This window comes from Diospyros lotus, chromosome 13 (genome assembly GCF_014633365.1).
Source record: "Diospyros lotus cultivar Yz01 chromosome 13, ASM1463336v1, whole genome shotgun sequence".
Taxonomy (NCBI): Eukaryota; Viridiplantae; Streptophyta; class Magnoliopsida; order Ericales; family Ebenaceae; genus Diospyros; species Diospyros lotus.
Window position 1 is genome coordinate 4,110,584 of NC_068350.1, and position 72,089 is coordinate 4,182,672.

The 72,089-nt window shown below is 36.7% G+C and overlaps 4 protein-coding genes across 7 annotated transcripts; 3 read left to right on the forward strand and 1 right to left on the reverse strand.

Moving 5' to 3' along the window:
* Nucleotides 1-1,260: 1,260 nt before the first annotated feature.
* LOC127788787 (CAAX prenyl protease 2) lies at nucleotides 1,261-35,019 on the forward strand. 3 transcript variants are annotated; one of them, XM_052317399.1, is made up of 8 exons: nucleotides 1,261-1,653; nucleotides 16,839-16,898; nucleotides 17,057-17,269; nucleotides 18,373-18,484; nucleotides 20,206-20,277; nucleotides 20,489-20,551; nucleotides 22,521-22,598; nucleotides 34,729-35,019. In XM_052317399.1, the coding sequence occupies exons 1-8, from the start codon at nucleotides 1,381-1,383 to the stop codon at nucleotides 34,839-34,841; spliced, it is 984 nt and encodes a 327-aa protein (XP_052173359.1). In that variant the 5' UTR covers nucleotides 1,261-1,380; the 3' UTR covers nucleotides 34,842-35,019. The 3 variants fall into 3 exon arrangements, with proteins under 3 accessions (XP_052173359.1, XP_052173360.1, XP_052173358.1); XM_052317398.1 differs by lacking the exon at nucleotides 34,729-35,019 and adding an exon at nucleotides 25,445-25,751 and having other exon boundaries at nucleotides 1,266-1,653; XM_052317400.1 differs by lacking the exons at nucleotides 22,521-22,598; nucleotides 34,729-35,019 and adding an exon at nucleotides 22,187-22,495 and having other exon boundaries at nucleotides 1,262-1,653.
* Nucleotides 29,808-31,627, reverse strand: LOC127788789 (protein LITTLE ZIPPER 3). 2 transcript variants are annotated; one of them, XM_052317401.1, is made up of 2 exons: nucleotides 31,041-31,627; nucleotides 29,808-30,333 (listed from the first exon to the last, which is right to left on the reverse strand). In XM_052317401.1, exon 2 carries the CDS (start codon nucleotides 30,321-30,323, stop codon nucleotides 30,090-30,092), a length of 234 nt encoding a protein of 77 aa, XP_052173361.1. In that variant the 5' UTR covers nucleotides 30,324-30,333; nucleotides 31,041-31,627; the 3' UTR covers nucleotides 29,808-30,089. The 2 variants fall into 2 exon arrangements, with proteins under 2 accessions (XP_052173361.1, XP_052173362.1); XM_052317402.1 differs by lacking the exon at nucleotides 31,041-31,627 and adding an exon at nucleotides 30,740-30,983.
* Nucleotides 35,020-59,505: 24,486 nt separating the features above from the next.
* LOC127788786 (purple acid phosphatase 22-like) lies at nucleotides 59,506-63,346 on the forward strand. The gene is made up of 5 exons (XM_052317397.1): nucleotides 59,506-61,233; nucleotides 61,318-61,609; nucleotides 61,705-62,273; nucleotides 62,387-62,475; nucleotides 62,559-63,346. The coding sequence occupies exons 1-5, from the start codon at nucleotides 61,078-61,080 to the stop codon at nucleotides 62,791-62,793; spliced, it is 1,341 nt and encodes a 446-aa protein (XP_052173357.1). The 5' UTR covers nucleotides 59,506-61,077; the 3' UTR covers nucleotides 62,794-63,346.
* A 2,357-nt stretch (nucleotides 63,347-65,703) lies between these two features.
* LOC127789315 (zinc finger A20 and AN1 domain-containing stress-associated protein 4) lies at nucleotides 65,704-66,771 on the forward strand. The gene has a single exon (XM_052318203.1). It carries the CDS (start codon nucleotides 65,973-65,975, stop codon nucleotides 66,450-66,452), a length of 480 nt encoding a protein of 159 aa, XP_052174163.1. The 5' UTR covers nucleotides 65,704-65,972; the 3' UTR covers nucleotides 66,453-66,771.
* Nucleotides 66,772-72,089: the final 5,318 nt, after the last annotated feature.

Here is a 72,089-nt window from a genome sequence, read left to right on the forward strand (position 1 = left end):
GATTGACATGGACCCTTTTGCAAATAGGTTTTTCCAACTTTATCCTTATCATTTAGATGGTAATTTGATTTTTTTTCCCCCTTAATCCATAGTCTGAAGGAAGCTCATCCAAATCAATTTTCAAATGAGTTACTTTAGAAGAACATTTGCTTTTCTCTCACATCAACACCATTGTGAATTGATAGTCCTTCGATGATTGGTTCTCTAACGAGGAATTTTTTCTATAACTACATCACTCTTTCATATAGCTTCCAAAAAAAAAATTGATAAAAGGAGAAAAAGGATGGACAGAAATTGAGAAAGTGAAAGGAGGAAGAAGAAGAAACCCATGCACTATAATTCTAAGATCTCAACTCTTTCCCGTTGAAGTGTTAGAGAAAAATACAAAACTTCTTTTAAAAATTTTCTTAATAGCATATGTGAAATTATATTCACTATCAAGTGCTTTTTTTAATAATGGGGTCAAAGTGGACGTACGTGGTAGGACTAAAATTAAATAAAGTATTATGAGCCTTTTTTAGGGGGCAGTGGAGGCACCATATATCATGGGGACAAATCAATGATATATACGTTTATTTCCTAATAGTCAACATAATATGTTTCTGTTTTAATTATTAAGCTTTGATCTTAAACCACGTGCCCACAAGAGCCTTGATGAAAAAAAATTGGAAAAAAAAAAAATCCTCATCTTAGTACAGTAACGTACCCAACAAGGTGGGGTATTACATGTATGTTTACTGATTGGAGGTCATCAATCAATAGAGGAAAATCTAGAACAAAGAAGGTGGAGTTAAATGGTGGCATTAACGGATGGCCCCATGAAAGTCTCTCTCTCTCTCTTTTCACTTGGGTTAGATATTGAAACTCCAGTGATCGTCAGAGTTTCGATCATTAACTATTGCAACCCCTGGAGCTATGATTATTGGAAGGCTTTATTAACTAGAACTTTGCCAGAGTTCAAGAGATAGGCTGGGGGAGATAGAAAGAAATAAAATATATTCTTGGTGCTTTATGAAATTTAATAGCTGTATAGGTATGACTCAGTCGCTCAGTCCCGATTGAGTTGCATTCGGCAATATGGGCCCAAACCCGGCCTACAATGATTGGGCCATCGTCGAGTAAATTTTAATCATGACCCGATCTTAATATAATCGGCCTGTCTTAGGGCCTTATAGCTGAAATAGGCTCGGCCCTTGTTTGGCGACGAGATTAATTTCATTCTCCTCTCACTGTAACGTGGCAACGACCTATTGGTGAGAGAGTCACTCGAAGAAAATGTGCTTTTCAAGTCAAGCCAAGCCTTCCGCTTCCAGTGAAGCCTCGGCTGAACGCAGAAGGGGAAAAGCTTCACTGAGAGAGTGATCGAGGGACCGTTCTTCTATGTGTAACGATTGTGCGCCGTCCGATCTGAGAGCCTTGGAGTTCGTTTTGCAAGAAGCCATGGAGGTGGAGCAAGGGGTGGGGATTTCAGGATTTGTGGCGGTGATGGCATGTTTGGCGATGGCGGTGTTCTACGTTGCAATTCTGTACACTCCGACTTTGATCCTCCGCCTACCGCCGCCGGCCTCCTTGGAAAGCTTCCTGGTTCGAAGGTTCATATGCGCCGCCGTCTCTTCCGTTCTCTCCCTCATCTTCTGCTCGCTCATTCTCCCTGTATACTCCTTCTCCCTGCTCAATTCGAACGCCTACATGTTTATATCTGAATGCTATGTGGATGATTGTCTGTTTTTACATGGGTATGTGTTATAGTTGCGACCCGAAATTTAAATTTGATTGTGATTATAATTTTGAATTTGACTGTGAGTAGAATGTTGTCAAATTTAATTTTGACTGGAATTTATTTCGTTTAGAAAAATATTCTTGTGAATTATTTTTTGATCATGATAGAATTTTTTGTATATATCTATAGATGATTGCGGTCTATAAATGGGTGGTCAATACCTTGGGATTAATGACAGTTATATCACTATTGAGTAACAATATTATTTTGGTGATATTTTGGTAGTAACTATATCACTATAATTGTACCAATATTAATATAGTGATATTTTGTTTTTTTTGCCCGTAATTTTTTTTAATTTGGATTTTTTACGTTAAATTCTGTGTTCATGTGTGTGATTGATGATTGATCGTGATTTGTTTTTGATCCAAATTTCGTAACAAATTGGTATCAGAGCCGTTGAATTAAACCATCAATTGTTTGCAGATCTCAACCGTTGGATCTGAAATTTCATCATCATCATCATCATCTTCTTCAGTTGGGTTTCAAGTTGCCCAACACTGTTATAGCCGCCATCGCCGTTCAACCACCACCAACCATTGTCGGTGTCGTCGATCGACTGCCTCCGCCAACCATCAACTCACCCCTTTGGCCGCCTTTATGCCAGCAATTGCCTTGTTTTCCTCTTGCAATGCAACCGACAGTAGCCTAGATTAGTTACTATCGATCTATTGTCAATCAACCACTGTTTGTTCGTCTTCCACCTGGTCGACCGTGACCTTTCGACTTCCTCTTGCGAGCAACTGTCGACGATCGTTGTTTTCATCTTCTTTTCTAGTCGTCTTTTCCTTTCTCATGGTCGACCCACACAGTGTTATTAAGGGTGCGCAAGGCGGACCAAGGCACACCTTAGGTGCCAGAAAGCATTCTAGGCGGGTGCAAACCTACAAGACGCGCCTCAGTCGAAGGCGCGCCTTGGGCTTTTTAATTATTTTTTCAAGGTTTTTATTTGACTGTTTGTTACTTTATTTAATTTTTTACTGTTTAGAGTTTAAATTTATTGTTTCAACTACAAATTTGACAATAAGTAAAAAGGCTACTACTTCAAATGCTCTAATTGAATTTGAACTAGATGAAGATGGATAGGGAGAATTGAAAAAATTCAAGGCATGTAATAACAAAACAAAACATTAAGTCACCAAAATAGCACCCCCATACTTGCAACCATATTTCTTAGGCATCTATATATCATCTATGATCTCCAGATGCAAGAAGTGGACAAAAAGGGAAAAAGAAAATTATATTTTCATAGGCCCAAGTTAAATAGTGGCTTTTCCTTAGTTTACCATCTTCCTTGATTGTGTTTTATTTACTTCAACAATGTTTTGTTAAAGCTGTTCAAGTCTTCATTTTCTTTAAGATTATATTATGGATAATACTACACGAACAAAAAGTTAGACAACTTGGTGGACAACTCTTAACAAAATTCATATCTAACTCTTAATGTAAAAGACAACTTCACCCTCACCTCTCACTCTTTCTTTCACTCTCACCTCTCACCTCTCACTCTCTCTTTCACTCTTTATTTTCACTTTCACTCTCTTTCTCTCAAAACCACCATCTCTCAAACCCACTCTATCTCTCCCCCACACTCTCTCTCAAACCCACCCATGCGGATTGCAGTGTCCGCCCCCCACACCGTCGTCGCTGTCGCCCCCGCCACCGTTGCTCGCACTGCCGTTGCCCAAGGATGGCGCCATCGTCGTCGCTTGCCGTCTCCCTCGCCAACGTCGCGAGCACAGCCCTCCGTCAGCCCCCTCGCTCACATAGCCGTCTCCCCCGCCAACACCAATTACACTGCCCGCCATGGCCGTCACCCCCACCACCGGCCACTGAACACCTTCTCCCCCCCCGGCCACTCTGACAACCATCCCCCGGCCACTTTGACAACCATCGCTGGCCCACCCCACCAGCCGCTTGCACAACACCGTCTTCGCCCCCCACATGGTTGGTCGCCCCACTCCCGCTGTCGCCCACCTGCCGACCACAGAAACCCTCCACTGCTGTCACCCGCCCCCCACACCGCTGCTCGGACCACCATCGTCGGCCCCCCATCGTCGCTACACTGCACCATTTATATATACATTTATAAATATTTTGATTTTTTGCATGTACATTTATATATATTTATATATTTTCTTTTTTTCTGCTTTTTTTTTTTTTTTTGCTTATGTTGTTTTTTTATGGTGATTTAACTGTTGAAATGAAAATTAAAAAATATAATTTATTTTGAGTTGTAAAAGAACATGATTTATTTTGATTGTATATTTGACAATCGGGTAAAAAATATTGCTTGTGTTATTTTTGCATGTTTCATGCTCTGTTATTAGTTTTTCTTTAGTTTGAGGGTATTAATCCAATTACTTAATTTAAATCATTTACCTATAAAATTTTAACATTTGTTAAATTGTTTTTTTGGCTTGTGTGTTGACTCTTTGATAGAGTTAAAAATCAATGTAAAATAAGATTGGAGTAAAATTAATATTTCTAAGATCAAATCCAATATAATTAGATATATTTTTTTATTATTTTATGATCAAATATAACAACAATTTTTTTCTTATTATTTTGCAATCAGATGTAACAACAACAATCTTGATGGTTGCCATTAAAAATGTTAATATTAATATATATAATAAGATCACACAAGTAATTAAATGATTTATTTTCTCATTTAAGGTCACTTTAAATATCTACTTATTGCAACAATATCAATTATATCTTAAAATTACATTTCTTAAATAAAAAAACATAACAAAGATCATTCAATCAAGGGTTTATGTGGTCTGTGGGGTGGGTGCAATGACGTTGGCGGGGGAGACGGCGGGCGACGACAGTGGCGGTCCGAGTGGCGGTGTGGGGCGAGCGACAAAGGTGGGTGCGGGCGGCGGTGGAGGGTTTATGTGGCTGGCGGGTGGGCGACGACGGGGGTAGGGCGAGCAACCATGTAGGGTCGAATGCAATGGTGTGCAAACGGCTGGCAGGGTGGGCTGGCGATGGCCGTCGGAGCAGCGGTGTTGGGGGGGGGGGGCAACGGTGGTCAGTGGCCAATGGTGGGGGTGACGGCAACGGCGAGCGGTGCTTGTGGTGTTGGCAAGGGAGACTACTATGCAAGCGGGGGGGTTGACGACGGGCGGTGCTCGAGGTGTTGGTGGGGGAGACAGCGAGCGATGATGGTGGTGCCATCCTTGGGCGACGGCGGTGCGAGCAGCGGTGGCGGGGGTGACGACAACGGCGACGACGACGGTGCGAGAGTGATGTGGGGGGTGGACATTGCAACTCGTGGTGGTGGGGGTGGGTTTGAGAGAGAAAGAGTTGGGGAGAGATAGAGTGAGTTTGAGAGATGGTGGTTTTGAGAGAGAGAGAGAGTGTGGGTTTGAAAATGAGCGGGTAAAGATAAAATTAATTCAAAAACTTTTAGCGCGGGTATTCACAAACATGCCAAGTTCTCGCGATATTTTGGTGTCAAAATATCATGAGAACTTGGAGTTGTTCACCAAGTTGTCCACCAGTTAGTTTGTGTAGCATAATCCTTATATTATTCCAGTAATAAAAAGTCAAACTACTCTCAATATCTGGTGATCAACATTCTATTGGCATGATCAATATTTATAGACACCACAAAGGCCGAGCTTTCATTATTCAAAGAAATATGCAAATTCAAGTCTAGTATATTACCTACTAAAAAAATGTATGAAACTATCATCACACTTCTAAATCATAGAAATCATCCAACAAGAGGAGTAGATGACGTGGAAGAAGATATTAGAGATGATGCTTCTAATGATAAAAATATAGAAATGTTTGATCTTGATGATGAGGATGATTTTTAGATTGTTTAAAATGCATAATTATTTAATTTTGATTTAGATTTAAGACCTATAAGTTTTTTTAAGATTTAATTTAAGTTGACTTAAAACTTTTAGATTACATCTTTTGATATTTTTTGTTGTTCTTTTCATTAGTATATGCTGATTTTTTTAATTTTCTTGATAACATACTTGTAAATATGTTATTAGGAGTTTTGACTTATTTTATACCTTATTTTTTAACTAGGATATATATTTTTCTTTTTTTTTAGTAAGCATGTGCTTAGTTCCATCAGGCACGTGCCTGCCTTGCTCCTCAAGCTCTAATACCCTTTTGCGCCTTAGTGTGCCTTGAGCCTTTAATAACACTGGACCCACATCAACTTACCTCCGACTGCCATTACCTAGCATCAGCCGTGCCATCGCCGGCTTTCTCTCTCACTCTTCAATCGCCTCTTCGAACGTCAACCAACGGCCGACCTTGCTGCTTGCCGTCCGTCAATACAACCGCCATCCCCAATTGGGTTTCTCCATTGCAGAAGGCCATTGTTTCAGCACACCCAGATCTGGGTTGACTTGACCCACGACCCGCTAGACATATCTAGATTTGGTTTTTTGCCCATATTTGGTATTTTGATCCGTTTTTAATTGAGTTTCTTATTTATCAGTTATTTGATATTATTTGGGGCTATTTAATGGCTACGTTGAAGTACGATATTCCTTTGTTGGACCAGAATATTAGATTTTCGCTATGGCATATTAAGTTGCATGGAATTTTGGCACAAATAGATTTAGATGATGCAATTTTGGGCTTTGAAAAAATGTCAAAATCATGGAGTATTGAAGAAAAATAGAATAAGGATCATAAGGCCTTGTCTGAAATATATCTACATTTATCGAGTCAAATTTTGTAGGATGTTTTGAAAGAAAAAACTGTTGTTGCTCTATGATTGAAATTGGAACAACTGTGTATGACGAAAAGCTTGACGAGTAAGTTGCATCTTAAACAAAGGTTGTATTCTCATCAAATGGTAGATGGTACGCCGATTGAAAGTCATTTAACAACTTTTAAGGAAATTATTTCTGATTTGGATAACATAATGAGGATTTGGGTCTAATTTTATTATGTTTTCTACCGACCTCTTATTTAACTTTTAGAGACACCATACTCTATAGTTGTGATACTCTCACCCTATATGAAGTTTATGATATTTTGTTCTCGAAATAGAAAATTGATAAGCAGTTATTGGGCAATTCTGAAATCCAGGGAGAGGGTCTGTTGATTAGAGTGAGAATATAGGATAGAAATTTTGGTGGTAAAGGAAAAAGTAGATCCAAGTCCAGAAACAAAGAAAAAAACTGTAGTTATTGTAAGAAGAAAGGACACATAAAGAAGGAGTGTAATAAGCTGCAGAACAAACTTAAGAGAAATGAATCTAACCAGAAAGAGAAACAACCAGAAACTTCCGGTGAAACTAATGTTGTTGAAGATAACAGTAATGATGGAGAACTTATGGTGGTAACTAATGAAATTACCAAATCTAGGGAAGATTGAATTCTCGACATAGCATGCACATTTCATATGTCTCTTTTAGGGATTGGTTTTTGACATATAAAACTTTGACTTCTGGTGATGTATTGATAGGTAATAATTCTGTTAAAGCCCTTGATTCGTTAAGTTTTACCAAAGGTAGGGGTAGCCAAGGAATAGGACACGAGGCAAAAGGGTCAAATTCGGTTGGGGGAGAATAACAACCCACATGGTTGCAACGGACTAAGGAGGAGTCGAGGAGGTATAAAAACAGGTGAAAAGGAGAGAGAAGTAGCTAGAGAATTCTGAAGAAGTTTTGGGAGAGAAGGCCCTCTCGAATAGGCTTATATTGTTTTCTTTTTTGTTCTTAGCTTGTAATCGGAGATTCTTAACGTTGATTGTGAGATTTTATCAATTACTTTTGAGAATCCTATCAATTTGGTATCAGAGCATCACCGATCCTAATGGTGAACCTGATGGACCGAGTAGGTGAATTGGAAGGGAGGATGGAAGGCATGCAATGGGGAGTTAATGTCTTGAGGGGGTGAGGTTCTATCGGTGGAGAAGAATGTAGCGAGCTTGCTGGAACAGTTCGCTTGGATGAGAACGAGGTGGGAAGAGCAGGAACGGGAGAGGAAGAACACGGAGGAGTTGGGAGACCAGCCTCCAAAATTCATTTAGGATTTCGAGGTGACGCCAGAAATATGAGTGCGGCGAGCTGAAGCAGGGGGTTCCAAGGGGGGTTGGCGGCCGGAGATCCAAGGGTGACGGTTGAAGATGCCTCTCTTTGAAAGCGAAGATCTTGACAACTGGATAATCCGAGCCGATAGATACTTTGCGGTGAATGGACTAACTGACGAGAAGAAGATGGACACAGCAGCACTGTGTTTGGAGGGTGCTGCACTTTCATGGTTCCAGTGGGAGCAATGGAGACGAAAAGTGAGAAGTTGGGAAGAGCTAAGGGTGCTGTTGAGGAATCACTTAGGATCCACGCATGAAGACATGATGGAGAGGTCGGACGAGCTGGTGGACACGATTAAGGAGGGTGAGATGGTGGAATTGTCACTGAATTTCGTGGTAGGCCTAACTCCACCACAGACGATGAAGGTAAAAGGGAAGGATGGTGAGTGGTGAATTTATGTGGATTACAAGGCTTTAAGCAAGGTTGTCCCTAATATTGCTTGGGGAAAACGAACCCATGCTGTATTAGATGTTGGATGTGGAGTTGCTAGCTTTGGAGGCTTTTTGTTTGAAAGAGATGTTCTGACCATGTCATTTGCCCCAAAAGATGAACATGAAGCGCAGGTTCAGTTTGCGCTTGAAAGGGGAATGCTCGCTATATCAGCAGTAATGGGCACTAAGAGACTTCAGTTTTCAGGCAGAATCTTTGATGTTGTCTACTATGCACGATGTATGGTCCCTTGGCATATTGAAGGAGGATTGGCGGTTGAGCAGAACATGGTGTCGCGAGGCAAAATGGCTGCTGACGACGATGGTGTTGGGGAGTTCATCGACGAGGCCAAAGGGCAGCCGAAGATCGGTCCATTTAAAATGCCAGGGACTGCTGATTCGAAGACATCCAAGGAGAGTATCTTACCGATAGTTGGGGCACCATCAATGGTCCATGTTGTCTGGGAAGCTGGTTTGATTCTTAGCCCGATTTCTTAGAGATTTCACATGGGGTTGGTTGATAATGGAGGGCCCCTCATGTATTCTCACCATCATGAGGGGGTGGGTGCCTCATCCAAGTAGGTCATGATGGTGGAAGGGCAGCATGTTTCTAGAAGTCAAGGGCTCAATTTGTATTCTGTTATGGAGCCCAATGGTATAGACCCAAAGATCTTAAATAATGATGGGAATTTGGGTGAACTTCATGATGAGGTTGAGAATAGGCAAGCCATGAAACAACTAACAAAGTCAAGGTGCTAGGAAGTTGTATCAATAACTAGGGATGTAATGATTGGAATGGGAATTACTGTAAATCAAAAACCTACTACGAATGAGTGCTATGAAGAAAGAGCACAAAATGAGCCTCCTGTTTGTCAAGAATCTAATGACCCTAATGCAGCCTGGAATGTGCCATTGCAAGCATGCATGCACATAATTCCTATTGTTGAAACAAAACGAGGATTTAAATGGCCAGAACAGTGGCCAGCACGGGTGGGACAACCACTGTACTGGTTGTTGAGTTCCCAGTTTGGAGTCTATGGCAAAGCATCCCTTGAAGATTTCACTGCATGTTGAAGACATTAAGGCAGCTGATTAGTTGTAGTTGTCTTTGTATTGTTTATCATTCTGTATGTTGTGTTTTGTAATTGGTTGAATGTATTATTAGGCTGTGGTTTCAGTTGTAGAGGATTGCTAGCTACTTATATTTGTAGTTGCGGTAGTCAAGGCTATATATAAGGTAGCTTTTCTATTGTAATTGTATTGAGAATTATTCTGATCTTCTCAATCTAAGATTGGACGAGGTTCTATTTTTCTCTCTTGCATTTTCTCTCAGACTTTCATTCTCATTCTGTTTCATTGCAGACTATTAGCCCCGGAAACGAGTGGTGATTAAATCATATTTGACTGGAATGGGGAGAAATGAGTCATCTATCAAGAATGTTATGGACATGAAAGTTATCTATGGAGGATTGACTGGTGCTCTAAGAAACTTGAAGGTGTGGATTATGATTATGGTGCCTATAAACTCTCCAGATACACTACCTATAGTTTATGAACGAGACCTTCTCTTCTCCAAAGTTAAAAAGAGATGCCATTTGATGGCCGTGGTTGCTGAGGTTGACCAGATTCTCAACCTAGAGGGGAAACTTATTGTTCACGACAGGGTGGAGATCATCAATGAGGTGGAGGAAAGGATTGGGAGGCTGGTGTACAAGCAGTCTCTACCACCCTCCAGTGCAATTCACCCCGTAATTCGCATCTTCCAGCTTTGAAAGGTTGAAGGAGCAGTGTAGGAGGCCACCACTATCCCTAACCAGCTAACTGTATAACTGAAACCAGAATTCCTACTGGGGGTAAAGTTGGGCATGGGAAATAACTTGAGAAGCCTCGACGTTCTTATTCAATGGAAGTGGTTCCACCCCTCCCCCCCCTCCTCGACGGCCACTTGTGAACTGTACAATCCGTTGCTGCATCAATTTCCTAAGTTTCACCTTGAGGACAAGGTGAATCTCGTGGGTGAGAGTAATGTTAGAGCCCCTGATTCGTAAGTTTTACCAGAGGCAGGGGCAGCCAAGGAATAGGACAAGAGGGCAGAAGGGCCAAATTCGGTTGGGGGAGAATAACAACCCACATGGTTGCAACGGATTGAGGAGGAGCCGAGGAGGTATAAAAGCAGGTGAAAAAGGAGAGAGGAGTAGCTAGAGAATTCTAAAGAAGTTTTGGGAGAGAAGGCTCTCTCGAATAGGCTTATATTGTTTTCTTTTTTGTTCTTAGCTTGTAATCAAAGATTCTTAATGTTGATTGTGAGATTTTATCAATTACTTGTGAGGATCCTATCAAATTCTTTTTGTAAAATTACTGGCATTGGAGCAATTAAAATTAAATGTTTGATGGTATTGTTCAAACTTTAACTGATGTTAGACATGTTCTCGATTTCAAAAGAAATCTTATTTCATTGAGTACTCTTGATTTGAATGGGTACAAGTTCATTGGTGAGGGTGGAGTTATTAAGGTCAGTAAAGGTACTCTTATTGTGATGAAAGGTACAAAACAATACAGTCGATTGTATGTTCTGCAGGATTCTACCGTTACAGGTGATGCTTTTGTTTCTTCTTCTTCTTTATTAGATATCGATATCACTCAGTTATGGCATATGCATATTGGACATATGAGTGAAATAGGTATGGCTGAATTGAACAAAAGAGGACTTCTTAAAAGGTAGGGTATTGGAAAATTAGAGTTCTGTGAGCCACTGTGTCTTCGGTAAGCAAAAACTGGTCAGATTTAATAAAGGCATTCACAATATGAAAGGTATATTGGACTATGTCCATTCTAATCTCTAGGGCATAGCCAGAGTATCCTCTAAAGGTGGTGCCAGATACATGTTGACTTTCATTAATGATTTTTTTTAGGAAAGTCTGAGTATTCTTTTTGAAACAGAAGACGGATGTTTTTGCTTCTTTCAAATAGTGGAAGACTATGATTGAGAAACTAACCAATAGATAGATTAAGTGCCTCTGTATTAATAATGGTTTAGAATTTGGTTCACATGAATTTAATGATTTCTATAAGAAAGAAAAAATTCTAAGACATTTAACAGTTTTAGTTACACCACAACAAAATAGTGCAGTCGAGCAGATGAACATAATTTTGATGGAAAAGGTACGATGCATGCTGTCTAATTCTAGTTTATCTAAGTCTTTTTGGGCCGATGCTACTTATATGACATGTTTTCTAGTTAATCGGTCTCTTTCGTTCGCTATTGATAAGAAAACTCTAGAAGAGTTATGGTCAGGTACTCCTGCGAATTATTTTGATTTGAAAATTTTTTAATGTCCTACATTTGTTCATGTTGATAATGGAAAATTAGAACCAAGGTCTAAATGGTGTCTCTTTCTTGGTTATAAATCTGGTGCTAAGGGTTATAAGTTATGGGATTTAGAAACGTCTAAAGTTGTAATTAGCAGAGATGTTATTTTTGATGAAATTCCTATGCTTCGTGGTTTGTCTGCAAAAGAATCTAACCCTACAAGTCACCAGAGTTTTGATATTCAAATGGAGCTTGAAATTGACAAGAATCAAACATTTGAGCCATTGTCATCATCTCAGATTAAGTCAAGCCTCAAGTCAAGTCCAAAAGCAAGTGCTGGTCCATCAGATTATTGTATGGCCAAGGATAGACCCAGAAGAAATATCTGACCTCTTCAAAGATATGTTGAAATTGATCTTATCACCTATGCTTTGAGTGTAGCTGAAGATATCCATTGCAGTGAGCGTTGTGTGGATTTGATTGATATTCTTCATAGTGTGGATTTGGTTGGTATTCGTTAAGGAGATTAATTTTTCGTGATTTTGTTAGAAAAAAAATTATAAATAATTTCATATTTGAATTTCATGTCAAAGTGGAACTTGTTATAATTGTGACTTGGAATTTAAATTTAATTGAGATTGAGGCTTTTAATTTGACTGTGATTATGACTTTGAATTTGACTATAATTAGGATGTTGTCAAATTTGATTTTGACTTAAATTTATCTCATTTAGAAGAATATTCTTGTGAATCATCTTTTGATCAGGATAGAATTTTCTGTGTACATTTATAGATGATTTAGAGTGGGATAAAGGCTGGATATGTTGTTGTTTATCTATAGATGATTTAGGTTTATAAATAGATCCTCAATGTCCTAAAATTAGTGACAGCTATATCACTATTGAGTAGCAATATCATCTTAGTGATATTTTGGTAACAACTATATCACTATTATTGTACCAATATCATCATAATGATATTTTGTTTTTTCTGCCCATGATTTTTTTTTATTTGAGTTTTCCACGTTAAATTATGTGTTCGTGTGTGTGATTGATGGTTTGATCGTGATTTGTTTTCAATCCAAATTTCGTAACAATATGTGTATGTACAATGTGCATGCTTCCAGTTTCCTTCCTTCGGTATCTTACAATTCTCTAGGTATTTTTTGTTCGAATACAGTTTTCTTGCTCTTCTATACCACTTCCAAGGACCAAAAAGAGGCACGTTAAGGGACTGGGATGCTCTACTGTACTCAATTGAGACAGTTAGTTAGGGCCTGCTTGAGTGTGCCAAAACTGTGAATTTGCTAATGTGTTATTTGTATACTTTGTGTGTTTGGTTGTAACAAAAAAACAGCTCAAAAGCTTATAGAACTTCCTTTGTGAAACTTTAGGTTTAGTTATTTTTGTTTTGGCGCATTTATCCACCAACCACAGACAGGGAGATCTTTGACCTATTTTGTTTAACCTAAGTGAAACAAAAGGGCAAGCATATCAGCCCTTATCAATCAGCGAACTCAAACTTCCTTTTGTATTCTTTTTATTTGATAAATATCTGAAATTTTAATTTAGAGATTTTAATAGTAGTCAACATGCAGGAATTTGTGAAGGAAAAGAAAGTAGTAGAAGTGCAGAAAAATTAATATTAGTCAACACAATGAGATTATATCCAATGACGGGATAATCATCAGAAGTGGTAGACATGGATAACAATTAATATTATGTGTGTCCAATCCAAGAGACAAGATGGGTTGGAGAGAAGGCTAAAATATTGGCAGATTCTGGATATAAACTTTGGTACCAAGGGAAGGGTAATGGAGTGGGATTATTATGGATAGGATTTTAAAGGATGGGGTAGTCAATGTAAATAGAATAGGAGTTAATATTATTGTAGCTAAAGTTGTTCTAGGAGAAAAAAACTATGAATATTTTGGATACATATTCACCGCAAGTTAAGTTAAGGGAGGAGATAAAGGAAAAATTTTTGGAAAGATTTAGAGGGGTTGTTATAAGAAATACCTAGAGAGAGTAAAAAATGGTTATAGGAGAACCAAAGGAAAAACTCTCAAATTAATAAGTCTTGGTGGAATAAAGAGGTACAAGAGAAAGTCAAGATTAGGAGAGCTTACTTCAAGACTTCACATAAATATCATGATGAAGAAAACCTAAAGAGGTCTAATTTACCAAAAAAGAAAAAAAAAGAAAAAAAGAAGAAAAAAGGGCTGTTAATGATGCTAAGTTAAAGGCTTATGAAAATTTATACCAACAACTTGATACAAAAAATGGAGGAAGAGATATATGTAAATTGGCTAAAGGGATTAAAATAGGGGATTTGATCTAAGTGAAATAAATAAAAGACAAACCAAAAGGTATTAGTAAAGGAGGGGGCGGCCGAGGAGAGATGAAAGAAGTATTTCTAGAAGTTATTCAATGGTGTAGAGAAACAAGCATTGTATTGGGGCATCTTAATAATTCTGAACAAGATAGAAATTACATGTTGTACATACCTATATTTTTAAATGAAATAAAGCAAGCATTGAAAAGGATGAAGAAATGTGAAGTAGTTGTACTAAGTAATATACTAACAAAGTATGAAAATGCATGAGAAAAGAGAGCATTTTTTGGTTAATGAAATTATTTAATAGAGCATTTTTTAGTTAACAAAATTATTTAATGTAATCCTTAAATCAAAAAGGATGACTGACAAGTGGAATAAAAGCAGTCAAGTGCCTATTTAACAAGAATAAATGAGATGTTCAAAGTTGTGAACATTATGGAGGAATTAAGCTAATGAGCCAACTATGAAACTTTGGGGGGAGAGTAATTGCATAAAGATTAAGAAGAGAAATGAAGGTGTTTGAAAAGCTATTTGGTCTCGTACTTGGTAGGCCAACGATGTAAGCTATATATTTGCTAAGATGGAAAGCTATAAAGATAAATAACAAAATTTACATGAAGTTTTTATAGAATTAAACAAAGTTCCTAAAAAAGACTTTAGGAGGATTTTAGAGAAGAAAGGAGTCCAAGTTGCTTATATATAGGTTATTAAAGATATGTATCATAGAGAATGTGTGTTAGAACATGTGGAGATATTCAGGCTTTTTCGATTACGATTGATTACATAAAAAATCTACATTAAGTCCTTACCTATTTGCCTTAGTAATGAATGTACTGACTAAACTTCTCCAGACAAAGGTATTGTAGTGCATGCTATTTTCATATGATACTTTATTGATGGATGGGACAACAGAAGAATTGAATACTAAGCTTGAGATATGGAGGAATATTTTAGAATCTAAGGGGTTGTTTAGTTGTGGAAAATGATTTCCAGCATTCTATCTCCAATTTCCTATCAAATCTTTGATTTTCATTTTCCATAGGGAATTTGAAAAACCCGTTCGAATGTTAGAAATACTGAAAAACTAATTTCTAGTCCAAAAAATTGAACATATGTTCAAACAAAAGGAAAGATGTGTTAATTCTTTTGTGTAACTAGTGTTAGAGAAGGAGATTGAGATGATTTGTGGAAAATTTTTAGAGAACCGTATTATTCAAATCTCCAAATTAATCAGGAAAACTCAGAAAACTCATTTTTTTAATTCAATTTTGGGAAACCATGTTTTCAAATCTCCATTTTCTATTTGAAATTTTTTTGTAGTTGAACAAGTTTTCTAATTTTTTGTTTTATGTGGAGTAATTTTCTGGAAAACTGGGGCAATTTTCCACAACTAAACAGCCCCTAGACGTTTTAAATTAACTAGAGTGAAAATCCAATATATGGAGTGCAAGTTTAGTAAAAATATAAGAGTTGATGTTGTTATTGTAAAACTAGAAGATCAAGTCATATCATGAAAAGGCCACTTTAGATATCTTGGATTAATCATCCAAAAATATGGGGAGATTATCAAGAATGGTAGTCATAGAATAACTAAAGTTGGATGGTTAAAATGAAAAAGTGAGATTTTATGTGATAGTAAGATTTCATTTAAAGCTAAAAGGAAATTTTTTATAAGAAATTATAAGATCGACTTTGTTGTTTGGCACAAAATGTTGGGCAATAAAATACCAACATGTGCGACCGTATAAGAAAAGATAAATTAAAAATGAGGTTATTCATAATAATGTTGGATTTACCCGTATTGAAGATACTATGGTATGAGACATGATTAAAGATGATTAGATCATGTTAGAAGAAGACCAATAGAGGTTCCTATGAGAAGAGTGGATAGAATATAACAAATATTGCAAAATAGGTAGAAGAAGACCAAGGAAAAACTCGATGGGAGACACTTGGGTGTGATATTAGTTATAAGGAACTTACAGAAGACAAGACTATAGATAGAAATGATTGATAAGCTAGAATTCCTGTAGTCAACCCCGTATAGTGGATAAAAGCCTGGTATGTTGTTGTCATGAGGTCATATTGCAGATGGCAGAGTTTGGGTTGAAGCATCTCTTCTAAAATTATTGTGTATTATACAGTTGGTTGTATTACTAGTTGCGGAATCATTTTCTTTCCCTTTTTTGGTGTCAGTGGGTTTTTCTTTTTTTTGGGGGGGGGGGAATGCTGAGATTTGGCATTTCTGCTGGGAAGGTAATTGAATTGTATACATATATGGTAGCTTTAGACTGAAGTATACATATATGAATTAAATTGTCTGTATTTTCAGGACAAACATTAAATGAGTTCAGTCGAATTAAATTGCAACTTGAGCACCCATGCTCTTGTGACAATTTGCCTAAATATGGGTTGCATTATTATGTTTTCCAACTGGAGGCATAGGTACTTTTTAAGTGGCCTTCAATTCTTGCTCATTGTTGAGCAAAGTTCAGTGCCGTTTAACTGTTAGGGGAACGTCTATTAACATAACACCCTTATGAACATGGATGCCATGTGGTGAAGCAATTGAAGGAGCTAGTTGAACAAATGGTTTGTTCTATCTGGTTTATCACTGGCTGGTATTCTACTATGGATTGCACTCTTATGTTGTATATTTGGTAATTCAAGGATTATTTATTGGGCATTTTATCTTTCTCCGTTATATCCTCAAAGCTGAATTGCTAACTAAAGTTAAATTTTCTTTATGTCAAAATTCATATGCACATAACCTTTGAGCAATTTTCTTTGCTTCTACCAAGAAGCTGGCATCACTGGTGGCATGTACTTTTTTTTACCTTTGCTTTTTGCATATTTCCATCTACCAGTCTGACCTTATTTGCCTTTTCATTAACTATACCAGATAAGAAGCTGGAAAGCATCTTTTTTGTTTGGTGTTTATGGCATTCGACTTGACCACATGGTGAGTATGAGAGTTCTGATGGTATGGTGTATTCTTGGGAATGAGCTATTCCTTTTGTGGTGATATCAGTTTATATGCTTTCATGGTATGCAGATTGGAAAAGGGTGTCTGAGTGCTAAATTTGCCTGCTGAAATGCAATTTTATTATGATTAAACAGTGGCAAGCTGTGGTCTATCCTGTTTTGTTGACTTCTCTAATGTACGCCGGGTCCGTGGTCCTAAAGTTGGCGTCACTGGTGAATTCATGGAAGGAGTACTGGAATGCTGGTCAAGACCACTCATCTAACTTTACAAATAATGTTTTGCAAATATGGATTGGCAGAATGTTCTCAATTGCTTCCAATATTGCGGCATGGCGTAATTATTTTGTGGTCAGTATTTCTATCAGTTTGTTGCTTTTATCTAATCCCCACCTTCCCCCCTTTCTAATTTGAAATGCCTATGTTTGAGGTGGAAACTAAGCATCAGGTTGTCAATTATATGACTGGTGAGGGTTTTTTCACCCTGTGTCTTGTTTTCTTTACATCCATTTTCCTGGCTTTTATATGGCAAGAGCAGAAAATTGAATCTCTCTTCCAATTTTATTTTAGTGTTATTGACAGAGAAATAGTGCTTGTTAATCTCAAAGTAATAATTAGACATTCATACATGGTGAGTGGTGCCGATTTACCATTAAATGCTAATGCATAAACCACACACATATATAACCATGTTCAATTTGCTCATTGGAGTGATTGTATGGTTAATATTTAGAAATTCTTCTGTGGTCCCAGTACAAGGAACATTGCCAAAAGTTCTTCACATGTTTGGTAGTTTCTATGTAAGGTTCTTTGTTTGAATCTGGTCTCCTTTGCCAAGTGGCTGCTCAGTCTGACTGGTTTGGCAATCTTCCCAAAGCATCAATAAGCAATTCAAAGATGAGATGATAAACAATGAATAGTGTCCGACCCTGAAAAAAGGTGATTTCTTTTTGATGTGTTTCAACAGGTAATGCACCCAATGCTTGCAAGCCCAGGGACGTCCACTAGAAAGCAACATGCCACAAGCCACACTGTGCATGATTGAATTCTTGGGCTATGAAGTTAGATTTATTCTGACATTTAGATTTATACTTGCACTTGACACTGGTGCCCAAGCCCTTGTGACATATCACTAAAGAGCTATCTTGAACTAAATTGGCTAGAACTCTTTGTTTTGATTAGTTTTTTCACTTTTTGCTGGGCACTTGATAGGAAGGGAGCTGGAAAACCCCAATGATAAAGAGTTTCTGATGAGTTGTAATGCCAACACACTTAATCCCATCACATGTAAAATTGAGCCTTTGTTGTAAACATGAATTGTTTACTTAGTCCCCTCCCTGACGTGAATGGGAACTTAATACAATTTATCTCACTAGGTAGTCACTTTTTGCTATAAGCTTGAACTTTAGGCATTCTACCTGATATTAATCCTTTATTATTGCTTTATTAATCAGGCACCACTGACAGAAGAGCTGGTATTTAGAGCATGCATGATACCTTTGCTTCTTTGTGGAGGATTTGGAACATACAGTGTCATATTTTTCTGCCCCATTTTATTCAGCTTGGGTAAGTTAATTAGTTTACATTTCAACTGATCAAGTGTGCCAGTTACATGGGTGGTTAGTTGTCATGCCTAATGGCATTTTTGTTTTCAGAATTTCTTTTTACTGTGGTTTTCAGAAATTATTTTCAGTGATACCTTCACTTCTTTTTGTATGGGATAGTTTACAACATCAGTTTTGTTTGCAATGATGGATTCAGATGTTGATGTGTAACTATAAAGAATTTGAGAATCATAGCATGCTATTATATCAATTTATATTGTGTGGATATTGTTGAATTATTGGTATATGAATTATGTACCAAGGTAATGCGCACAGGAATAATATGCGTGAAATAACAAAAACAAGAAGCCTTAATCCTTCTAGGTGGGGACTAATATGTGTGAAAGAGAAGGATATATGATAAAGTAACAAGATTAAAAAAAGGATTGTGCCAAAAAGCTTTTCAATGCTAATTATGATTGATGTTCCATTCCATATAGGATATAATTCTGCCAAGGATAAATGGGAATCCATACCTAAGCCAATTTTGCTGACTTGTCTCTTGGCATGCATTCTCGATAGGATTAAATAGAAACTGTCTCCAAGTCAAGTTGGTCTCTTGGTACTGAAATATTTGTTTAATGCCAAGGTGAACTTCTGTCTTGACCTGTCTAGTCATATAACCCCAGAATTCTGATTATCCTAGTGTCCAATTTTTGCATTTATCTGTGAAGAAATATTTATGTTATTAGTTTTTCATTATATGGATGTGAGATTGTGCAAGGAGGGTATTGAACCAAGTCTGTGTGCTAATTAATTTGCATTTCTAGGGTATCTGAAGTGCTATAGAGGTGTTTGGAGAAACATCAGAATCTATTATATATAGCGATGAATTGAGGACAATTTTTGGTCTAACCTCTATTACAGATTACATCAATAAGAAATTTAAAATAGTAAATAGACCATATTGGTGTCCTTCCTTAAAGGTAGTACGCATGCGGATAGTTCGGTGGTTTGATCTCTGCCAAATGAAGTAGATGTTGCCAGTTTGATCCCTCCTAGAATAGACTAGGAGTGGGTTGGGTATAGAGGTTATTCGTGTTGAAGGTGGGATCATATTGACTTACTGTTTTCTTTATTGGATCCAATGCTAACAAGCTACCAGTTACGGGTAGTGCTTATTTTTCCTTTAAACTAACCGGTCTATCCATGCAGGAGTTAGTACTGAACCTCTAGTGACAGGTTTTAAGAGTTAAACAGGCAGCAGCACCTTCAAACATTGGTAGGATATTTGAGCAATTGACCCTAAAAATTATTATGCATCATGTCCCTTGTTTATGTGGTGTTCAGTTGTCTTTTCAATTTGGCAGTTGTTTAGGCTTTATAGCCAGATAGTGTTTCAAATGCTGACGCATCACTATAATTGATTAAAGTTATCATAAAATATTCTGATATTAGTAATCTTTTATATTGCGTGAATTTGAGATTATTTAATCTGATGTTTACATAAGAAGTAATGCATTTACTAATTTAATCTGTACATTTATATTTCACATGTCTGCTATCATAATTTTACCCTGCTATTGGTGGAATTAATGGACTGTCCACCTACCCCTACAAATTGAAGTATTTCAGTTCAACATTCTAAAATATCTTCTTGTAGATTCTATACAACTTGAGACTATTGATTTTCATTCATTTCCTTTTTTACAAACTAGAGTACATGTTGTCTTTGCTTTGCAGCTCATTTAAATCATTTCTTGGAGTTCTATTTCCAGCAAAATTGTAGCTTAGTCAAAGCTTCCATGGTTGCAGGTATGTGTCCCTTTCTCAATCTTGTGTTTATCTAAGCTACAGTTACCAGGTATAGCCAGGTATTTGTGTGTGTTCTCATGTGTTAGTTTTCTATATTGTAAAATCTTCAACACTTGGAGGAAAAAGTTCAGCTCAGCTCTACATTATTCTTTATGTTGGGAAGCTGTTTTTTCCTAGTCCTTATTTTACAAATTATTTTGGTGTTTTCCAGGTCTCCAGCTAGGTTATACGGTGATCTTCGGATCGTATGCATCATTTCTGTTTGTTCGGACAGGTGGGTGATTCATTTAATTTGTGTGATTTATAATCATGAGGGGATATTTTGTGCCATATGTAACTCTTGTTTAGTCAAGATTTCCGGCAATTCTGCATATCATGGTTTATGGTGGACTAAGAAGCATTGGTACAAATAAAAAATGGATGTAAAATTTTTTATTATCTATACACACATATAATATATAAAGTCTATAAAGAAAAAAGTTAATATAACACAATACATAAATCATCATGAAAGATATTATTCGGTTGAGCAAATTTTCGAATATTACTTAGAATCTCGTTTTGACTAAGAATCCCTATTTGGTTATTCAATGGGATTCTAACAAATCTTTCAATAATTTATAAAAAACTTGTTCTTTATTAAATTCAAATTAGAAGACACGAACAAAAGAAGAAAAGAGGAAGAATAATAAAATCGATTATCATACATATCTTTCATGCCGAAAGATGAATAAGTCCATTTATTTGGTGCTATATTCCTTCTTTTATATATATACTCACTTAGATATCTTTCTCTCCCTTAATTAGAATTACAATTTAATAATTTAAATTTAAAACACAAAAATGACATTATCACATCCACTACATCATTGCAATCCTAAAAAATCAAATAATCAAATGTTCATGAAAAATGTAATAACAAAAAATAAAAAAGAAAGTATCATTTCTAACTTGAACCGGGTCAACAATTGTGGATCACCTTTCACAACAAATTTGAATTCTATTAATCATTCTTGCTATTCGACCATTTCTTTTTTCATTCTCTGTTGGACTGCTATTGACAAGATGGTAAATGTAGCCCCACATGTTATTGTTTAAATGGTAGATTTTCAAAAGGAAAAGCAGTGTATTCTGTCATGTAACAATTCTGCAGCCTTGGAAAGGAATATGGCACAAGGTGTTTCCATTTAATTCTTTTTATTTCCATTTTTAGAAAATGTTAATCACCCAAAAAAAAAAAAAGGAAAACGTTTCTGTGTGTCTAATGTATCTGTTTAATTGTTTGGCAGCATGTTTTGGAGTAGCATTTTTTGGTGACCGTCTTTCTTTCCCCTTCAGTTTTTGTTTTGTTTGATATCCATCATCACTCAAGTTTCAGGAAAATCGATTGATAATGGATATATTTGAAGCATTTCAATTAAAAAATATTGGTGGATGGGGACCTGTGAGTAGGTTGAACCTGGAGCCATTTCTGATGTTTGGGAGTCAATCAGTTATTCTAAGACCATGAAGATGGAAGGGGTTAGTTAGACTAAGACAGACTTAGATGGAGGTAATGCTGGACCAAGCCCTTATTTCTAGGCAACTTGGAAGTAGCAACTGCTATTGATATTGGTCCTGATAAGTAGGTCTTGGAGGCCTCAGGTTGCAACATTGATTGATTGTGCTTTCCAGGAGTGGAAAAACAACAGATTAGATCATCTTTGTTACAACTTGGAGTAGTATTCTCATAGAGATCTCCTTTGGAGTTGTCAAGGTACAAGTTACTTTGGGGGAGAGAAATTTTAATTGTGAAATGAATTTTAAAGTTACTCAAATTATTTTCCTTGAGATTTTACTAGTTTGCCTTGATTTTCTCTTGAGATCCATTTTGATATTGAAAAGTATTCGGAATATTTCACTGAGGCAGATTTAGAAGAAATGCAAACATGGAGAATCTCCTAGAATTGTGAGGATCACTAAGTTGTAGTCAAGCTGCCATGTAGGGAGGAAAGAGATGGGAGACTTGCACAGTATGCTGGGAAGAGGATCAATGACTCTTCATCACAAGGGCATTTTTGTTTTATGGGTTTCTGAATTTCTTAGTGCTTTTTTGTGTTTTAATGGATCCCATTCCATATAAATGTAGAGGTTTATGTCATATTCTTTGTATCTTTTGCATTTTGGCTTTAATCTGGCTGTGCTTATCTGATCTTTGTATTTGAAAATTTACTTATTTAGTGATGAATCTTATATAATTGCAGGGCATCTGATTGCTCCTTTAGTTGCCCATGTGTTCTGCAATTGTATGAACCTGCCTGTGTTGTATTCACAGAGGAATGGTATGTGAATTAATTCTGTTAAACCACTATTTTCTTTGTATGTTTCTGTTATGCCTGTTTATACATACTAGAAGGAAATCTTTATATGACTATTTTTGGTTTGTGAATTTGCAAGTAATGTGGAGATAATTCAAATTTGTCACATGATTAGATTATCTTGAAAACTAAGTTCTTTTACATAAGCAATACCCTTTTGTGTATCAATATGGTGACATTTTTTATGGGCAAAGTGAGCCACTTTCCTAGGAATTTAATAAGTAGTAAAAACAGTGTTTTGAAAAGTGCTAAGTGTATTTAAGCGCAGAATGCCTACGGAGATTAAGTACAAAGTGTAAAGCATAGCGCACGCTTAAGAAAGGGAAAACACAAATAAAATAAAGAGTAGAAACTTTTGTAAGCATAAAAAATATAAACTATTAAAAAAGCAATTATGAACAAAAACTAAATAAGAATGAGGGCTGTAAATTTAACAAAAGATGAGATATCATTTTTCATTTATATTTTATACCATCTTACAAGTTCATGCAACCATAGAAAAAACATATAAGGGACAGATAAAAAGATACAATCTGGTCAGTTGCTGGCCCTAATGGAATTTGGAAGACAAACTGGTTTGAACTCAAAAGATCTGAATATGCTAAGGCTTCTTTTTGTGAAAGTTTGGCAACAAAACCCATTCTATTTCATTAGCACAATTCATATAGAGGATTGGATAGAAGAATAAAGAAAAAAATCATTCCTAAATTACAACAATCCCCAATTAATTAACCTTTAATTTATAGTAATCGCCAATTTAGAGCAATTTGGAATCAACCATCAATCCATAATTTACAGCAATTAGGAATAAATTAACTACCCCTAATTTACACCTAATTACATGTTTCCTTTAATATTTTTTGCTTGGTAATTATAGCTGAGTTTTCTTTAAAAAAAAAACAATTGTATGTATGATTTTATTTAGATCTTTTTAAGATCTGATAATAGCTTTTTTTGGTGTAAGGATTCCATACAAGCAGCCACAATATTGCAAAAATTTAAACAAATCCAACCATTCATATTTGTTTGAATAAAAAAAAACCAAGCCTATTTTTGAAGCACGCTTTATCCCACTTCGAAGCTCAAGTAAAAGCAGAACTTGAGCGCACTTTAATTGCTCGCAACTAAAGTTGCTAAGCTTCACATAGTGTTAACCTTAGGACTCTTAGATTACACCCTTAGGCAAGAAAACCCTCACATAAATCCTCTCAAAACACTCTCGGATGCAATGAAAATATAGGAACAGAAAACATGAATAACAGAAACAGAAAATAATCAAGACACAAACCAAACAATAGGCGCAAGATATATCCTGGTTCGGAATGCCTTTGACAATCCTACATCTAGCTGTCCAAACACCCCTTCAAGCAGTCTTTATTTCCAGACAAAAGATCAGTACATCACAGCCCTCATAGCCCACAAACCCCGAGTACAACACCACCCTGTTTCCTCAAGAAGAACCCAAGACTCGCAAACAGTCTTCCTTTCTTGAACAATGCCTTGCACTCATACTACAAAGGACTAGAGCACTCACAGAATGATCATCTCTCAGCAGGCGCCTTGCCCTCTTATTTATAGAGGAGGCAGACACACTTAGGCAACTAACTAACTTAGGAAAATTACATATTAACCCCAACAAAATGTACTAATTACACATAACCCCTAGCTGCCTAATTTCTTCAGCCGAGACTACTCCTTCATGCTCCTTCCGGTTTTGCTATCTTCTAGGACAAAACTCGAGGCAAACTTCAACACATAGAAAAAGCCCCAAGCATGCTTTGCTTTGCGCTTTTGCTCTTAAAGTGCACTTAAGCACGCTTTTTTAAACACTGTAAAACCATACCCACATTTGGTATGTCACATTCTTAGGAAAGTAACTTTTCCATGGGCAAGTTTCCCATGCTTGTGGAAATGTCCTCTCCACCAAGAGAGATGGGAAAATACTTTCCCAAGTGATGGAAAGTTAACCCTAGTTTTTCAAATGAAAGTCTTTTCAAGTTTGTCCTCCAAAAAACAAAATTGGTATTAACTTTATAAAAGCTTTAAATATGCTACTTTCTTTTGTTATATAATATATATTATAAATATATGTGATCTATAATATAATATTATATCTGTTATGTATAATATAATATAATATAATAACATATTATATATCAATTTTAAGTCATAGGAGTTATTTTTGGAATTTTCAAGTATTTTCCCAGGAAAGTGCATAAAATACCAAAAATGACAATGAGATTCCCTGCAGTATCATTGATAGGAAAGTAAAAGGTGGGAAGGCATCAAACGCCATCAAAAAATTCAGAAAAAGTATCCTTCATGATGACCACCAATGGACAATGGTGCATTTGTCCTGACCCTTTGGCTTTAATTTCCGCAATTAGAATGAGCTTGTTCCATAGATGTGTTAAGAGTTTGATACTTGGTTAACCCGTCATATGTTGCCTCTGTGTGTGTCTGCATGCATATGGACTTCCGGCCAGATTTCTAGGTACTCCGGTGACCTACCTTATTACAAGGTAACATCCAAAACAATGTTTAGGAATGGAATAAATTTATAGTGAAAGAAGTTGGATGAGACAAAAAAAAAAATACTTAGTGAGAAACTTTTAGACATAACATGAGATGGATTATATATATATATATATGAGATGGGTAGCCTTGCCAAAAATAGGCCATAATAGGTGAAGATGATTGGCAAGCTAGAACTCATATAGTTACTCCATTTGATGGAATTAAAATTTGGTGGTGGTGTTAGTTGTCTATCGTTGAAACCGTTCTCACGAGAGAGCTTTCCATTTTTTCAGGTTTTGTAATTTGTGCATCTATTGCTGGTATGGTGGGGTTTCTGTGCCTTCTTTTTCCTGCTACGAGTCCGGATATATACAATGACAGAATGGATAATTGCAGATGTTGGCAAAGATATTGTAGTTGGAATTAAACATGTAAACTCTTTAGGAGAAAAAACTTGTATGAACAGAAACTGCAGAACGGGGAAGCCAGAAGAATAAAAGAAGAAAAAAATGACTACCAAATTTTAAATACAGTTGTAAGGAAATTGTAATTTGGGTGCTTTCTGTGGATGAAACGTTGATGATAACCTTGGATTGAGGTGATTTTTGCTTTCGATTGAGTTTTGTGTTAATGGTTTTAGGTTTGATAGTTTGGGCTGGTAGCTACATATCATTTAGCACAATCTTTACCCATTTTGACAATCTCAAGTGCCTGGGTCCCGTTTAGTATTTTATTTCATTTTGATTAACATTAGAAAGGATGGTTGCTGTATTAGCCCTTTTTTGGGTAATTTGACTAATTTGGTCTATTTAAGGCCATTATGACATAAAATTTTGTCTAGTAAGAAAGGGTATAGACTAGGAGAAAATCGTTGACCGGATATGAGTAGAGTGATAATTCTAGGGCCGTTGATATGTACATGATTCTATATTTACTAAATGTATTTTCTGGGTTAGAGTAGAGGTGTGTTATCATAATTGCATAGAAGAGACTAGGTCCGCCTTCTGCCATGATTTGTGGACATCGAACATAATTTGATTGGGATAAGAATTTAATACGCTAACATTTTCTCACTTTACTGTTAATAGTCATTTTTTTCACACAAATTGAACGGATACAGGCGTATGATGGCTGTTTTGTTGTTCGATGAAGTTAAAAGATGGTTAATATGTTACTTGACGGGTACAAATAGGGACACAATTAGGGTTGTAAATGAGTGATCAATGAATCTTAACTAATCCCATTTAAAGTTAAAATGAGTATAAAGATAAGGATATAGATATAAGAGATATATATAAATTGTCTTTTGAGTTAGATGTAAATGGGGTTCCAGAGACAAATATAAAAAGAGGGCGCTGGGATGATGAGAACTGGGGAATGATTATCAGATTCATATGCGATTCCTGATTTTTTTTTTTTTTTTTTCTCTTTCTATATGTGAGTAGGTAATGGATTCATTCTAAGTTCGGTTGATTGTGTCTATGATCTAGGCCAGTCTTAGGTCTGAAATTTTTTCCCACAGCCTGCCCGCGTCTGAACTAAACCTGCCTTGGCCATTCCTACCACCAAATCGTCCACCCATATATACTTGAAATACTGCTCAGAAATCAAATGTCAACAAGCATTATTACATGAATACATAGATGATGTGCTTAATTATGATGACCCAGATCTTCACAGGATTCTCAAATTTGTTTTACATGAATCATTTTTGCAAGAAACTTTACTCTTATTTTAAGAAAAAATATTTTTACAAAACAAAACTAAACAGATTCAAAGATATGCTAGAGGGTCAACGAGGATGTTTCAGCAAAGTCATCATCATGCCTGTGCCTGTCCATACTCTCCAATTTGTGAGGTTTCAGAGTTTTATGATTTGGGTTTGGTTGGTGTCTGAGTTTAGAATAGATTTGATTTGGTCTTCTGCAGATCTAAAACCGAAATGATATTTTGTTTTTGTTTATTTGATGACTCTGAGAGAGATATGGTCAAGTATGACATGAGATGAGCCCTGGCCTGGCCGTATCAAGATATTGATGACTTCTTCAGACCCATCGGTTTATCAAAATCTAAACTTCATCATAAGCTCTCATTGACTTTCTCTTGCTGAATCTTTCTTGAGCTCACCTCTGATAAGCTCCTCCCATCACTCACTTCTCTCCTTCAGTCTGATTCATTAGCCCTCTCTCTCTCACCTCTGATAAGCTCCTCCCATCACTCACTTCTCTCCTTCAATCTGATTCATTAGCCCTCTCTCCCTACCTGAGGTGGCAGCGAGCCTCGACGAAAATTAGAGGTTCTGATTTCTAAATTGCCCGCCCCTCTTAGACTTTGAGTGTAAACTTATTACATGCATGAAGAAGGGATTGGTGGAGTGCAATTTTGTTCACCAAGAAGGGATTGGTGGAGTGCAATTTTGTTCACCCTCTTTGACGGGTGAACATAACCCTCAGTATTTTGAGATTAAAACTAATAGATGGGGGACACTAATTTACAGTTTGACTGTCCCTCTTTCTGTTAGTTTTAACCCCTAGAGTACTGGGAGTTATGTTCACCCGTTAAAGGGGTGAATAAAATTGCACTCGGATTGGTGATGCTGATGATAAAATATCAAACCAACATTGTCAGATCTAGTTTTATGGGACGAGGCAAGGGTCTAGGTGAGACTAAGTCTTTTGACATTGAATTAGGTGTATTCCGTTGGTAATGAAGGAATCCGATGACTATATAGAATTATATGAAATTAAATCCAACAAAAATTAAGAAAACCCGTATTAAACATGTTAATTGAAATGTCCAAATTAATTAAAATAATTGAATTATAAAGCTCTCCAAAATAGTGGATCATTTATGTTGCGTTGAAAACATTGAATTTGATAAAAGAAAGTGCCTTCCATAACTTATTAAAGATACAAAACTATTCTGCAGTGCCTATTCAATAAGATAATATTAAATCATTAAATTATAATTTCGTAAATAATGTAAAACCCATAAGTATTTTTGTAAAATAATCATATATTTTAGTTAATTTGATTTATTCAGTTAAAAGCCAAAATATTAATATCAAAATCAAACTAAAAATTAAATTAAATAAAAATCGAATATAATTAAAGTGAATTAATCAAAATTAATTGATTTAATTTAAAAAAAATTAACTTTAACCGAATAATCTATAATTTTTAAATATATTTATAAACATCTCTTTATAATATATATTTACACCCCGTTTCCCCCTCCATTCTTGACAATTTGACAAACGGGACAATGGAAGAGACGTGCAATTCTAAAGATCAATAACTGTCCTGACATGTATGCTATCATTGTTATTGGTATTGTAGCCGTGAGACAGATAAATTTGATTTATCAATAATATTTTGTTTCTATTGATTTGTCTTATTAATTTATATGTATTTTGATTGAATGAATATTATGCTTGATATAATGGAACGATACTGAAGCCTAAATGTATTTGAATCGCAACTGCTAGTGATTACCTGAAGAAATAAATGATTTCCTCTAAGAAATAGGTCAAATGGTCAGACCAACGATATATTGGTATTAGTTTGGTGGGTCATAAGTTCAATCCTCGCTTTATTCATTTCACTTGCAATTTACTTCTCGTAATTGATGGCACAAATATTTGAAGTCGTACAAAAGCGATTATTTTAAAAAATAAATGATTGTCAAAATAGCAATTAAAGAAAATAACCCATTACAAAAAAGTAAAGTATGGCTTGGACGGATCTAGGGATTGAATGTAAATGGTGGGAGGACTGAGGAGAATTCATTTTGAGAGAAATAATAACAATGAAATATAATTAAAATGATTAGAAACATTAGCTTTAACGATTTTGTTAAAATATTTCATTTATTCTTTATTTTATCACTCTCTTATCTTTTCATAAAAAAAAGCATAATAATCATTTGATAAGTTTCTATCTTCTATCATGGACTAGAAATAAAAAATATTTTAAATCTCATTTCACTTTACAGGATTTCATTCCATAATTCCATTCATTACTAAATATATCTCTTCATTGCTATTCATTATTGAGATTCTCTCTTTCAAACAAAGCGTTACATGATTTCATTTCCATAATTCCATTCATTGCTGAATCTCTTTCAATATCCGTTTAGGCATTGTGAATTGCCGTGTATGCTTGTGAGCGAGTTCAATATTCATCTCATTTCCATTCATTACTAAAATCTCTTTCAAGCAAAGCCCAAAGGTTAGATGGCCATGCTTGTTACTGACTAAAAACCAATTGTTTCAATATCCTTTTTGAGGATTGTGAATTATGTTGTACATGCTTATGTGTGATTGAAACTAAAATTTTTTCTGTTCATTTCATTACTCTCTGCCAAACAAAGCTTAAAAGTCACATTGGGCATGCTTGTGAGTGGTTGATAAGCAATGGTTTTTCTAGAAAGAAAAGAATAAAAAGGTGAGAATACCAGTTGTTTCAATATTCATTTGAGAATTGTGGATTATGGTGCCTGTAAAAATTGTTGCTTCAAAAAGTTTATGAATTATATATTTGAATTATTTGGGTGCACACTCAAGGAGTTTCAAGAATTGCATTGGGACAAAATAGGAAATTTAAATCCTGTTCCATTTATGGTTATTTGGTTCAGAAAGAAAGCAACAGAGCCAGAGAGCCAAATCCTGAAAATAATATATTATATATTCCTTTCCAGATAAGCTAAAGCAACTTCCTAGTGATCCAGAAATACATCACTGTAACCCCCCCACCAAAAAAGATCAAAACATTGAACAGAAAATTATAAATCATTTCTAAAAGAGTAAAACCAAATGCCTGTCCCTTCCCCCTTGAAAACTAGAATCACTAGCCCTGTTTGAATCCTGAGTTTTTTTTCACAAAACTAGCTAGAGAGGAGTAGCCTCCTCCTAGATGGGTTTCCTTCCCGTTGGTCTGCTCACTGTTTGCTTGAATTGGATTTGGAGGCTGCATTTGATTTTGAAGTGGAGCTGGAGCAGAGGTTGAGGTCAGGAATGGAGGAGCTTGGAGTGTTGTTGGAGACTTTCTGCTTTAGCTCAGAAAGTAGAGCTTGATTTTCCTGGTTGAGGAGCTGGGCTTTCTTTCTCAGCTTCTCATTTTCCTGCATTATGTAGTAGTTCTCCATGTACAGCTTTGAGTTCAGCCTCTCCATCTTCTAATGGCTGCAGAGAAAGGCTGCCTTTTAGATTGCATTGCCAGAAAAAGTTATGCAACAGAGAGAGAGAGAGAGAGAGAGAGAGAGAGAAGTAGAGACGACAATATCAATGTATTTGTACCCTTCTAGAATAATAAAATAGCATAAATGTAAACCCATATGCTCAGAAGATGAAGAGACAAATATATATATATATATAATCCAATTCTAAAGCAGCATATATCCAAAACAGAGCATGAGCAGTGCCAAACAGAACACCAATAATGAAAGGCTGAGAATACAATCAGATAAAATTCAAGACCATTCTTCTTGATTTGAACGCATTGAATAGAAGAAAAAATTATAGCAGCCAGTAATGAGAAGAGAATCCACAATTGAAGAGGAGAAAATTGAAGAGTTGAAAACGAATGTACCACATGATCGGGGACCCTGCTGGAATTTTCAGACAAAATGGAAGAAGAAGAAGATACAGCAGATGCATGAATGTTATCAATGCAAATATATATATATAAGCATTTCGAAAGCCAGGAACTCCAAATTGCCACTATAAGAAAAGTTTAGCCACCCACAAGGGGCTGTCTCCCTTTGCTAGTGAAAGAAGGAATAGACGAGAGAAACTTGAAGAAGCAAACAAGCCATAAACAAACAAACAGAGAGAGAGAGAGAGAGAGAGAGGTGGGGGCCTCTGTGTTTAGCTTTTTCACAAAAGATTACCTTTTCAAAGGAAGGTTGGTTAATAGAGAAGCAATCTCTGGCCGAGGAAGGAGAAGATTCAGAGAGAAAGTGAGGGACAAAGTGAAGTGAAGAGCTGCTCTTCCTGGTTGTCAATATATATACTGTGATTTCAGAGAGAGAAACAGAAAGAAAGTGAGAGAGAGAGTGAGAGAGAGCTCTTCTTTATTATTATCATTCTTTTCATCTCTCACTCACTCTTTCTCTCTCTCTCTCTGCCACAACAATCATGCATGTGTAAGTATGGAAGGCGGCTGGCGTTGGCAAGGATTTAATGTTCTCCCTACGATGATGATGAAGAGGAAGAAGCAGCTCCTCTCAACTCTCAAACTTTCCTCCATCTTCTCTCTCTTTTTTTTGTTTCTTTCTCTGTGGGTTGAAATTTGGAAATGGCGTCATGTGAATGATGGGCTGTGCCAGCAAGGGCATTTCCGGAACTTCACTCGGCTTCAATGATGGTGGGCTCGGCCGTCCGAAGATTCGCAATGATGGTTTGGATTAGTTTGAACCAACGCAGCCCATCATCACCACCTCCACACCCCAACTTTCTCATCGATTCTCTTTTGTTTCTTTCTATTTTTCCATCCATCCAAACACACCCGCACCTATGCACACTCACGCCCACCCACACACAGACACACACACACACACACACATTAACATTAACATCTCGTTTTAGGGTTTATTGGGTTGATTAATTTGCTATTTTTGGGTAATGGGCTGGGCCACTTGACACCTTCTTCTTTCTTCTCAATCTAATTTGTTGTTCTATTCCATGGCCATGGTCATGTTATGGTGAAATGACGGTGATGGCCCTGCTTTTTGGTTGCATTATAATTATGTTTTGCTTTACGTTATAATAATAGTAATAACCATAATTAGAGAATGGGGAGGGGGGGGTGAAGAAGGTGAAGCAGGCAGAGTTCATGGATTGGGAGTGATGGCCATGGCGTGAAAGATCATTCATGTCCTCCTTTTGGATGCCCCGTCTTTTATGGACCGTCATGTGAATTTTTCCACTAGGTTTAGGCCTTAGTCCTCGTGGACCTCGTTTTTATTTCTTTTCCTTTTGTGACCATAAATAGTAGGAATGGCATTGGGGATAGATGGAGTCGAGAGTTTTATTCACTCATGCTTTGATGGGATTAAAAAAATTCAAATTTAGTACCCGTTGTCTAACCTGACGGGGACCAGATCTCTCAAAATTGCCTAGTCCATTGTACATAATTTGTGTGTTATTACACGTCGGATGAATTATCCAAATTTTAGCGTGATCTTGAACTAACATGAAGTGAAACCCTAGTCGGTGAAGCATGCATATGCATGTATGGTTAAATGAAGCATGGTGCAGTCAATCAAAGCTAAGCCCAAAAATGGGGGTCTGCCCTGAAGAGAAAGGGAAGAGTAAATGGGGTGCTGTGTGAATCTTTGGGTTATAAATTAGGTCTGAAACAACCAATGATGGCAAACCCTAGCAATAATGGTCTCTTCTCTTTTCTACTATTAATCTTTGCATTCCAGCCCCCTATTAAATGTGAGCAAGTTTGCTTGCTTGCTTGCTTCCATGATTCAAATTAGGGTTTTCATGATCATCATAAATGTATGGCAGTGATCAAAAGATCCCCATTGGGGAGCATGGATAAGTGCAGCAGCGTAGCATCATTCATTCAAACCCCATTGAGTACCCATCATCATCTACATTGCCTCTATAACCACAATTATGCACTGACCCATCCGGGTAATGCCCATCTATTTACCCAAATGAATGAATATGCATGAATGAATGAATATGAGAGAGAGAGAGAGAGAGGGGCGGGGTGGAGATGATTGCATCACCCCATTGGGACCTAGCTAGATCACCCCAGTAATCTCATTGGCCATCATTGGTACATGTGGGCACCTTCATTTGCTGGGGTACAAATACATGTGAACACTTGATGATTATTATGTTTATGGGTCAATTTTGTTTTTCCTTTTTAACCAGAAGCAGCCCATCCATGATCTCATCAACAATGCCGAGCCCTTAAATCTCTACTTTCTGAGGTAATTTTAATCATTTCACATAATACCAATTCCTGCAAAGGATAATGATGGAAATTTGCATCATTATTCTTAGGTGCATACATTACATTGAACCCTACACGTGAACTTAGCTAGGCTTGATAATGAGACTATATGATCATACCATTCTTTTCTTTTCCCTTTGATGTAAGGGAGTTATTTTGAATTTAAAAAGACATTTGTGTAGGACTATACGTTCTATCTTGCTTCACTTGTGAAGTGTGGCTATATAATAATAATTGTATTTTAATACTAACTTCTCTTGTATTAATTTCTTAACCTTTATATGTAAAATACCACCACAAGTAATAATTTCATCTCTCGACCTTTCTTAATCATTTGATTAAGAAATGACAAAAAGTAATTCTTTTCAATTGAAGGGCTTATTATCAATATAATGGATGGGATAAAAACTTTATGGTTTTTGTATTTCGGCTAATTAAACCAAAGGCAAGGCTAGGGTTTGGACTTTTGCTAGTGGTATTGATTGATGCTCATTAGTAGTGGAAACAACCTCAAAAGTTGGGATGTTTCTTTCATCATGGATTAGAAGCGTGTAAGTTTCTTAAGGGCAATGTGAAAGGGGTACGTACAAGTTAATGAATGGTACTCATTTGATAATGCGGGAGTAACTTGTGCAATTAATTGATTAAGACTCTTTCTGGGTCATATTACCCATCTACCTTAATGAGGTATAATGGATTTGGGTTTTCATTATTTCAACCAAAGGATGAATTACGGCCGGTTATTATTTCAAAAGAAGAAGCAAAAAGGATTGGGGTTTCCCTTAGATCCCTAAAAGACAATTAGCAGTAAGGTAAGGAAGCAAAATTAATATCAATATCTTAATAATGGATATACTTTTAGATAACAACAGAATATCACTCAAGTATATAACCTGTTGTCCTTAGATCCAAAATTATAATCTCATCAACTTGCAAACAACAATAGTATCTTCAATTAACTTTCATTTATTGATTATTATTATATCACTAATAAAGTTATTGTATTTTATTTGTCGTGTTTAAGAGTTCTCAATAGGTTTTCTTTGATATGCATGTTCTCCCCCCCCCCGCCCCCCCTTTTTTTTCAGATACCTTATGTTTTATCTACAATTGAATTTATTAAATTACTTAAAAGATCTTCTCACAAGCATATAGATAAAACAATAGCAACACCCTCACTATTCATCCATTTCCATGGTTTTCTCGGATAGAAGTTGAAGCTTTTCTAAGCACTTCAACTCCCACGCCCCCTTGGGCGGATATAACCGTACCATTATTATGTTAGTGAAAAATTATCTTCCCTCTAATAATCTCATATATCTTTTTCAAGTCTCTCGTGATCGATTTAACTTCACTATGTTCTATTAAGATCTAAGAAGGGTTCTTAACAAAGATTTTTACTTGATGTGAATAAATGACTTTCAAAGTCCCTCATCGATCCCGCCTAAAAATAATAATAACTGCTACAATGTCACTAAATCAAACCGAACAAACGCAAAGCAATAATATTGTCAGCTGAACACCACTAAAACACACGAATACCTCCTCGTGTACTCCAAAAGTTGGGATAAGTCTTGATATAAAAACTGTGAGTATGTTTGCAGTAATGATGGAGAAGAAGCCGAAGTCCAAATCTCCGCAGCTTGGTAACAGTACAAGGGACCTTCATGGCGAAGAAAAAGAAGCAGAGAATGATGAGCATACGCTGGGATTATAATATGATTAATTCAGGTAAAAGTTAGGTACTCGAAAACAATCCATTTTGGTACTATTATCAACAGGCAGCACTTAATAACTTTATTTAGCACTCTGGTAGATTCAGTAGGAAAGATGGCCTCTTTTCCACTATCCTCTAATTAAGTTTGACAATCATCCACTTTTTGTATCTCTTGTCTGCCTTTTCTCAAACATTCTCACTGTATGGCAATAATATATTTTTATTCATAAAGGAACATATTTAAGACATGTCCAGTACCTTTACACCAAGCTTTTGGACTTCCAAGCTTCTGCTGCTGAACATTTGCATTGGTGATGATAATGCATCTCTGATCCGATCAAACTTTAAGCCCTCTATTGGCAGAATTTTGTACTGAGTTCATTCTCTCTCTCATTGTTCATCTTTAGACCTGTGAAGAAAAAAAATAAAAAAATAAATAAAGATCACAAACAAGTATGATTGTGAAATCAAATCGTAAAACCATGATGAGGGTTGTCTCTTTGTCACCCTAATTAGTCCTATGGTAGCAAGACAACTTGGAGACAACACATAATTTACCCCTGTGAACAGAATCTTTTAGATGCAGAATCTATTAACCAAGGAGTGTCTTTCCTCTTCTTTCCTCGACTGTTTATCAGGTGAATGTAGATTAATAATGTTTGGAAAGAGAACTGGATGTATAAACTTCTATTCTTTATATGCATTATTTATTTTGAGACGCTCAAAGTCATGAGGCCCAAATTCATCCAATATGCACTAATGATCCCCAATTCATTAATTCTCTGAGCTAAAGCAAAGAATACCTAATTCATTGCCCTAAACCTCAAACAAAAATGAGTAAGTAAAAGAAAGAAAAAGGATTCGAGGGATGTTGCCTTCTTAGGAAACCAGATGTCTTGCAAGTGTAGCAATGGAGGAGAAAATGTGAAAGTTAGGTGGGCATCTTTATGTTTGCATATCTAAGTTGATTCCTGTTAATAAAGCACAAATGAAGTAAAGGTGCTCATTTTTTGAGTAATGACACCAGCAGTGATGTCCATTAGAACAACCGGATTTATCAGAAGGCAACTTGTATGCTTCCACTAATCACCTGACAGGAATGGGGAGACTAACAAAGTAATCTATTTCCTTATGATTTCTTCTCTCTAATTCTTCCATGGATTGATTAACCCGAAACTCCATTTGCATTTTTCAAAAAGGCACATAAACAACATAATTGAGGAAGTAGACAAAAATTAGAAGAAGAAAGAGAATAAGAGCAACCAGACGAGTGACTACACGGGCATTGTTTATCTAGCAAAAAAATAAAAGACTAGAACATGCCATTCTCTTTCACCATGACCTAAAAATTTCAAATGTTCTAATCAACAATCCATTAGTGACCATGTCTCCCTTCACCTTCCTTGCACATTTAGAAAAAAAAAAAAAAAATGTACGCAGTTGAGAGAGTTCTTGACTACAGATTTAGGGCCGAGAGAGTGGCCCGTTTGACTTCCAGAGCATTGTCACGAGATGCTAGAATTTCAGGTGGCAAGGAAATGTGCCCAACTTAATTACCAACTGGAAAATTATTACAAACCATTAATAAAACACCGCATTGATAAGGACTGAGACATAACATGCTGAAGTGAGGCCTTACTAGGAAGCACTTGAGACCCTAGTAAATGAAATGAGTAGTGTTTGAAATTTTGTTGGCCTCGTTTTCACAAATCTCCACAGAAAATCATTGTTACTTCCACATTGTCCAAGATATCCATTAGCCAGTCATCCTTGACGACTGCAGTTGGATTTACCTGTTAAAAATGCTAATGTTGAGAAAATAATAATCACTGAAAATGAGGGGAAAAAAAATCAAATAAATAACAGGAATGAGTAATAAGATAAATGAGTTTATTTCCTCCTAGTGACATTATATTGTAACCAAGTTAACACAGATATAGTAAGAGAGCTTCATCACATATAATGCTTCAAGTTTTGAACTTTTGAGGATAATGCTGCTGTCAATGTGAAGCTTGCCTACAAGAGCAAATAAGATACTTGAACTGGAAATTATCTGATCAAGATAGATTGTTGCATACACGATATTAGCCCTCTTCCAAAAATCACTAAATAAAGCTAGTGAAAATTAGAAACGGCAATCAGAAAAATTAAAACCATGCCAGACTGCTATTACATTCACTTGAAGATATAAAGCAGATTCACTGAACTCTACACAAAACTAAAACCATGCAAAACACTCATTTTTAACCTTTGCACTGACTCCAAGCAAGGAAAAATAACTTTGCACTGACAATTGAGAACCATCAAAAGTTTGTATATTCTTATCCCTGCATAAGCATCACATAATGCATAATGTTGGGGAAAATTATGGGGAATTTTGTATAACGTGGCTTTGACTGTAACAGATCACTGTCTTTAAGGTGTTATTTGCCCCCACTAGAATTGCTACAGTCTTAATGGCAGATCACCCCCCAAGAGTTATCAAGGTCACAGAAATCTGCAACCAACAATTTCTAAAGATTTCCCTTTAGAGCAACTCAGTATATTTTGTGAGAAGGAGATAGCACAAATGAAGAGTTGTTATTCTATTAACATGGATTCGCCTATTGTAACAGTCATGTCCTTCTGTAAATAGTCATGTCCCTAGAACGTCAAAAGACATGTTTCTTGACTTAAACCAAAAGACATATATCTTTGTAAATAGTTATAACTTTCTGGAATAGTTATATCTATCTATAAAATGTTCTCTCTCTTAGAAACACAACTAATTCTATAACACATTTCTTTTCCTTCTCTTATTTCATAGTGTAAATTATTCCAACAATCCCCCATTTAATTTACACTATTAAATTCCAAGTATATACATACAAGAAGGTATCTTTTGATGTAACCTTCAATTAGTGCAAGTATACCAAAGTTCTAACAAAAACATTGGTGATTAAAAATAAAAATAAAAAACCTTAAACCATGATTCCTGTGTCAAAACTGGGTATAACACATATGACTTTTGACAAATATGATGAGATGCTCACTAGTAATAATAACCGCATGATTATGGCCATGTGTGACCTCTTTGTTTCGTGAACATGTGCAAAGGTGGTTTTCAAACCTTTGGTAGATGCGACATCACTTCTTATGTTCACATAAGTGAAGTTCCTTACATGCTTCTGTCATTTAAAGCAAGAAACTGACATCATTAAAAGTATATTGGTTATCCTCCAATCAAGACATTTAGCCTAGAACTATATGAACCATTCCAACGCTTCAACCACTTAACAATAACTTCTTGTTACCCATTAAACCTCGTAATAGTTGAAAACATAAGAAAAGTTGGGTTTCCATTACTGGTAGATAGGAATGATTTTAAACACATTCCTCGTGCCTTTAATTACAACTCTTGCATTACTGCAAGATAAATCATATAATGGTAATTACTTTATTAGAAAATAACGGTCTAATATATTTATTTATCAAAGCACCATGTCTAGATGTATCTTTATAACTCTTAAAATCCTAGACATAATTGTTTTATTGTCAATACGTGAAGTAAGGAGTACCACTGTCGTGGCCACAACATAATTTTTTATAAATAAATTTTTCCGCAACTTCATTTTTTCACCCATTGTTGCTACTGCATCAAACTTCAATTACATAATAAAGCTATGCATATTTGCTTATTGCAATCCCAAGCATTGATTTCACCCATCACATAAGATTCACACATAGTTTGAAATACCACACTAGTAATCCACTAGTTGTCATATAATTTCAATGACAACAATCTACTATGAAATCCCAAATCCTTAATTTGTTGAAATTAATATATATAGAATGATTCTAGTAAAAATTGTCTACTGGCATGTGTTTGGTTCATGAAACATTATTATTGGGCACTTGTTTTCATCAAAAAATTAAAGCATAGCCCCCACTATGTATCATACTTGATTTCCATGATACATCAACCATATGGCATTTGTTTCTATCATGAACTTAGAGCATTACCCCCACTATGTATGTACCATAGTGAATTCTCATAATACATAATAGGGTATTTTTACATATCACAAAGTCAGAACACAAACCCCACTATATGTACCATATGAAATTTTTGTCATAATGACAAAATCTATTCAACTATAAAACTAAAAATATATGTTAAATAGTCATGCCCAACATATTAGGGAAAGAAAACTTACTGTGATATTATAGGAAATGTTATTTCCTATCTGTTGGAAGAGGCGTCAAATTCCACCATCGATGATCATTTCTTATGGGTTTGAATTGTTTCGTTGTTTTTCAAAGAGACAACGATTGCTATGCACCATCGAAGATTCTTGTCACGACCCCAAGGATATATTAGTAATACATGTCATATGTTTTCCTTATTAGTTGCATTTTATGTTGTTGTTGTTAGCATCTTCAATTATAAGCCTATAAATAGGCTTGAGTAGTTAGAAAAAGAAGCTTAATGAATTATTTGAATCTCAATACTCTCCCACGGCTTTTCTCTCTCTCCCTCAATTCTATTATGTTCTTCCTTGCCCTCTTCTTTGCTCTATCTTCCTCAAACTCTTATCCAAATTCCTTCCTAGACCCTAGCTAAACCCTAGGGTCATGTCAATTGGTATCAGAGCTCTCGTTCCTCAGCCGACTTTCTTTGTTGTTTCTCGAAATTAGAAGGTGACTTTAATAGCTGAATTCAGAAACATAAGGCCACGGAATTGATCGAGTGGTGACTTGTGTGATTCCATGTAGCAAAGGCGATTCCGTGCAGCGAATTCCGAAGGTTGATTTTCGGAATTGGAAGGTTGTCGCGATCGAAAGCAAGCCTTCAACGATTGAGATCAAGGCAATTTTCGCAAGTGGCAATTTAAGCGATCTTGTTCAGAAGCAAATTCCACAAGCGGTATCAACAGAGCTCAGTGAATCGTAGAAGCAAGTTCCAAAGCTAACTCAGGAGATTTCCGAACGGTTGGATTTCAATTGTCAAAATTGATAGCGGTGAGTGTCGGCTCGGATTTGAAGGAGAAGTAGGTGGATTGGCTCGGCTAGGATTCTGGTGATTTTGTTCGAAATTGAGGATGAGCAAGCTAGGCAATTCAAGGAGCAGTGAATTTCGAAGAATTGAAGTAGAGCATTGAGCGAATCAAGAATTGAGGAGAATTCCTATCAGAGGTCAGTGATTGGGTAAGTGGACGCAGGCTTGGGCGATTACCATAAGAATCCAAGCGATGCTGGAATCTGCGACGAATCTGATATAGAACAGGAGGATCATGATTTGCATGCGGCCATAAGCTATTGCTCTCAGTGACGAAATCAAATCAGGTAAGGAGGAGTTACGCAACGAAAGTTACTTTAAAAGCAAGACGGTGAACGGTGATTGGGTGTTGACTCCGCTGGGGCTAGCCTTAAATCAGTTTGATTCCAGCAAACTCGCTGCATGTGATTGAGGCGAAAGGCAGGAGCAGTTAGGAACGGAATTTCATATCTAAGTTGCTGCATGTGAAGGGCGAGTCAACGAAATTGAGAGCTGGCGGCTTGAATTCTGAACTTGAACTCTGAGGGAAGTTGATTGTTCATTGGCTGGAACTTAGGCGAACATCTGTTGAGACAAAATTCTCAGGCGAACTGCAGAAGCCTGCCATTTCTTAAAAACTGATCTAAGTTGTTTAGATCAGAGATTTTCAGAAGTAATTGCAAAGGGGAAGTGTGGGGTTCAAAAGTTGTGTGGCAGGTTTCCAAAATGGCTTAGAACGGGTTGTCTGAAACCGTTCAGAGCTAGTAGATTGTTTGAGGCGGACTCGACAATGAATTTGGAGGTTGTTGATCATTTTAAGAGGCTGAATTTGGAAGCTAAGGAATCCAAGGTAATGCAGGAGGCAATGACCCATGGCCTGAAGGACAATGCAGCCAGCAGAGAAAACATGAGGGAGGATATAGCTGCCTCTCAAGAAGGAATGCGGAGGGACTTGGAGAGGCATCGAGAGATGATGGAGCAACATGTCCAGCGAATCAACAACATGTATAACATGCTGTCTTCGCCACCTCAATTCAGGTTATCACCGAATTTTCCTCTCCGGGCAGTAGTTGATCCAATTCTGCCCAGCCAAGGCACCCTTCCTATGACCTATGGCTTGTAAGAGGCAGAGGAACTATTGGCCTTGAAATCGGAAATTCAAGTAAGATGTTCATCTTCCCACATTTCCAATCATACTCCAATGTCTAAGGAAGGGAAGATTAGGTGGACTGATCTTGCTGGAAATTTACATGACCAATTTGGGATGAAGAAGAACATGATTAAGGTGATTGAGGAGTTCAACAAATTAAGTCAGGAGGGATCGGTGACAGATTATTGGGATAGATTTGAGGAGTTAAGGTCCCTATTGTGGAGTGATTAGCCAGCTCTGACAGAGAACTATTTTGTATCAAGATTTGTTAGTGGTTTGAAGGACAAACTAAGGTCAATGGTCAGGATGATGATGCCGACAACTGTGAAAGAGGCAGTCGAGAGAGCAAGGCTGCAGGAACTTGCCTTGGAAGCCATTTTTAGAAAGCAAGAGTTGCAGCCTAACAGTTATATTAAGGGCAGCCAACTGATTGAGGGAGCTTCTAAGGCCGCAAATTATGACCAGCAAGAATCTGAGGAAAATTTGGAGTTGGACCGGTCAATTATAACTAAAAGCTCCAGCAATAAAGAGAGATCGGACATGGATATTAGTGAAAATCACAACTTTTATTTGCAGGAAGCTGATAGAGTAGCTTCGGAAGATGAGGATGATGTTGCTAATAGGTTCCATGCCAATGATGAAAGACATCCACACAACGAGGACTTGGACCAATGGAAGAAGCAGGAGGCTGAGGACTCGCACAATCTTGCAGCGGTTGTGAGTGATAGTCTTGTTGTTACTTCAAAGGGTGTAGATCATTTACAGGTGTTAATTCTAGTAGAAAATGAGCAATTAAAACTAACTAAGCAGGAGAACAACCATGTGGTTCAAAAGATGAGGGAAAAGGAGGCTACTACCACGCGGTTCAGAAGTTCGAATATTGGAGAAGGGATAGTTGACATGGAGGTCCAGGAAGTCTCTATTGAAGATAAGGAAGGAGAAGAGGTTGTGAAGAAGGGAGAGGATATGACTACACCAACCTCGGAGTTTGAAGATTACAATGAAATTTTTGTTGAGGGGAACAAAACTCTTGTTGTTTTGTTTATTCCTCTTTCAGTTGGAGAGCTGTAACGCCGAATCAGATTTTAGCCTGCAACGAAGTTGGAATTCCTTTCTATGATTGGAAATGATATGGTTGCAGCAATAACGGAACAATTGGAACCATTCTCAATGGAAATCAAAATGAGGGGGATGGCTGGACTTGCTGTTGCAGCAAGTTATAGTACTAATGTTTTTTAAGAAAAAGACCCAAAAAGGCAAAAGAAAAGGAAGATACGAGATAAGCACAAGAAAATGTGAAGAAAAAACCAGATTGCTAAGGCTGGAATCGGCTGAGTAATGGGGTCAACAACTATCAATACTTGGGGACAAGAAGTGTTTGAAGGGGTGGGGATTGTCACGACCCCAAGGAACCCCAAGGATATATTAGTAATACATGTCATATGTTTTCCTTATTAGTTGCATTAGTTGCATTTTATGTTATTGTTGTTAGCATCTTCAATTGTAAGCCTATAAATAGGCTTGAGTAGTTAGAAAAAGAAGCTTAACGAATTATTTGAATCTCAATTCCCTCTCTCAATACTCTCCCATGGCTTTTCTCTCTCTCCCTCAATTCTGTTCTGTTCTTCCTTGCCCTCTTCTTTTCTCTATCTTCCTCAAACTCTTATCCAAATTCCTTCCTAGACCCTAGCTAAACCCTAGGGTCATGTCAATTCTCTTCGCCTTGCTTCAACTTCTTTTTCCTCTCTTCTAAAACTTCATCCTCCTATCCCTGAGTCATTGTTGATGGAATCATATAAAGGCAAAATCCAATATAAAGCCCTTGCATTGGAATAAACTGATCTCATTTATAAATTCTCCATGATGCATGATTTTGAATTAAATTGGAGAATTAAACATTAGACCTAATTGAATATACAAAAGTTATTCAATTCACGTCTCCAAGTCTTCGTGATTGTTGGATTCATAGGAATTCAAAGCCAATTGAATATGCAAATATCGAAGTTACATTACATATTCAAAACAATGGCTTTTAATTCACGTTGCAGGAAATGTCAATATTCAAATAAAATTGATTCTTTGAGGCCTTGGAAGAAATACATGGCAATCCTGTCTCTGTTATGTATTTGCAACTTGGATCATCACGTTATACAGAAAAGCAAATAACACTTTAAAATAGATGGGGAAAATTATGGAGAATTCTGTATGGCATGACTTTGACCGTGACAGATGTCTTTAAGGTGTTATTTACCCCCACTAGAAGTTTTGCAGGGTTAATGACAAATCACCCCCAAGAGTTAAAAGTCACAGAAATCTGCAGCCGGCAATTTCTGATGGCACTACTTCCCATCCTTTCTTCTTTCCACAACATGCTTCCAAGAAAACAAACCAAGAATTGTGGCTAGCATCACTCACTGAAGCAAGCACCAAAAGAAGAAAGGAAATATTTTTAAAAAAAATAATAAATTTCTTAAGAACGCTGCTGCAGTCCTTCCTCAGTTGCTTAACTGTTTGGTTCCAAAATCCGTCCCCTTAATCCCTTATACAGAGAATTTTGTCTATCTCAGTTTTTGGATGAATTGCCTTGTACCAAAAAAATGATATATAATTCTGAATATATGGATTCATTCCATGGCCACACATGGCCTATGATTACATCTAAACAACCAAAACAGTGTACACTTGGCCTAAACATGGTAGTATATCCCGTGGCAAATAACATTTTGATATCTTTGTATAGATTTGAATCAACTCAACACTTACTTTTGACTTCATTTTTTACCTTGAAACATTAGAATTTGAAAATCATTCTGAAACACAAAATTGTAACTCTTTGAACACTCTTTCCAATGTTGCAAGAATCAGAACTATAATGGCCAAAAAACTGGAGATATGTCAATCTTGATTTTTTTTTTTAATTTTTCTTTCTAGATTTTGCTTCAAATTTGATTTCACTTGTACTCAATATTCTTGCTCCCCATTTACTGTACTGACAGCTTGCCAATGATAATCTCTTTTTAAGCCAACAAAGAAAATATCTTTACAAAATCCTACCTAAGACATTCTTAGCCAAAATCTAAGATTAAAAGTTAGCCCTTTTCAAATTGCATTAGGTAAAACATGTCACTAGATTTACCAACAAAAAATTTCAAACCTTACACATGTCAAGACCTAGTTTTGAACCTAGGGTTTTCAGGATAGAAATGAGAAGGAAGAATGGAAGAAAGAAACGGAGTGAGAATAGAGAGAAATTAGGGAGAAAATAGAGAAGAAAATTGAGAGAGAAATGAGAAATTGAATTCAATTCTTAATTGATTCTCCAAACAAGTTGGTTAGCTTTATATATAACTAACCAATCAACAGTTACAAATTTGTTACAGGTTGTAACTGTTGGAAAAGACTCCTTGTTCAAGAAAGAGAAGACCCGAGATAATGCAAATTTTATTCAAAATAATATTCTTATTTAATTTAAGTTTGTATTGTACATTAGATAAAGTCTATCACTGCTGTAAATTAGGAGAATATTTAGGAGATTTTGTAGGAATTTTTTTGTATATAAGTTTAACACTAGTTAATGGAAGATTAAGAGAGAAAAGTTGAGTTCTCCTATGGTATTTGTTCATGGTATCAAAGCCACAGTTTGTGGACTCTTTTTCATTCGTGTCTTCAACTCCTTGAAGGAATCTTGAGTCGAAAGAATGGCAGGAAAGGTCTCGTCCAGTGAGACCTCTTCTGCAACCTCTCCAATCAACCATCATGGATCTATTATTCTAGCAACAATGGATAGCCAATCCCTCCAGATCACACAGCACAAGTTAAATGGGGCCAACTATAGGGAATGATCACAATCTGTGTTGTTAGTTGAGGGAAAGGTAAAGAAGGCTATCTAACTGGTATTACGCCTAAACCGAATTCAAAGGCAGCAACATATGGCATATGGGAAGCTGAGAATGCCACGGTTATGGCTTGGTTAGTGAACTCAATGGAGCCAAAGATAAGGACTTACCTCTTCTACAAGACGGCTCGTGAGATTTGGCAAGCAGTCCAAGACGTCTACTTTGATTTGGAGAATACAGCTCAATCATTCCAGGTTAGATCACTCATACGAACAACCAAGCAAGGTACAAACTCAGTCACCGAATATTTTAATACCTTAACCGAATTATGGCAAGAAAGTGATTTATTTCATGAGATTAAATGGGAGTGTGTTGCTGATAGTACAAAATATGAGAAGATGGTAGAGAAAGCGAGAGTGTTTGACTTCCTACATGGTCTAAACTCGAATCTAGATGAGGTTAGAGGCAGATTGTTGGGAACAAAACCTTTCCCAACAATGAGAGAAGTATTTGCAGAGGTTAAAAGAGAAGAGAGCCGAAAGAAGGTGATGTTCTCGGGCTTAGGGCAATCTAACAATGAGGTGTATTCTTCAGCCTCAGCCCTAAGTAGTTTTCGAGGAAAGCCATATGCTGTAACTAAATGAGAGAACACCAAAGAAAAACAATGGTGTGAATACTGCAATCGACCATACCATACTAAGGATACAAGTTGGAAAATCTATGGAAAGCCGGCTGGATGGAAACCAAAAAGTCAAAGAAAAGAAGCACAATTAGCCTATATGATGAAAGCTGAAAAAGGGAGTGCAGCAAATTTCAGTCTAACTGCTACTCAGATGGAGGCTCTACAAAGCTTGCTAAACCAAACCAAGGTGACTCAAACTGAAATCTCGGAGAATCCTAATCCAACAGTGTCTCTGGCAGGAAAAGGTACTGAAATATACTCTCTAATGTCTCAAAAATGCCCTACAAACTGTTGGATCATAGATACAAGTGCTTCTAATCATATGACATGTGATCTAAATTTGCTTTCTGATTATGAAACCTGTGATAAACTGATTAATGTTGTTATGGCTGATGGTACCACATCCTGTGTAAAGGGAAAAGGAACTGTAAATCTTGGAGAATTATCCCTTAAATCGGTACTTTATATGCCAAATCTCCAATGCAACTTACTGTCAGTTAGTAAGTTAACTCAAGATAAAGATTGCATGGTGACTTTTTTCAAAAATTGCTGTATTTTTCAGGACCTAATCTCGGGGAGGAAGATTGGCAGTGCTGAGATGAGAGGGGGACTTTATCAAACATCAAGAGCAGATTATTCTTCTGTTTTTAGGTCATTTATTTCATCTTCCTTGTCTATGGTTTCTAATTCAGACCTATTGTTATGGCATCAACGTTTGGGACATCCAAGTTTGGATTATCTTAGATGTTTGTATCCTTCATTTTCTAGCAATAAGATTCAAGATTTCATTTGTGAACATTGCATTCTTGCAAAACAAACCAGAACCTCTCATCCTAATCATGCTTATAATCCTTCAAAACCTTTTCATCTTTGTAGTTCTTGAGACCACCACACACTTACAGCAAACTACCCCTCAAGACTCACTGATTATATCCCCAAACAATATACACACAATCACTCGATAGAAAGAACAAAAATAGGAATAGAACATAGCAAGAAAACACAACAAGGGACACAAGATTTTATCCTGGTTCAGTCTCATAAAAGAGACCTACATCCAGACTGCCTTAGGCCCATGAAATCTCCACTATCTTGACAATTTTACAGCAATTATATGAACTAGAAAACCCTCTCTTTTCCCTTAGTCTAAAACCCTAGACTACCAAGAGAAGAAATCCCAAGAGAAATGCAGAATCTCTTGACCTAGTTCACCCGCACAATCCTTACAAGATAACCCTGAGATTCCACACCCACAACCGAGCCCTCCCAGCCCCTATTTATAAAGCATAGAGGCGGGCAAGGCAGTTACAACTAACTGCCCCTATCCTGACCGGATTTAACCATTTTCCGGGCAGCTTTGAAACAAACTAACTACTACAAATTACAGGATGAAAAATATGCTAACAGACTTCCCAAAGGGAATACTAAGAACAGAAACTAATCTAAAAACAAATGACTTCACAATTCTCCACCCATTTGAATTAGATTCACTGCACTTTAGCTTCCTGCACACCTGCTTCATCTTCAATTCTGATCTGGAATGAAATTCAACTGCTTGATATGTTGCTGAAGCTTTGAAACTGGAACAGCTTTAGTAAATATATCTGCAGCATTATTTTCTCCTGCAACTTTGATTAGATCAACAAGATTATTTTCAATGATATCCCTAATGAAATGATACCTAATATCTATGTGTTTTGTCCTCTCATGGTGAGCCTGGTTCTTTGATAAATGTATAGCACTTTGACTATCACACATCAAGGTGACTTTAACCTCTAAACCTAGAAGCTCTCCCACTAACCCCTTAAGCCATATAGCCTCTTTAATTGCATCAGCAACAGCTATATATTCTGCCTCGGTAGTGGATAAAGCTACCACATGTTGGAGGCTGGACTTCCAACTAATAGAGGAATTCCACAACTTAAAAATGTAACCGGTTGTGGACCTACGTTTATCAAGGTCTGCAGCGTAATCTGCATCTGAGAAGCCTAGAATACTAGGTTTTTCTCCTATTTTGGCTCCACCATAGGATAACACATTTTTGCTGGTGCCTCTTAGGTATCTAAGCATCCATTTTACTGCCATCCAATGGGATCTACCTGGGTTTGCCATGAAGCGGCTAACTACACTCATTGCATGAGCTAGGTCAGGCCGGGTGCAAACCATTCCATACATCAGGCTGCCTACAGCATTTGAGTATGGAATCTTCTCCATTTCTCTCCTTTCCTCCTCATTTTTAGGGGACTGTTTTGAGGTTAGTTTGAAATGAGGGGCAAATGGCACACTTACTGGTTTTGAAACAGCCATACCAAACCTAGATAGCAACTTTTCTATATATGATTTTTGAGATAGAAATAATTTTCGATGCTGCCTATCCCTAGAGATTTCCATCCCTAGAATCTTCCTAGCCTCACCTAGCTCCTTCATTTCAAATTCAGCCTTTAATTTCTGCTTTAGATGCTGGATTTCTTTGTGGGATTGACTTGCAATAAGCATGTCATCCACATAGAGTAGTAAGTATATTGAAATGCTAGGGGATATGTGCTTAAGATACACACAACAATCATAGGAACATCTTGAATATCCTTGGCTTATCATAACAGTATCAAATCGGCGATACCACTGTCTAGGAGATTGTTTGAGCCCATAGAGAGACTTTTTGAGCAAACAAACTTTCTCCACCTTATCCTTGACTTCAAAACCTCTAGGTTGGTTCATATATATCTTTTCTTCCAGCTCTCCATGTAGGAAAGCTGTGGTAACATCCATCTGCTCCAATTTCAAGTCTAATTGGGCAGTGATGGCCAGCAAAACCCTAATTGATGTATGCCTTACAACTGGGGAGAAAACTTCATTGTAATCAACCCCTTGGACTTGGGTAAATCCTCTAGCAACTAGCCTAGCTTTGAATCTAGGCTTAGAATTTATATCCGCTCCTTCTTTTATTTTGTAAAGCCATTTGCAGCTTACAATCCTCTTCCCTTTCGGTTTTTCTACCAGTTCCCAGGTTTGGTTTTTCATAAGAGAAGATATTTCTGATTTCATGGCTTCTATCCATTTTTGGGAATGCTTAGAAGCTATAGCTTGGTCATAGGACTGGGGTTCTTCATCAGAAATTTTGGAGGCACTATATAAAGCATAGGCTACTAAATCTGAGTAACCAAACCTAAGAGGTGGCCTGCGGACTCTAGGTTGCCTATCTCTAGCCACACTATACCTATTTGGGTTTGGCTGATCACCAATGCTGGAATCAGCATCACTGTCAGCTTCTTCTTCCTCATATTGAGATGTTTCAGCACCCTGATCTTCCTCTTGGACCTGATCATTTAGATCCAGAACTGGTTCAGGTTCTGTGTCATTCATTTCAGGCTCTATACCTTGAATGTCTACCTTCATAGAGTCGATCTTCTCATCTAGATGCTTCTGGGTTTCATTTGAGCTTAGACTTATGGTAGATGACTCATCAAAAGTTACATCCCTAGAGATTATTGTCCTAGGTCCTTCTTGTTCAAGGTTCCATAGTTTGTATCCCTTCACACCGGTTGGATAACCTATAAAGAGACATTTCCTAGCCCTAGGTTCAAGTTTGCCTTGCTTCACATGAGCATAGGCTAAACACCCAAACACCCTAAGGTGGGCAAGGTTTGGCTTATGGCCTGTCCATTTCTCATAGGGAGTTTGCAAGTCTATGGCTTTAGATGGGGTTCGATTGAGTATATGGGCTGCAGTGGAAACTGCTTCCCCCCAGAAAGTTTTTGGAAGGAGTGCATGGAATAACATGCATCTTACCCTTTCTAATATTGTTCGATTCATCCTCTCAGCCACCCCGTTTTGCTGGGGGTTTCCAGGGGCTGTTAGGTGCCTAATTATGCCATTTTCTTTGCACATTTCATTAAATTCCTTATTGCAGAATTCCAATCCATTATCTGTCCTAATGGTTTTAATTTTCTTGCCCATTTGAGTTTCTACCATTGTCTTCCAGTTTCTAAAAATCCCATAAGTTTGATCTTTAGATTTTAGCACATAAACCCACAACATTCTAGAATAATCATCTATAATAGAAAGGAAGTATCTAGATCCTCCATGGGTTGGGGTTTGGGCTGGTCCCCACAGATCAGAGTGTATGTAATCTAAGGTGGACTTAGATGAGTGAATGGCAGTCTTATTAAACCTAAGTTTTGCTGCCTTTCCATAGATGCAAGACTCACATTTGGATAAAACTGAGACTTGGTTATTTTCTAAGATCCCTTGTTTAGCTAACTCCTTGAGCCCTTGCTCACTTATATGTGACATCCTTAGATGCCACAATTTAGCCAGATCTTGGGATTTGCTACTTGCTGCTGCAGCCTCACCACTTAAGGTGGAGGCTTGCAGGATATAAATGCCATTCTGCAATTTTGCTTTCATGCAGACCAGTGACCCTTTGGCCACTGTTATGGCTCCTGTCTCTCCTTTAAATTTTAGGCCATTTCTGTCTAATTCTCCAAGGGAAACCAAGTTCCTCTTGAGATCAGGTACATGCCTAACTGCTGAGAGAGTCAAAAACGAGCCATCATTCATCCTTAACCTCACATCTCCCACTCCTATAACCCTGCACTCATGGTCATTGCCCAGCAAGACCTTACCCCCATTAATTTCTCTATAATTTTGCAGCCAATGCCTCCTAGGGGTCATGTGAAATGAACAACCCGAATCCATCACCCAACTGTTACTTCCAGCTATTTCTGTGACAGTCAAGGCCTCTGAACTGTCATATCCAAGGTCAGCTAAGTTTGCTCCACCATCGGATGTTTTCTTTTCAGCCATGTCTTTCTTTCTTTTAGGGCAGTATCTCTTGATATGCCCTTCCTCCTGGCAGTAGTAACACTTAATAGGACCCTTTCCATTTCTAGACTTTGATCTAGACTTTCCCCTTTTTCCTTTTGAGTCCCTTTTGGTACTCCTAGACCTTACGGTTAGGGCATCACTGGGGGTGGGTTTTATTTCCATTTTTATTCTCAATTCCTTTGAGTTTAGGGATCCTATTACATCTTCTAACGATAGTTTGTCCCTACCGTGTTGCAGGATGTCTACAAAGTTTTCATAAGACTTAGGCAGAGAATAAAGAAGAACTAGGGCTCTATCTTCGTCCTCATAGTTTACTCCTATATTCTCTAAGTCAAGACATAGCTTATTGAATTCATCTAGATGCTCTTGAAGTTTCTGATTTTCTTGCATCTTATATGTGAAGAATTTGGCCTTTAAATACAGCCTACTGGATAAAGTCTTCTTTAAATAAAGAGACTCCAATTTCTTCCAGATTTCAGTGGCTGATTTTAGTTTTGAAACTTCTCGGAGAACTTTGTCTCCAAGACTCAAGATAAGCATGCTGTATGCTTTCTTGTTTATTTCCTTATCCTCTAAAGATATGGTTTTAGGATCCTTACCTTCAGAGCTTCCCTCGGTAGTTACCTCTTGTTCGATTGCTTTTTCCAACCCTAGACTGCATAGCAGGGCTTCCATTTTGATCCGCCAGAGGCCAAAATCGTTGCTGCCGTCAAACTCTCCACATCATATCGATTTGCCGATGAGGGTGCCATGGTCGCCTACCAGAGCTGATTCTGGTTTCTTGAGAATCTTGAAAAATCTTGATAGATTTGCTGAAGATTATCCCTGGAGCTCTGATACCAGATTGTAGTTCTTGAGACCACCACACACTTACAGCAAACTACCCCTCAAGACTCACTGATTATATCCCCAAACAATATACACACAATCACTCGATAGAAAGAACAAAAATAGGAATAGAACATAGCAAGAAAACACAACAAGGGACACAAGATTTTATCCTGGTTCAGTCTCATAAAAGAGACCTACATCCAGACTGCCTTAGGCCCATGAAATCTCCACTATCTTGACAATTTTACAGCAATTATATGAACTAGAAAACCCTCTCTTTTCCCTTAGTCTAAAACCCTAGACTACCAAGAGAAGAAATCCCAAGAGAAATGCAGAATCTCTTGACCTAGTTCACCCGCACAATCCTTACAAGATAACCCTGAGATTCCACACCCACAACCGAGCCCTCCCAGCCCCTATTTATAAAGCATAGAGGCGGGCAAGGCAGTTACAACTAACTGCCCCTATCCTGACCGGATTTAACCATTTTCCGGGCAGCTTTGAAACAAACTAACTACTACAAATTACAGGATGAAAAATATGCTAACAGACTTCCCAAAGGGAATACTAAGAACAGAAACTAATCTAAAAACAAATGACTTCACATTGTTCATAGTGATATTTGGGGGCCATTTAGAACCTCAAATCTCACTAACACTCGTTGGTTTATCACTTTTATCGATGATCATACACGGATATGTTGGGTTTTCTTAATGAAAGACAAATCAGAAACTTGTCTTGTATTCCAGAATTTTCATCTCATGATAAAAAATGTCTTTCAAACCCATATTCATATATTGAGAACCGACGATGGAAGAGAATATTTCTCTAATAATTTCAACAAATACCTAAACGAGCATGGTATCATTCACCAAAGCTCATGCCCATATACCCTTCAACAAAATGGAATAGCTGAGAGAAATAATCGCCATCTTCTTGAGACAGCAAGAGCTCTTATGTTTACCTATTCAATTTCAAATTCCTATTGGGAAGAAGCAATATTAACTGCTACATATCTCATTAATAGGCTTCCCTCAAAGACTCTAAAGTTTAGGACTTCCTTAGATGTACTTCTTGAAACTTTTCCTTATCATAATAGAGTCCTAAACTCCCTTACTCCTCGAGTGTTTGGCTACATTGGTTTTGTTCACAGCAATATGCCAACACTGTCCAAGTTGGATCCTAAGTCTACCAAGTGTGTATTTGTGGAGTACTCACCCAACCAAAAAGGGTATAAATGCTACAACCCTAGTACCCGAAAATTTATTGTTTCTTGTGATGTTTCATTCCTTGAGAATAAGTCATTCTTCCATGACAATTCCCAGCAGAATTTTACTAAAACAACACCTTATTGGGACCCATTGATACCTATTCCAGATTTGTCTCCTACTGTCCTTACACCTATTCATGACAAAGAATCCTCTCAAACCACATCTGAACCTTGTCCAACCCCTATTCCTTCACCTCAAACTTGTCAAGGGGGAGAAAATAAAGAAACCAAAAATCAGGAGGATGATCAGCCCCAAAGTAAACCACCTCTAAAGGTTTACTCAAGAAGAACTCTTGATTCTTAGCCTGCTAACCTATCTGAACCTTGGAGAAGTCCTGAAATTACCGAGAGGAATATTGAAGGTATTAACAGTGAGCAGGAGACAAACAGTGAGCAGAAATCAGATCTTGATATTCCTATTGCTTTGAGGAAAGGGACCAGATCTTGTACTGAGCATCCTATCACCAATTTCCTAGGATACTCCAAATTGTCCCCACAATTCAGGGCCTTTACTATCAGCATTGATAATGTGAATATTCCTAAGGATATTTATCATGCTTTATAGGAGGAAAAATGGAGGGCAGCTATAATGGAGGAAATGCATGCTCTAGAAAAGAATGGCACATGGGAGATAGTGAAATTACCCAATGGAAAAAACATCGTTGGGAGAAAATGGGTCTTTACTGTTAAATATAAATCAGATGGAAAAATTAAGAGATACAAGGGTAGACTTGTAGCTCAAGGCTTTACTCAAACTCAAGGCCTTGACTATGAGGAAACTTTTGCACCGGTGGCCAAACTTAACTCTATTTGGGTGATACTATCATTGGCAGTCAACTTGGATTGGAAACTTCACCAATTAGACATTAAAATGCCTTCTTGAATGGTGAGTTAGAAGAAGAAATTTATAAGAGGATTCTCCCAAGTTTTGAAAGAGAAGATACAAGAGGGAAAGTTTGCAAGCTAAAGAAATCACTATATGGCCTCAAGCAATCACCAAGGGCAAGGGTCAAGAGATTCAATGAAACTTTACAGTAACTTGGATACAGACAAGGACAAGCTGACCATACATTATTTATAAAAATAGATTCTAAGGGAAAGAAGACCATTCTTATAGTCTATGTGGATGATATAATTATCACCGGAGACAACCATCAAGAGATTGAACTATTTAAGCATCAACTAAGAGAGGCATTTGAAGTTAAGGATTTGGGAGATTTAAAATATTTCTTGGGATTGGAAGCAACAAGAAGCAGTGAGGGTATTTTCATCTCACAAAAAAAATACACTCTTGATCTTTTGAGGGAAACTGGTAAACTCGGGTGCAAGCCAGCTAACACTCCTTTAGAACCAAATTGGAAGAATAAAGATGAAAAGAATGAAGAGGAGCAAGTTGATATGGGCAGATTTCAACGTCTAGTGGGAAAATTGATCTACTTATCTCATACAAGGCCAAATAATGCCTATGCGGTAAGAATAATCAGTCAATTTATGCATTCACCAACCAAAAGACATCTAGAAGCTGCTTATCATATCCTAAGATATCTTAAAGGCATACCTGGAAAAGGATTGTTGTTTAAGAAAAATAGTGAAAGAGGAATAAAGAGCTATTCAGATGCAGATTAGGCAAGATCTGTTGAAGACAGCAAATCTACATCAAGGTATTGCACAAAACTATGAGGAAAACTAGTCACATGGAGAAGCAAAAAGCAACAGGTTGTTTCACGTAGCAATGCCAAGGCCGAGTATCGAGCCATTGCACAATGCATTTGTGAGATAATTTGGTTAGAAAGGTTGATGAAGGATATGGACATGTCAATCACAACACCAAAAATACTTTATAGCGATAGTAAATCTGCTATAAGTATAGTGAATAATCCAATACAGAATGACTGGATGAAGCATGTGAGAATTGACAGGCATTTTGTCAGGGAAGAAATAGAAGCAGGAGATATAAGACTAACTTATGTTCCTACCAAAGATCAAGAGGCAGATATATTCACTAAGACAATCCAGAAACAAGGATTTGAAGTAATAAAAGACAAGCTGAGAATGATAGACATCTATTCACCAGCTTGAGGGGGAGTGTTGGAAAAGACTCCTTGTTCAAGAAGGAGAAGACTCAAGATAATGCAGATTTTATTTAAGATAATATTCTTATTTAATTTAAGTTTGTATTGTACATTAGATAAAGTCTATCACTGCTGTAAATTAGGAGAATATCTAGGAGATTTTGTAGGAATTTTCTGTATATAAGTTTAACACTAGTTAATGGAAGATTAAGAGAGAAAAGTTGAGTTCTCCTATGGTATTTGTTCAGTAACTAATCCTCTGCAGAAATAATCTGCTACAACTGATATACAAAATAAAACTCTACAGTCTACTTTAGCCCTACGAGCTTGACATTTTCCCCTCCCTTGAAAATTTTCTTGTCCTCAAGGAAAGCAAAAAACTGAGCAGCGCGGGGAAATTGATTGAGCAAATTTGGCAAAAATTCCCAAGTATTATTGTCCGAGAGTAGATGGGATCATTAAACCAATACTTGTCTAAGAGGAAGATTGTTCTTGTAGATCACTCTAATCCAAAATGACAGAAGGTTCCATCTTGAAATCCCCAGCTGTAGTTAGGGGAGGCAAAGTAGGACTGGAAGTAGCTGTAGATCCAATGGTTTAATCCTAAGATACACCAAATCTCCCACATCAAACTCCCTTTCACTTCTCTTTTTGTCTACATACTGCTTCATTCGATTTTGAGCAGTGGCTAGCTCTCGTTTCATGAGTTTCAGTAATTCCTGGCAAGCCTGTAAATGGGTATCCACAGTTGCAACTGAGGGGGAAGTATCCACAGTGGAAAGTAATAGAGAAGGTTTAAAACCAAATAGGGCCTCAAATGGGAACATTTTCTGTGAGCTGTGTAACTAGAATTATACCACTATTGAGCTAAGGCCAACCATTTATGCCAACTCTTTGGTTTCAGGAAGCAAAACCACCTCAAGTAAGCCTCCACACATTGATTTACCCTCTTTGTTTGCCCATCCGTTTCAGGATGATAGCTGTAGATACATGTAGCCCAGTTCCCATACTTTTAAACAAATCCTGCCAGAATATACCAGTAAAAATTTTAGCTCTATCAAACACAGTAGAGTGTGGAATTCAATGCAATTTCACCAATGAATCCATAAAAAGTCTGGCTACTTCTTGAGCGGTAAAAGGAAGAGAAAGACTCAAGAAGTGAGCAAATTTTGTGAGTTTGTCCACCACTACTAGAATTATATCCTTCCCCTCTGATTTTGGCAGTACTTCTATGAAATCCATAGAAAGACATGTCCAAGCCTGCTCTGGAATTTTCTGCGGCTGTAATAAACCGGATGCAACCACATTTTCATATTTGCAGCGTTGACAAATATCACAGGCTAACACATAGTCAATCACAGTCTGTTATAGTTTGGGCTAATAAAATAACTGTTTCATCTTATGGTGGGTGGATCTTATGCCAGAATGACCCCCTAAGGGTGAACCATGTAAAGACTATAATATTTGAGTCCTGAGCTGATCATTATCTCCTACCACAAGTCTTCCCTGAAACCAAAGTAGTCTATTACTTAGAGTATAGCCTGGCTTGCTAGTTGGACTAATAGAGAGCTGGTTGAGAGATCTTGTACCCAAGCAGTAGACTCGTTACTGACAGTTACTTCTTGTAGCCAATCTAGAATTGCTAAAGTAATGGCATCACTATAACCATCCTCAAACTTCCTGGACAATGCATCAGCAGACAAATTTTCTTTTCCTTGGCAATACTATATAATATAGTCTAGGCCCAGCAACTTTGGCATCCATTTCCACTGTAACCGTGTATGAAGTTGCTGATGAAGGAGAAATTTAAGGCTCTCATGATCAATCCAAATAATGATGCCATTTCTCCGCATCCACCAAAACTACTATCAATTCCTTATCATAAACACTGAGTCCCAAATGTTTTGGTGCGAAGGAATAACTAAGAAAGGCTAATGGTTTCTTTTCATGCATCAAACTACCCCTACTCCTTTATCACTTGCATCAGTTTCAATAACAAATGGCTCTGTGAAATCTGGCAAAGCCAAAACTGGAGCTTGTGTACCTTTTTTAAGTCAATAAAGGCTGCCTCTGCTTGAGAATTCCAGTGAAATCCATCTTTCTTAAGCAGCTTAATTAAAGGTTTACTTATAAGCCCATAATGCTAAATAAATTGCCTATAGTAACTGTTAAATAAGATAAGGGGTATTAGTGTAATTAACTTTAAATACTTATATATATACTCTTGTATTGTACACTTAGTGAAATATACAGATTAGTTTATTCTCATAACATGGTATCAGAGCCACAAACCCTAGACATGCTAACTTGCTCATCACCTTATTTCTGTTAGCTACTGTCACCGATAGAGGCTGTGTATTAGAGAGTTGACAGCTCAGTTTCTTAGCTATACCTTCGTCAATGAAACTATGGCTGATCCCACTGTCAATCAAAACCATGAGAGTACCTTTCGAAACCCGCCCCTCCACCTTAATGATTTTGCTACTAGCAACTCCCTTAATAGCATGCAACAAAATGGTTCCATTATCCTCCTCTTCCCAATGGCTCCTCTTTGCCACAGCTTCCTCATTCGTCCCTTCATCTATTTCACCCCCTTCAAATAGAAGTAACTACCTCCTACATTGATGCCCTAGGAAGTATTTGTCCCCACACTTATAGCAAAGCCTTGGTGGTCTCCATTGATCCATCGCTTTTCCCTCTTACTACCCCACCAGAGTAGGAGGTGGCAGGGCCTAGAGTCGACGCCCTACTCACGGCTTGTATGTCTCCTTCCCTTTCACCCTTCCCAAAAGGGTGATAGGCCATAGCTTCCTCCCTTTGCCCTGATTCCCTTGCTTCCTCATCAAGGCTTCCACATTTAACTCCTAAAGGAGTACACTCTCCACTGCTTCTTGCACTGTCCTAAGCCTTGTCATTTTCACCGTCGATCTGAGCTCCTCACTTAAACCGCCTACAAAACTTGACATGAAGTATTCTTCGGTCATGTAAGGATTTCTAGCGATCATAAGGGACTTTAATTCTTCAAACTTGAATTGGTACTCTTGCACCGACCCCTGCTACTTCATCTTGTTAAATTCTTCCACTATGTCCATAGTTCTCTTCTCACCAAATCTTTCGCACAGACCATTAACAAAATCATCCCAATTGTATTCACTCCTCACCCTTGGAACCATATGTCTCCTACATCGTTTAGGTAAGCCACTGCCAAATTCACTCTCTGTTCATCCGTCACATGATGAATGCCAAACAACTTCTCATACCTTTGAATCCACCAGCGTGGCTTCGACTCATCAGACACGATAACTCCAACTTTAGAATCGAAAAATTGGAGTGAGTCGAATTTACCTAGATTTTCAACCTTTTCTCCATCCCATTTTCTCCAACCACAGCCGAATCAATCTCCACTTCTGATGATCCTACCACCCTATGGCTATTGCCAACTCCTAGTAGAATCGGATCCATTCTTTCACGTGGGGGGAAATCCAGGGACATCCTCACCTACGCTTGACTTGAGAACATGAGCATAAATTGTTGCATCTGATTCCGCAACATATTGCTATGTTCCCTCATCTCCTCTCTGATCTAATTGCACATGTCCCCACACAACCGATCCGAGGTCTCCTCCAACTTCTTATCAACCATCATTCCGATCGCATCCTCCATGAATCCCACTCGCATTTGCACATCCATCATGGTGGTCGTCACCTGTTGGAGCTGCATTTCCATTTGCTTCATGCGAGTGCCGTCTGCCATTGCTGGAATTCGCCGAAATTCTTAAGCCAGGAACATTGCTTTGATACCAATTTGTTGAATCCTTGATCTGACAAGGATAATTCTCCTATATTTAGAGAACTTGGCAGGAAAAATAGGAGAGGGAAGGGAAATTCTGGGAAATTAGGGAAGAATCGGGGGAGAGAGAGAGAGAGAGAAGTTTGAAAAAGGCAATTCAATTGTATTTTCATGCCTCTCAAGTGAGCTGTGACTGATTTTTTATACTCATCCATCCTCGCGAGAAGCTGGCGCCAAAAACGGTTGCCACTCCCGAATTCAAATTTAAATGTTCAATTGCCTTACAATGGTTACAGCCCTTATAGCTCTACTTTCCCCTTTATTACAATTATACCCCTTAGGTATACAACATATCATTGCATATTCTATTTGGAAGGGCATATTTACAAAGCTTGTTTGAAATTTCAAGGATGAAAAATATGACTTTGGTAAATAAAGATATTGTACCTGATCATTTTGTACATTTCATCATTGACAACAAAAAGAACTTGAATTGGCTGAGGTATACCTAGAGGAACATAAATTTCAAAGTCCAAAATAAATGGTGCTCCTTTAGGAATGTAATTACCTGTAATGGATGTATATTATAAAGTTTAGTGGGTGCAGAAAATCACTGATGATGCAATTTGGTTTTGTCAAACACAAGATAAATCACAATACAAGAAACTGAAATATCTGTGTGCCACTAGTTCTGCATCTAACTTTATCACGCTCCCACTAGTTCTGGAAGTTGAAGATGTCTTGGGGTTGCTCGTGACATCTATGGAGTGGAGATGACATTACCAACTACTATGCAACTTCTCTATTTCTGTCCTCCTAAATACAAAACCCTTATTCAGGAGGAGCAGATTGTTTGCACGTAACTTTTTCATGCTTGTTTGTTTTCTAAGAGAGAGAGAGAAAGATTGTTTCCAGTAGTCTTACAGCCATAGTCATATACAGGTTTAGATTCAATATGAGGGAGAAGAAATAGAGAAGTGCATGTAGAACGTATCATGCAATATGTGTGAACTAGAAGACCCATTAATTAACCTAAGAAAAATGGGGGGGAAATGCTTTATAGTACAGAGCACCAAATTTGTGTGAAAATATCCCAATAATTAACAGATAAAAATCATAGGACAAATATAAACTGTTCAGTTCTCAATAAAACAATGGGTAAACAATGTCTCCAATCACCATACCTTAAAAAGGTCAAAGTGTGCATGTCACTAGTTGTTCCACAATGATGTTTGATTGCATCTTTTGCCCCTTTATTGCTTCGTTGTGAATCAACTTCTCAGTAGCTCCATCCTGAAGTCAAACATGAAAATGACCTTGTGTTTTCCAAGGATGTAAAAGTAGCGCCAACAATCTGTCTATCTAAGAAAAGGTAAACAAGGGAGAAAGGATAGTGATTAAAGAAGAAAGGCCAAGAAACCAAAAATATAAATTATGACAATGAAGGTGGTGTGAAATACAAGGAAGCCCAGGGACAAGCTGAGAATCCATCACATTATTCAAGAAGACAACCAAAAGTTTTTTTTTATCAAATAAAGTTGGAAATTCATTCAAAAACAGAATCATATTATACAATAGATCAAACGAATGGAGGGAAATTGTCCCACCAAGTATGCGAGTCAACCATATTAGTACCCAATAGAGCAAAATGATAAGCAAGGAGTATTGCCCTCCCACCTGATATGCTTCACACCATGACATTGACACTAAGATAAAATATACATAGTGTCCATACAAAGCACAAGAATGAGACCGCATTGGGATTGCCATGACTATCACTGCACAATCACCCTCTAGTTGGAAGCCATTAAACCCCATCTGAATCGCCAATATAGGCCCTACCATCTCTGTAACATCAACATGAGGACAAAATGGAAGACACAGCTGTAGCAGCTATGTCAAACAAAACCTATTTCCTTAGATGAAGGAAAATGTAATTGGACCATAGTTCATAACTATGCTCAATTCTGTGTGTTCAAGATGACCTCTTGTTAGGAGTCCTTGCAATGTCAATCCATCTCCAAAAGAAAATGGAAACCATAACTTCATAGAAGCTCATTTATAGATAAATAATCATGCAGAATCAAGTACAAAAAATTTAAATTGCATACTATTCTTCAAGAACTTGGGAATCCAAACTGTGTAATATATATATATGTATGTATATATATTGCCACAAACTTCTAGTTGTTTGCACAGTAATTTTAACACCGTAAAGCAAAGTGGCTACTGAAAATAAAGCAGAGGAAAGGAAGCGGCTCAGGGGTTTCTGACCTGGGCTGGGTCGACGAAAGTATAGGCCTGTGCAACGAAATAGGGGGCAAGGCCGCCTCCTCCGACCGAGAGAAAACCCTAAACCTCCGGCAATCGGCATCCGCAGAGGTATGAAATGACGGAGACCTAGAAGAAGATGGTAACCGGACGGCGTAGATTTCTGATCCGTGACCTCGGAGATGGTGAGGTCGGTTTGAACTCGGAATCTGCATTCCGAACTCGTAGAAGAACGACAAAAGGCGGCAATGGAGAAGCAAAAGGAGGGGGGCAGAATAATTTCTGTCAATTTTATTAATTTATTTCCTAATTGTTAGGGTTTGTTGCAGAGAAGAGTAAAGTGGATAGACTTTCAAACGGGTCATTGCTTGCACTTGAAAGCATATTCAGAAGAATTCCATTGGACTTGCTTGACGCCATTGCTTCCCGTTCTTATACGCTATATATGGGCAACATCTCCTCTCCCCTTCCTTCACAAGCAAGAAGAAATAATGGATCAGAAATGGCGCTTCCATGTCTTCTTCCTCCTCTTCATCTTTCCTCCTCAACTCCTCCCACAGTCTCGCGCATTGCCTGAATATAGCCGGCAACCTCCTCGGCCGATCATCTTCACACACCATGAACGGTCGGAATCTGATCCTCAACAGGTCTCTCTCTCTCTCTCTCTACATTACATTTCTGAAAATTAGGTTAATTTGTTCGTGATTTCTGTTGCCTCTCGAACGATTAAGGTTCACATCTCGCTGGCCGGGAAAGACCACGTGAGGGTGTCGTGGGTGACCTCCGACCACCACACGGCGTCGACCGTGGAATACGGTACGGCGCCGGGGAGATACGAAGCATCGGCCACCGGAGAACACACCAAGTACCATTACTTCTTCTACAGCTCCGGCAAGATTCACCACGTGAAGATCGGGCCACTGGAGGCGGGCACCACGTATTACTACCGGTGCGGTGGCTCCGGCCCTGAGTTCAGCTTCCGGACTCCTCCCCCAACCCTCCCAATTGAGTTTATAGTTGCAGGTGAGTCGTCTTCTCCACCATTTCTTCCTTCCTGCATAAAAGCGTAACTAATTTTTATATAAAATGATAATGATTACTAAAATTGATCGCGACAGGTGATCTAGGGCAAACCGAATGGACTGCATCAACCCTAGCACATATTGATGCAAAAGACTATGATATTCTGCTATTACCAGGCGACTTATCTTATGCTGATACTCAACAGCCACTTTGGGATTCTTTTGGTCGCTTTGTCGAACCGCACGCGAGTCGGAGACCGTGGATGGTGACGGAAGGAAACCACGAGGTTGAAACCTTCCCGGTCATCTATCCCCATGGCTTCGACGCCTACAACGCAAGATGGTTAATGCCACACAAGGAGTCTGGATCCAAATCAAACCTATACCATTCCTTCCAAGTTGCAGGCGTCCACGTTGTCATGTTGGGATCCTACGTGGACTTTCGTGCCAGCTCGGATCAGTACAAGTGGCTCACGGCTGACTTGGCGAAGGTTGATAGGGCGGTGACGCCATGGCTCATTGTGGTCCTTCATGCGCCTTGGTACAACACGAATGTTGCGCACAAGGGCGAAGGAGAGAGCATGAGGAATGCCATGGAAGAACTATTGTACAAGGAACGAGTCGACGTCGTTTTTGCTGGCCATGTTCATGCCTATGAACGATTTGTCAGTTTCCTCTAATTTAATAAGAATGCTATTCAATTAAAAAGTTTTTATTAAGATAATATGATAATTTTGGCTCTAATTCTAGTACCCTTAACCCAAGTTGCACCACACAGGCTAGGATTTATGACAAGGAGGAGGATCCTTGTGGTCCACTGTATGTGACGATTGGCGATGGAGGGAACAGAGAAGGGCTTGCTCTAATGTAAGTTTCTCACAAATTAGAGCCTTAAAATGGGTGCATTTTCTTCATTTAAATTGATTATTATATCTGTTACTGTTTTGTAGGTTTGAGAAGCCTAGTCCGGCAATGTCAATATACAGAGAGCCAAGCTTCGGACACGGTCGGCTACGGATCTTGAATAGCACCCACGCGCATTGGTCATGGCACCGGAACAATGAATCCGACTCCGTTGTGGCGGATCAAGTCTGGTTCGAGAGCTTAAGCGCTTCTCAAGCGTGCGTGGAGATGAAGAAAAAAGAGCAAGAAGGTTCACCCACCTGTCCTAGGGTTGAACTTTAAGCTCATCTACACAAATGACTCTTTTTTTTTATATTTATTTATTCCTTTTTTTTTAGGTAGATTGATATTTACATGTTATTTGTTCGTACAAATTATAAAAAGGGCTACACATGTTAAAATGACAAAAATACTCATTTTCTCTCTATAAATTTATTTCCTCTCACCCAACAATCCCATGACCGCCTCCTTTCTTCTCTCTTCCTTCTTATGGTCGTCTCTAACAATTACATGTTTCCATCATCTTGTGATAGTCTTCACCTCATTGTTTTACCTCGTCTCTCGCTCGTTGGCTGTCGTTGAGAATGCAGTGGCAATCGTGTGCGAGAGGCAAGACGAAGGTGATGACAAGATGATGATAATAGATAATTGCTAGAGGTGATCATGAGAAAGGAAAAGATAAGAGGTAGTTATGAGATTCGAGAGAGGCAAAGCAAAAAAAAAAAGCTTTTACAAATTGAGCACAAATATTTGTGTCATTTAAGTTACCTTCTGTAGCCCAAGTTGCCTAAGTAGTATTTTCCTTACAATGTAACAATTCAAAGTCAATACAAAATTGCTGACATAATGTTTATATAATTTTTTATAAGAAGAATTCTGTAAAATATTATTTTTTATAGACACTTTGTGACGGCCCGATAGCCCACAATGAAGTGAAATGGCACCAAAATTTGACCCACTTGATGGTGCGAAAGGGTGGACCTGAAAATATTTTTTTTTTTAATTTTTACAGCATTAAAAATCACTTTGTGTCGTTGGTTATGTTAAGAATGTTTTGAATTCATATTTAAATAATTTAATTCAAATAAAATATTTGTATATGTAATTCAAAATTAAGTGAGTTTTGTATATATATATGTATATATATATTACCTAACTTATTCTATACAGTAAAGAATCCACACATTGTGGTGTGACATTAATTAGGTGCAGTTTAAAAAGCAAAAAGTATTAGTGAGTGTGAATTTATATTTATTGAGATTTTAGTGTTAAGAGTAAGATTATTTATTTAATTTGTAATTAATTTTCCAAGCATTGAATTTCCGTTCCTTCTTCACATGTGGTCCTAGGCGATCTAGGCACGTTGTCAAATTATAATAAATTTTTATTTTTTTATTTTAATCTTATATGAGTTAAAAAATTTATTTATATATTTCTTAAGCATAAAGTAAACCTAGTTTGATGCCAACAAATGATAGGTTGGTAGTATGGGCGTACAAACGATCTTGATTGAAATTTAATAATCAAAAAAATTAAATTATTTTAAAAATTAAACCAAATCAACCAATAGACCAAAAAATCAAATTAATCAAATAAATTGAAAGATTAAAAAAATCAAAAAACCCTACAAAATCTAAAACCACCCAAAAAAAAATCTAATTGAAATTCACTTTTGTGATTCCCTAGTCAAAGCAAAGATGATAAAAAATGATAGATTAATTGTGATCACTAGTCGAAAAAAGAGAAGAGTGAGTCGATCACGGTTGTGACTCAAGAGTTGCCAATCAAAACAAAGATGAATAAGAAGACAATGACTATTGATGGGAGACGGGAACAACAATGTTAACAACTAAAAGAAAATACGACAGAAGAAAGGTCAAAAATAAAGAGGACTCGATTCTCTAATAGATTTGTGGGTCGTCGGTTAGATTAAAGAGAAAAATAGAGATGATTACGAACTAATAATTTTAATTAATTTTTAAAAATTAATTTGGTTAAATCAAATTAAAATTTTTATAAATTAAAATCAAATCAAATTATATTTTATCAAAAATCAAAGTGAACCAACAATTTCAATTAATTTGGTTAAATCAAAATTTTACACAACCCTAATTGATAATAGAAGGATAATGCTTAATAAATGGTATCCAAGCTAATTATAAAACACGTTTTTTTTTTTTTGTAAAAGAATTATTAACAAGTTATACATCCAATATATATATATATATTATATATATACATATGAGTAATAATTTATCTCCATAATTTATTAATTAATAATATTATAATATAAAATATTAATAATATCACAATAGCTAGATTGATTAATATTAATAATTTATTATACACCATAGCATTATAATTTTAAAATTGGTTAAAATCAATAACATTAATAATAATATAAACAAATCGATACCATAAGTTGTAAATATTAATGAAATTAAAATTGAATAGACAAAATACTAATAACAACAACAATGTTATAAATTTATAAAATTAAAAAACATAAATAAAAATGAACATAATTAATATTTATCATTAATATCATCAGTCGTCCATCACAACTTTACAGTTGAGAAGGAAAACGCATGGAAGTGATAATAAAACCCAGGCCGCGTATGTATGCCGTCAATATTTTAAATTAAAGGATTTATTTATTAAAATAAAATCATATGGGTTTGATTCACGGAATGAATCACAATCAGACAAATTAACGCCCCAAATTGGACCGAGACGAGGTGGAACCAGCTAAGCATCGACGACAGAAACATTAGCTTCCCACGTCAATCATCACCATAATAATAATAATAATAATAATGATACATACATATAATTAAAAATATATATATTCTTATTATTATATCTTAATTATGTCGTGTATAATTATTAGACTCTACTATTACATTAGAATAATAATAATAATAATAGCGTTATATTAGGTAAATGTATGTATTATAGAATAGAAAGTTATTATAGGTTAAAGAGCGAGCCAGCAGAATATAAGGTGGGTGGCGGCTGCGGCTACGGCAGCAGCAGGGGCAACGTCTCCACCGTAAACCACAGACTAGTGTCCACGTGTCCACCACCCAGCTGTCCTGATTTATCGTGGCGTCCTTCCATTTGCAGGGTTGGATGGAATCTGAAAATGACGCTCTTATTATAAGTCCTCTCCAGCCTGTCTTCCCTGAAATTTCGTCATCGTCATTTTGTTATTAGAAATCTCCCCCTTTTTTCTGGTTTTCTCTCTTCTCCGTGTCTCCTCCCTCTTCTCGGATCCTTCCCCCCCTCCCCCCCCTCCCCTCTATATTCCTTCCTCTTCCTCCTCCTCTTCGCCTCCGCTCGTTCATGAAAATATCTTCCAGCTTCAATCCGATCTCCCTGTTTCTGTTTCTGTTTCCTCTCGATTTCTCGGATTTTGATTGTGTTCTTTGATTTGGATTTTTTTGATATTTGGCGTTGAGATGGCGGAGGAACATGGGTTTCAGGCGCCGGAGGGCCACCGGCTCTGCGCCAACAACTGCGGGTTCTTCGGCAGCCCGGCCACCCGAAATCTCTGCTCCAAATGCTACGGGGATCATTGCATGAAAGAGGAGCAGGCCAACTCGGCCAAATCTGTGGTGGAGAATTCGCTCTTCCCGGCAGCCTCTTCCTCCGCCGCCCCACCGCCGGAGGCCGCGTTGGCGGTTGCGCCGTCTCCCGCGCCGGAGGTCAGGGCTCCCGCGGCGGCCGAAACGGTGACGGTGGCCCAGCCGAACCGGTGCTTGGTCTGCAGGAAGCGGGTCGGGCTGACCGGGTTCAAGTGCCGCTGTGGGACGACGTTCTGCGGGACCCACCGGTACCCGGAGCAGCACGGGTGCAGCTTCGATTACAGGGCCGCCGGCCGGGAGGCGATCGCCAGGGAGAATCCGCTGGTCAAGGCGGAGAAGTTGGACAAGATATGATCGGAGCCGTTGATGTTGATGACCTTATCGTGCGTTGAGTATGAACCGTCGAGTCGGTGGCCGTCCGATTGGTTGGTTGAAAAGTGGAGGGCGAAGATGATTGACGGTGATGGGAGGGAGCTTATTCGTGGGGGGACCAGGGAGGAGCCGTGGGCGTGGCGTCGAATTTGATGTATTTTTCTCTTTCTTCGATCGTTTGTCTTCTTTTTCTTTCTTTATTTTTACGTGCCCTTCATTGTAAAAAGGCGATATTACCCTTTAGTGGTGGTGGTGGTGGTGATACTATTATGATAAATCCACTTGTATATTCCAAGTTTTATATTTGCTGCCGTCATTGTCCAAGATCATACGTGGCGCTATCGTGGCCGTGTTTTATAACAAAATAATATAAATTATTTTTTAATGCGTTATATTAACGCAATGGCTTGATCAAATTAATTCATGTATATTTTATTAAAGAAGTTAAAAGTTTATCTTAAATTAAATAATAATAATAACCTCTAAATTAAACTCAAATTAAAGCCTCAATCACATCATACACGCTTTGTTTGGGTTCTTGATTTTGATTTGGTGAGGTAGAAATTTTCGATTGTGAATGACTTAAAGCTATCATGAGATGTGACTGCAATTAGAGATTCAATTTGACTTGTTTAGATAGATATTCTTTTTAGTGCTTTGGGCCTTGAGTTTTAAATTGCAAGGAAAAAATATTAAAATACTCTTTTTAAACCTTTCATTTTATCTCCTCTCTCCTCCAATTTTAAAAAAACTAAAATAACAAAAAAAATAAAATAAAAAGAGCAATGAATATATTTGGATTAACCACAACAAATGCATCTCGAGTCTAGATTTAGGTTCAAGATGTTCTTATTGAACCTAGGTTTAGGTTTGAATATGGAGAAAGAGAAGAAAAAAAAAAAGAAATTTAACAAAAATTTGAATATAATAGTAAGAGATTGGTACTTGTATCGAACAAATTTTATATTATTTAATACAGATTATAGAAATTCTCTTCTCAATTTATCTACGTTGGACAAATCTTATATTGTTTTATGTGAGTAATAAAAAAAGATTATAATGATATATTTTATTATTTAACTAAAATAATTACATTTTTAACGATTTAGATTAATCAAATTAGACATTTTGACTTTAGATTAATTAAATTAGACATTTTGACTTTCATCCATAGCCTTCGAATTCGATGGTGATTGTCTTCAAGTTGAAGGTTGGTGTGCCTGGGGCAATCGAAAGACCTTTTACATATTAGGTTAGTGTTTATTAATTAAGATATAAAAAGTATTTTAAATTTTTGTATTTTTTAGTATGTTTGTTTGTTAAATTTATTTGACTATCTTTAAAAAAAAAAAAAAAGTCATGTGACTTTTTATCTGAGTTTTTTTTGATATATTTATCTTTTTTCTCTTCAAGATAAGCATATTTTAGTCTTTATTGATAAAAAAAAAAATGACGCTTGTGTCCTCTAGTGTTTTCAAAAAAAAAAACAAATAATTTAATAAAATTTTTAAAATATTTCTCAATCTTATTTTGACAATTTTATATTTTGATCTAGAAAATATTCTAATATTATCTTACTCATCTTAACAAACAGTACCTAAAAGTATTAAATGTAATTTAGTTGAAAAAAAAGTAATAGTAATCATAAAAATTTTATATTATTAAAATTATTTTATTTCAAGATCCAATGATCCCAATTATTCTATTCAAACTTAGAGGAAAACTATATAACTATTTTCTTACATCGTGATATTTTGTGTTATGTCATGAGCTTGGCGTTCATATGGGCAATAATAATTTTAACCAAAATTTTTTATTTTTCTAAATAATGAGCCAAAACTAAATATGTATAAAATTGACTACACTAAACCGAACATTTTAGTTTAGTTCAATTATTTGATTTTCTAGGTCTAGATGGACGCCTCCCAATCGTATGAGCTTGAGGGTTGATTAGTGTATTGTAATTTTGATTTTTATTTGTGGATTATAAAAAATAAAGTATGTAATAATTAATAATATTTAAATAAATTTAGTTTAGAGATCTTTTATCCACCTAACATATTTGTAGATTTGTTCGATGCGAACAAAATCAAAAGGGGACATGGGCACCATTCCCTACATGTTGGCATCGAACAACACGCAAATAACAAATCATTGCTCGTGTTTGCAAATGAGTTTTTCTATTTAACTCCCAAATGTCAATGGAACATTTTAAATGCGCAGTTGAGGTACCTTTCAATGATAGAGAGATTAGATAGAGACATAAAAAAATAGTAAAAAAGAAGTTTATAGCAAAAGAAATAAACAACTATTAAAGACAAAGATTGGGAAAAAATTCCCCTATTAATTACATAAATTTATCCAAGTTTTGCCAGCCAAGCCTGAGCTCGGCATAGAGTCAATTTATCAAAAGCTTGACAAATCGAGCTCGACACATGCCGGAGTTTGGGCTCGTCAAGTTAGCTCGAGCTAGAGTTGGAGCTCGAACTCGACAAGCTTTTGGCGAGCCCAAACATGGGTTCAGTCTCGAATTTGTTATAATTATGTTTAAAAAAACTTAATAATTTGATATGTAAATAATTAATAAATATAATTTTAAATCCAACATGATAATCAACAAATCTTAATAGTAAATTAAATATTAATTGATTAATTTTCAAAGCACAACATACCTTATTATCAACACATTTTAACGGAGAAAGTGTATTAAAATTTTTCATGTACATTCTCATCATCAAAACATTCTTAAAATCAAACTTAATAAAATTTAATGATATTATTATAATAATTTAAAATTTAATAAATTTATAATAAATAATATTTTTATAAAATTGTTGTTGCCTAGATAAAATATTCAAGAGGAATGGTGAATTGAGATTTTCAAAAATAAATAATTTTAGTTCTTGTTGAGAACTCTTTCTAAATCTCATATTGTTAACTAGTGATTGCAATACTAATGAGAATAATAAGGGCAAACAACCATAAGGACACATGGTAATTTTTATAGAGGTTTGAACTCTTACGAGTCTACTTCTCTTTCCTAAGACTAAGATTGAGGGTATTACTAGGGAAAAAAATAACATTACTTTTTAATTAGAGTTAGAATCAAATCATATAATTTCTTGTTTACACAAAAATTATTAACATACAGCTAACAAATCTCCTTACACAACAAGTGAGTAAAAACAATGTTAAGCTCAAGGGTAAGTAAATATGATTTTGATGATAATAAAAATATTTTTATGATATAAATGTATTTTTTATTAATGCAAAATATAAAATTATTTTGAATTAAAAGTGGGTACAAAGAGTAAATTTATTTTAAATTAAAGGTGAATTATTTTTAGATATGTTTCATTGTTTTGATCATTTATGTCTCAAAAGTTTATGTTTAAATTTTCATATCTTGATAAATGCATTTCTTACTTATGTATAAAGTAAATTTATTTTGAATTAAAAGAGAATTATTTTTAAATATATTTTTTTATTTTAATCATTTATGTTTCAAAAAATTATATTTGAATTTTCAAATCTTGAATTAAAGGAGAATTATTTTTAATCATGTTTTCTCTTACTCATGCAAAAAGTAAATTTATTTTAAATTAAAAGATAATTACTTTTAGACGTATTTTCTTATTTTAATCATTTATGTCTTAAAAGTTTAGGTGGTGTTCTCTTTGTGTTTCAGTTTTGAGTTTTGAGTTTTGAATTCATTTTGAGTTTTGTGTTTTGAGTGTCTGTTTTGAAATTTTTAAAAACGCGTTTTCTTTGTTATTCTGAAAAATTGTTTCTCAAAACAGAAAATTGGAAAATGCGTTTACTTTGAAATTTTGTAAAATGTTATTTTATGATAATTTATTTAAGAAATTTGATTCAAAATAAATTATAAATTTCATTTAAAGAATTTCAAATATAATACAACTTATATAATTTAATCATATATAATATATTAAAATTACAAAGTACATTCTAAGTCATTTTTAATTTCACTCAACTATTAATTTCATAATAAATTTATTTTTACCTATAAATTATTCACAACATAAATATTTAAAAAATATATAAAGCATAAAATAACAAAATCTATATTAATTGGGCGTGGAGGCGCGGAAGGGAGAAATGGCAGAAGGCAGTGGCGGGCGACTGGATTTGGGCATGGCAGGCGGTGGCGGTGGCGGTGGCTTGGGCGTGGAAGGCAGTGGCGGGCGAGAGCGATGGTTGTGGCGGTGGCTGATCTGGGTGTGGAAGGTAGTGGCCGACGGTGGCTGTGGCAAATCTGGGCTTGGAGGGCAGTGACAGGCGATGGCGATGGCGGTGGCGGTGGCGGTGGCCGATCTTGGCATGGAAGGCAGTGGCGGTGGAGGATCTGGGCTCGAAGGGCTATAGCGGGAGAGGGAGATGGCAGTGACGGGCGGATTTAGGTGTGGCAGTGATGGTCGTGGCGAGCGATTGCAGTGATGGCAGTGGCATGGACGATGGAGGCGATCGAGCTTGAATAGAAAAGAAGAGAAAGAGAAGAGAGAAGAGAGGTTGAAGAAAAGGGATGAAAACGGTGGCTGTTTTTCGTGTTTTGGATGGAGGCTAGTTTTGGCTGAAAACAGCCGAAACGTGTTTTTGGCATTTTGAGTTTTCTGTGTAAATTTTTTATGTGTTTTGCAAAATGCGTTTTTGAAAATGAGTAAGTAAACGCGTTTTGAGTGTTTTGAAAAACTGAAAATAGAAAACGGGCTGAAAATGCCAAAGAGAACAGCCCCTTATATTTGAATTTTCAAATCTTAATTTCTCATGCAAAAAGTAAATTTATTTTGAATTAAAGGTGAGACATGTTTTCTTATTATTTGAGAAAGCATAAACATTTTTTGAATTTCAAACTTCATATTAACATTTTCTTTAATGACTAGTGTGTTTGGAAGATGTATATATATATATATATATATATAGGATAAGTATGGAGGTTCAAGGTTGAGAACAAATTTGATAGAGCATTCAAACAAGAGTGAGAAGGTTCGAAGTGCTAAAAGTGTGTAGGCTAGTAGAATTCTCAATTGTTGGTGACTTTTTTGTAATTGACTCTGATTATAAGTTTGTTATTTTTATTCACTTGTTATGTGATGAAATTATTTTACTTACTTATTGTGTGAGTGGATTATATTTATTAGTAATATGCTAGTGGTTCTTGTTTAGACAAGAGATTGTATGTTGGTTTTAGCTCCAATTAAAAATTAATGTTGATTCTCCCTAGTGGAATCTCAAACTAAGTCTTGAAAGTCTCAAACTAAGTTTTGAGAGAAAGGATTAGACTTTTTAGAGTCGAACCTTTATAAATTTCCTTTGTTCCTTGTAATTGTATGATTTTATTATTATTAATTCTATTGCAATCACCACATATTAAAATTACAAATTTAAGAGTTTTTAAACGAGTTAAAAATTATTAATTAATTTTTAAAAAACTCAACTCACTTTTCTCTTCGATATTTTTCTGGGCAACAAACAACAAACTTACAATCAAGAGCCAACCAAACAAGTCACTAGCAAGCTTGAGAAATCTACAGCAGCAATATTTCTAGCATTTGAACTTTCTTTCTCTCTTATTTAAATGCTTTATCAGAATTGTTTTCT

What these genes read in the sequence shown, in the direction of transcription:
- LOC127789315 (XM_052318203.1), top strand. Translation starts at nt 65,973, where the DNA reads ATGGCGGAGGAACATGGGTTTCAGGCGCCGGAGGGCCACCGGCTCTGC.
- LOC127788787 (XM_052317398.1), top strand. Translation starts at nt 1,381, where the DNA reads ATGTGTAACGATTGTGCGCCGTCCGATCTGAGAGCCTTGGAGTTCGTT. An exon ending in TCTGCTCGCTCATTCTCCCT is followed by an intron (nt 1,654 to 16,838) that starts GTATACTCCTTC and finishes TAACTATACCAG; the next exon opens with ATAAGAAGCTGGAAAGCATC. An exon ending in CAAAGCTTCCATGGTTGCAG is followed by an intron (nt 20,278 to 20,488) that starts GTATGTGTCCCT and finishes GGTGTTTTCCAG; the next exon opens with GTCTCCAGCTAGGTTATACG.
- LOC127788786 (XM_052317397.1), top strand. Translation starts at nt 61,078, where the DNA reads ATGGATCAGAAATGGCGCTTCCATGTCTTCTTCCTCCTCTTCATCTTT. An exon ending in CGGAATCTGATCCTCAACAG is followed by an intron (nt 61,234 to 61,317) that starts GTCTCTCTCTCT and finishes CGAACGATTAAG; the next exon opens with GTTCACATCTCGCTGGCCGG. An exon ending in AATTGAGTTTATAGTTGCAG is followed by an intron (nt 61,610 to 61,704) that starts GTGAGTCGTCTT and finishes TGATCGCGACAG; the next exon opens with GTGATCTAGGGCAAACCGAA.
- LOC127788789 (XM_052317401.1), bottom strand. Translation starts at nt 30,323, where the DNA reads ATGGAGAGGCTGAACTCAAAGCTGTACATGGAGAACTACTACATAATG.